Source organism: Lissotriton vulgaris, chromosome 9, assembly GCF_964263255.1.
Source record: "Lissotriton vulgaris chromosome 9, aLisVul1.2, whole genome shotgun sequence".
Taxonomy (NCBI): Eukaryota; Metazoa; Chordata; class Amphibia; order Caudata; family Salamandridae; genus Lissotriton; species Lissotriton vulgaris.
Window position 1 is genome coordinate 548,145,599 of NC_141697.1, and position 72,089 is coordinate 548,217,687.

The 72,089-nt window shown below is 46.5% G+C and overlaps 1 protein-coding gene across 1 annotated transcript; it reads left to right on the plus strand.

The window, feature by feature from the left end:
- Positions 1-17,369: 17,369 nt before the first annotated feature.
- LOC147691759 (uncharacterized) lies at positions 17,370-42,505 on the plus strand. The gene is made up of 3 exons (XM_086938049.1): positions 17,370-17,418; positions 24,961-25,046; positions 41,775-42,505. The coding sequence occupies exons 2-3, from the start codon at positions 25,010-25,012 to the stop codon at positions 42,344-42,346; spliced, it is 609 nt and encodes a 202-aa protein (XP_086794175.1). The 5' UTR covers positions 17,370-17,418; positions 24,961-25,009; the 3' UTR covers positions 42,347-42,505.
- The last annotated feature ends 29,584 nt before the right edge of the window (positions 42,506-72,089 follow it).

Sequence of the window (72,089 nt, forward strand, 5' to 3'; positions counted from 1 at the left end):
GACAGCTTACTATGGACTCAAAGAAGCCATACAAACTGCAACTCAACACTCGTGATTTATTTAATCACGTGTCCATGTCAAAAACAATATGTTGGCATGACCTGCCGCAAAGTCAAACTCCGTATAGGAGAACACCGGAGCAATGGTAGGTTGAAGAAAAACACAACTAAATTGTGCAATCACTTTGTAGAGGCTGTCCATACATGCGACGACCTGAAATGGACAGTCCTGGAGATGCTAGATGTCAAAGACCAAAATGCGGAACAAGTTCTATTCAACAAAGAACAGAGATGGGTGGATCGTTTAAAGACAGACATAGTGGGAATGAACGACCACATCCCATGGCACCAATTCTATTAACTCTACTTGATCGAATGTAGAGTGTAGAACAAGACTCATGTCTAAAAATATCTGTGGCGAAAATCCAAACTAGTAGATGACAGCTGAAAAGTCCACTAGACTTTCCACCATCTTCAAGTGCTTTTCTCTGTGCACACAATAGTCCTTTTTCAGTGTCCTTGATCAGTATAAAAGACCGGAGACCTAAGACCCGCCCATAGCCGGGGGCAGAGTCAGCACAAGGCACGAAATCCGCGCCGCATGGGTAAGAATGGCGTTTTCCTATTTTCCCACAGAGATCAGGTAAGAACGCCCCTGTAACTAACCATAGACGCTCTATTGTCTCCCGCCTAGTAAAAATCCAGAAGCGTCTCCCAGTCCCCGTTGATGCCAAAAAATTGAACTCATAAGGTAATACACGGGTTTGTGCATGGGTATCCACGGTAACCAATTTACCGGTTATATAGCATTTTGTAAGCACAGTCACAAATATTTGATGTCTAATGTGGTCAACGTGATATAACCGCTACCATGTATATCCGCCTGAGACAAGGTAACGATCTAGAGATCCGATCCCCATAAAATGTTAAAAACAGATATCGTATGAAGGCTGATGTCTGACCTCCGTCCTTAAGACATTGAGGACCCTAACAATGAACAGCCGCATGGCTGAATACCACTCCCTCCACAGACCATTGTTTCTCCCTCTATCTCCTTTCTCCCGATTAACTTTACAAGCAGGGTTAATCTGTGTTAGCATAAAATAATGCTTTAATATGTGCACCAGTATGCCAAACCTCACAAACATACCAACTGATACAAGTTCTTTGTTGGTTCCTTTCACAGCTTGGAAATTCCAATTTACTACTTTTGCAACACACACAGAAAGTGTGCGTTTTCTCTTTATGTTTGTTTGTATTTGTTGCTGTCCTGACGAAAGCTCCCCCGACCCCTGTGGGCCCTGAGAGCTGAAACATGTCGACACTCTTTCAAAATGATATGGTAGCCCAATAACTCAACTACCTACATATCACAATGGTTCTTAATGATAGTGACTAGTCCCTTTTTTTGACATTAAAATTTTTCAGTCCTGACTAAGTCATTATTTTTTAAACAAATTTTCCCTTTTTTATTTCTGGACACTTCTGTACACACCAGAAGTAGCCTCGGGTGAGGCAGGCATCCTGCACGTTAATCGTTGACCCAATGACTATGCCAGGACTCCTGATGGGGCGGAAAAAAGATATACCGCTACGATAATTCCAGGAAGTCTATGAGGGTTCTCGATAAAAACTAATGGTTTTTTGCAGAAACTAGTGTCCATTCTCTTTTTGATTATTAGTAACTTGCATAGGGGAACCGAATGGACTCCTTATCCTCCTCCCTTCCTTTTGATATTAACGTTTAAAGCAGCGCACAGCGGCAGGGATCTCTGTAGAACTAGTTATCTTGTTTAAACTAGATTCTCGATTTTCAAAGAGAGGAATAATGGAGAACAACATGGGTCTGAGCTTTACAGGGAGCGATATCGACGAAATATTAGCAGGTCATTCCTTATTACAAAACCAAGAACTCATTGAAGCAATTGCACAGACAGATGAGTGGGACACTTTGACCAATAAAAAGCGTGAACAAATCCGGACTGCAATACACGGAATAATCATGACTGAATATCTTAGATCCAAATCTGCTCCAAAAGGTTTATGGGTCACAAATGCACCTAGAATCTTTTTACACAATCTAGTTTTTCGACGTGACTGGTCTTCCATTTCATGGAAATGTACACTAGACTACCTAGTCCTAATAGTCAAGACAGCTAAAAGACTATCAGACGCACTATTACTAGAAATACAAGAGTGCGAGAATGAACTCAAGAAAAACATAAACCCCCAAGTGTACAAGAAACGCTTAGATGAAATCACAAAAGAAATGGATGATATGCAAGAATATCTGACGCAGAACAAGCTTCAAAAACTATCAAAAGAATTAAAAAAATTCAGCCAAGAGAAAATGCATCCGTACTCGAAGGACGATTTTGTCTTCACAAGTAACGGATCAGATGGAGACTCCACAGGTGGGACTTCATCAGAAGGTTCAGAAGCAAGTTTTGAGGGGTCAACACCAAGAAGAGGTCGTAACAATTTCAGATTCCAACGCCCCCGACGAGGAAATAGATGGCAAAGACCACCTTTCTATCATGGTAATCCAATACCATATTATCCTCCGTACATGCCCCCCTTTGCTGGATGGATGAATCCTTTTCATCCCAATGCCAACCAACAACACCAAATGGAAAACCAACATATGACAAACAACGCTATTCAACACCAAGCACAGCCTTTTTTAGGGAGAGGCCAGAACATTTCGAGAGGCAAAAAGAAAAATCTCAGATGGCAAGACCAACAGCCCAGTGTACAAACAAGGAGCATGGCCTCGGCTCAACCAGGACCGAGCAAGAAGACTCACTCATAGTGAACCTGACCACTATAACTCTGACTGAAGACCAGAAAAAAGTCCTCAACAAGGGACTTGGTTTTGTACCAACACCGACTACAGACCGTTTCAAGCTCAAATGTGAAGTGTCTGAATTTTGCAGGACCTTAAAATTGAAAGCATTCTTTAGCAATTCGCCTAACCAAGTGACGGAGGGTGATACCAATCTAAGAAGAAAATGGAAGTTCTGCAAACCATCCACAACAGTGCCCATTGAAATTCAAGCTTTTGAACAAGCGATAATGAAAGGGATCGACAAAATGGACAACAAGAAAAAAACGTACCACAACATGACTAAGAAAGAAAAACAAGCACTATCCGAACTAAGAAACAATGAGGACATTATAATCAAACCCGCAGACAAGGGTGGTAGGGTGGTAATCCTTACAAAAGAAGGATACAATGAACAGTGTTTGGCTCTATTGTCCAATGAAACTTTCTACAAACATCTAGACACCGACCCCACCGAGAGATTAACTAACGTGATCGCAGTAATGGTACATGAGGCTGAAACGAACAGATGGATATCAAAAAAAGAGGCAGAATTTTTAACACCAAAGGGCCCAAAAATACCATTTTTCTATTCACTACCCAAAACGCACAAAAATAAATTTCCCCCACCAGGACGCCCGATAGTATCAGGAATTGGCTCTCTGTTGGAACCACTATCAAAGTTTGCCGACGAATATTTAAAACCATTGGTCCAAAAAACGCCCACATACCTAAAGGACACGAGAGACCTTTTAAATCAGATTGCGGATGTGGAATTCAATCAAGATAACATGCTACTGGTAGAGCTGGATGTGGAATCCCTCTACACCAGTCTACCCCAAGAAGATACCCTTAAGATGTTGGAGGATCTTCTCTTCATGCAAGATTGGACATACAAGACCCCCCGTCACTTCATACTTGAATGCTGCAGATTGGCTCTACAAGAGAATTACTTTGAGTATAACGGCCAACTATTTCTTCAATGCCATGGTACCTCCATGGGCAGCGCATTTGCGCCTTCGGTAGCGGGTCTCTATGTGAGCCGCTTAGAAGAAGAATGCATTCTTCACAACACCAATCCGTACGTTTCCAGTATCATATACTGGAAACGTTATATTGATGACGTCCTACTCATATGGGATACACAATGTGATCTCACCACCTTCATAGAATGGTTAAATGGCAGAGACCCATGGCTGAAATTCACCTTCACATCACACAGGCAAACAATTGATTTCTTGGACCTCACCATTTTCTCCGAAAATGGAAGATTGGAGACCAAGACCTTTACTAAACCGACAGCCAAGAACTGCTTACTGTCATACTACAGTTACCATCCTCGTCCCCTACGAGACAATCTCCCATACAGTCAATTTCTGAGACACAAACGGAACTGTAGTAAAAAGGAAGATTATAAAAAACAAGCAGAAGATCTGAGTCAAAAGTTGAAGAAGAGAAACTACACACCAGCAATAATAACCAATTGCGAAAAACGGGCGAAACATCAGCCCAGAGAGTGTCTCCTACAAAGCACGAATAAAGAACCAGTCACAGACCTTGTCACCTGTGTAACAACTTTCTGCCCTGCTACCTACGATGCCCAGAGACTCATAAAGAAGAACTGGCAGATATTAACTTCTGGAACCCTGAATTGGCCGAAGCCTAGATTTGCAAATAGAAGAACGAAGAACATAAAAGATGTTCTTGTCCACACCAGACCGAAGAAAATACTTCCAAGGTCAAGCATCAGAGATGTATATATGATGCCAGTCACCGGACATTATCCTTGCGGTATGTGTGGGGTTTGCAAATTTACCTCCAGTACGAAGACCTTACAATTGAATGACAGCTTACTATGGACTCAAAGAAGCCATACAAACTGCAACTCAACACTCGTGATTTATTTAATCACGTGTCCATGTCAAAAACAATATGTTGGCATGACCTGCCGCAAAGTCAAACTCCGTATAGGAGAACACCGGAGCAATGTTAGGTTGAAGAAAAACACAACTAAATTGTGCAATCACTTTGTAGAGGCTGGCCATACATGCGACGACCTGAAATGGACAGTCCTGGAGATGCTAGATGTCAAAGACCAAAATGCGGAACAAGTTCTATTCAACAAAGAACAGAGATGGGTGGATCGTTTAAAGACAGACATGGTGCGAATGAACGACCACATCCCATGGCACCAATTCTATTAACTCTACTTGATCGAATGTAGAGTGTAGAACAAGACTCATGTCTAACAATATCTGTGGCGAAAATCCAAACTAGTAGATGACAGCTGAAAAGTCCACTAGACTTTCCACCATCTTCAAGTGCTTTTCTCTGTGCACACAATAGTCCTTTTTCAGTGTCCTTGATCAGTATAAAAGACCGGAGACCTAAGACCCGTCCATAACCGGGGGCAGAGTCAGCACAAGGCACGAAATCCGCGCCGCATGGGTAAGAATGGCGTTTTCCTGTTTTCCCTCAGAGATCAGGTAAGAACGCCCCTGTAACTAACCATAGACCCTCTATTGTCTCCCACCTAGTAAAAATCCAGAAGCGACTCCCAGTCCCCGTTGATGCCAAAAAATTGAACTCATAAGGTAATACACGGGTTTGTGCATGGGTATCCACGGTAAACCAATTTACCGGTTATATAGCATTTTGTAAGCACAGTCACAAATATTTGATGTCTAATGTGGTCAACGTGATATAACCGCTACCATGTATATCCGCCTGAGACAAGGTAACGATCTAGAGATCCGATCCCCATAAAATGTTAAAAACAGATATCGTATGAAGGCTGATGTCTGACCTCCGTCCTTAAGACATTGAGGACCCTAACAATGAACAGCCGCATGGCTGAATACCACTCCCTCCACAGACCGTTGTTTCTCCCTCTATCTCCTTTCACCCGATTAACTTTACAAGCAGGGTTAATCTGTGTTAGCATAAAATAATGCTTTAATATGTGCACCAGTATGCCAAACCTCACAAACATACCAACTGATACAAGTTCTTTGTTGGTTTCTTTCACAGCTTGGAAATTCCAATTTACTACTTTTGCAACACACACAGAAAGTGTGCGTTTTCTCTTTATGTTTGTTTGTATTTGTTGCTGTCCTGACGAAAGCTCCCCCGACCCCTGTGGGCCCTGAGAGCTGAAACATGTTGACACTCTTTCAAAATGATATGGTAGCCCAATAACTCAACTACCTACATATCACAATGGTTCTTAATGATAGTGACTAGTCCCTTTTTTTGATATTAAAATTTTTCAGTCCTGACTAAGTCATTATTTTTTAAACAAATTCTCCTTCCTCCTTGCCTTTTTCGTTTGAACGAGGGGATGGTGACCAAGCCAAGATGGGCAGAATGTAAGTTACGCTGGGGTTTATAGTTGTTAATCATATTTCTTACAAATTTAGGCCTGTTACCGTGCAGTGCTTTAAAAGCAGTGCAGCCGGTCTTAAAAGCGATCCTTTGGGCCATCGGTAACCAGTGTAGTTTTGCCTTACCCGGTCTAGCTGACTGCCATTTGGGTTGTTTCCATATAAGTCTTGCCGCCTGATTTTGGACCATCTGGAGTCGTTTTAGCATTCGAGAAGTCCAAGCGAGAAAGTACCAGGGCTATTACTACCTGTATGAGTGCCGAGTGGGTCAACAGGTGTGCAATTTTCCTGATCTTCCGAAGTTGGAAAAAGCTAGAGGAAACGACAGCTCCCACCAGTCCTTTACGTGACATGTCGGCGCTGACGATGACCCCTAAGCTTTTGGCAGAAGGGGAAGCCATGGGCGGGGAGCCCATATCAGTCGGCCAGAAATGTGGGCCCCAACTGAGCTCGCTCTTCCCGGGCAATACTAATTCTGTCTTGCCCGGATTGAGTTTAAGATGGTTCAGGTCCATCCACCTCCGTATGTGAGACATTGTTCTCGGAACTCAGCCACTGAGTCTGGGGAATTCAAAGGAATTATCAACTGCAGGTCATCAGCGTAGTTGAAAATGGTAATCTTGTGGTTTTTTAGGGAATGTATCAGGGGTCTGAGGTATAGATTGAACAAAAGTGGCGACAGTGATGAACTCTGAGGCACCCCACAGAGGGAAGATAGTATCGGGCTGTAAATGTTCCAAGTCTCACTGACTGCGATCCAGGAGCACCAAGGCCTGGTGGATGCCGTTGTCCGCATTGACTCTAAGAGTATCCTGGACTGCGAGGATCAACACTTCCGTAGAGTGTGACGGGCGGAAGCCGGCTTGGTTCGGTTCTAGATAGTCAGAGTGTTCAATGAAGTTCGAAAGACATCTAGACACGTGAGCCTCAAGTATTTTGGCCATGAAGGGGAGAAGGGAGATGGGCCGGTAATTGGACGGGTCCGAGGGGTCTGCCCCGGGTTTTTTTATGAGTGGGACGACCGTTGCGTTTTTAAAAGTGCAAGGGACCTTGCCTTGTGAAAGAGATTCATTCAGGAAGGGGAGAATGCTCTGGGGTAGAGCCGAGCAGACCTCTTTCAGAATGTGTGGTGGGCAGCTGTCATTGGGCGACCTGGAGTTGACCCGAGACAGAAGCTCCAAAAGTGTTTTAGGGTCGATAAGAGGGAGGGCGTCAAGAGTATAGTGATAGTTACATATGTCGTCCGAAGGTTCCTGGCTGAGCAGATTAGGGATGCTCTTTTTTATAACAGAAATGTTGTCTATGAAGAACTTATTTAGCGAGTTACAGAGCTCCTGGGTAGGGGTCTGGGTGGGTGCTGTTCTCTCGCTGTTGCATAGGTCATTCACTATTTTAAAGATGTCCTTTGATTTATTTTGGGAGTTTAATATTTTTGTGGAAATATAAGCAGCTTTGCTTTTTAGAATAGTTTTGTTTATATTCCCTACGGGCTATGGTGAATTCCTCCTTATCTTGCGGGGTGTATTTTGCTCTCCATTTCCTTTCTTTCTGACGTAATTCAAGTTTTAATTTCTTTAGGTCAGAGGTGAACCATTTGTGGGCATCCATACATCGTGTGCGGGAGAATTTAACAGGGGGAGCATGGGTGTCGCTGGCCACTGATAGCCAGTCCGTGATTTTTCCTCCCATGATGTCAACATCCGTACAGATTGTGGGTAATGTGGATTTCAAAGTGTCGATGAAGGCCGGTGTGTTTAAGGATTTCCATTTTCTAGTTACCCCTCCCGGCCGGGGCAGAGATTTGATATAACCGTTAATGGTGGTTGTGAACTGGATTAGATGGTGGTCAGACCAGATACAAGGCGTGATGGAGGGAGTCGAGAGTGAGAGGTTGTGTGACCATACTTGGTCCAGGATATGACCTTTTTCATGAGTGGGGAAGTGTATGTGCTGGACCAGGTTAAGGTTCAGAAGGAGCTCCGAGAGTTCGGCTGCCTGGGGGCCACCTGCGGCATCTTTGAACCAATAGTTCAGATCCCCAACTAGGAGAACTTTGGCAACATTCACCACAAGGGAGGCTATCTGCTCTCCCAGAGATGTCGGGAATGTGGCCATAGCTTGAGGAGGACGGTAGATCAACACGAGTACCAGCGAGCCAGTGTCTGTGTTGAGCTTGATGACTAAGTTCTCAGCCTCCGTTAGGACAAGGGGGTAGAGCCACAAACTTGTGGTTTTTGTGGATAATAGCTGCCACCCCACCACCCAATTTTCCCAAGGGGCGATTTGATGATAAGATGTAATAGTCTGAGGGGAGTGCTGCTAGAATATCAGGCAGTGATTCCTGAGTTAACCAGGTTTCTGTGATTAATTGGATATCAGGTTTTTCAGTGGCAAGCAGCAGGAAGATGTCAAGTTGGTGTTTTACCAAAGAACGGGTGTTGAGATATACACATCGAAGATCCAGTTGGGATTTAGTGGTGAGGTAAGTGATAGCGGGTGGATCGTGACTAGGTTCTTCACAATGATGATCTAATAAAGGCCTAGAAATGCCATTGATGGAAATACGGCGATGTGTATTGAGATCCAAAGAAGGGCAGAAGTGTGTGGGGGTTCGCAGTGTTTTTAGTTCCCTAGCAGAGGAGGTTAGAAGTAGAAGTCAAGCCCTCACACTTATCTTTGGCACTTCATCACTATGAATCACAGAGCTCTCAAGTTTCCCTGGTTGATGCGTGAGTAGCTCAGGCAGCACATCCTTTGTCTTTGTATTCTGGAGTCAGTAGTCCTCTTTGTCACATTTTAAGAGTCTGCTAGTCCCAGAATACAAAGAAAAAATCTAGACTGGCTCCACTACTCATGCGTGCACCCGGGAAACTTGAGACCTCTAGAATTTGTACTGGCTTTAGTGCATTGGCCGCTGCCCCACCACAGCATTGCCAACTTTAGACATACAATGATAATAACTGTTATAATAATTTTATGGTTTGTGTCCTTCTGCGTTACGGGTGGGGAGTGCTGCTTTGGGAGCAAGGGAGGAGTGGTTTGCCCACTCCGAAGTGGGCAATGACTGTTTGGTCGGCCCTCTCGGGACGCCCAAAACAGTCATGCGCACTACCCTGTTCTCCATGCAGGCTGCATTACAGCCTGCATGGGGAACATGAACACCCCTCCAACCCCTGGCGGAGCGCCGTGTCACAACACTCAGACAAATCACAATGCTACATTGCAGTGTTGTGATTGGCTTTGGGGAGGGAGTCTGGTTGCCTGCCTCCTATTCCTGTAGTCGAACGCAGGAGAGCAGTACCAGAGAATGGAACCAGCCTCAAGGTAAGTTTATTTATTTATTTTCTTGTCTCCCCCCGCGACCCTGCGCAACTCCTCCTGCGACTGCCCCGCCACCCGCGAGCCACACTAACCACCTCTGCCCGAGTGTTACATTTACTTGAAGAAGACCTCGATGAATTGTGAGCTTGCGCGGGGCTCTGTCCATCTTTTATGCCATCATTTTTCTGCCTCACCTACAAACAGCCTCTGCTGTAGTCCTATTGTATCCAATATACACGTTACAAGTTGGCTTTTGGTCCACCCCTTGTTCATGATATGATGGCTTTCTTGTCTATCTAAGTTCTCTGCTCTATATGACATTTTTTTCTCTATTCTTGAGTTTGACACGCCTAATTAAAATTTCAGTCTCACTGTGTTTTGTCTTACGTTCCATTACTCACATAAGGGCCTTGTATTTTGGTGCTTGAGGGACCAGCTTCTCCCTCCAGGCTCTCCCTGCTGACTACTTTGCCATCTCTGCTTGCACTATTTAAAAAATATGAACTCTCCCAGTGCGTACATGCCCTGCCAGCATTCCATCTGCCGCTAATATAGTTTAAACCATTGCAGCCTGACTGCCCATGCGTTTTTTCACATAGCTATCTTCGTATACGTCTGGTAATGGCTTTCATAAAAACTTAAGAAAAAGTATTCACAGGTGGTCGTCGTAAATGCACACACATACACAGGTGGTCATCTTAATAGTTTTTGCCATAAACAATGTCAAACCAAAACAAGCATTGGCAAAGCCAGTAGATTGCATCCTGGTGCCAAAGCAAAATTATTGACTTTGCACATGTTTGGGCTTATTAGCCTCAGGATTAACCAGGGTTATTTCCTTTATTATGGGTTTTTTTCTCCAGGAATAGAGCAGACATTGTAGCAAGCTAATCTCCTCAAATTATCAAATACTTGCTCTGTAAGCAATATAATCACAAGTATGCTGCATGCAGGGCCACTGGAATTGCAAGGCAGTGGGTGACCAAATTATTTATTTGGGTTGACTGAAATATACAACAAACAGCAAAATATATGCCATAATGAGCACATTCGGTGGCACTATTTCTCCCTACTACTATCTGGGTAGGTTTTACCTGATTAATACCAAATTGACACCGTATATCAGCTGCCAGCAACAGAAAGGCGACCGGTGGACATCTGCAAAAGATTTGCCAATTCATGGCAGCATGTATGCCCACTTTTTGTAGAACCTCTTGCTCTGTTTGAGCTTGAAACTATTTTTAGTTGCAATCTGCTACTGATGGTTTATGTGACATTTATAGTAAATCCATAAATATATGGAAAACTCAGCAACCATAAAATTGCATATTTCCTCTGTTCCTGGCTATTTGTGAAACTAACAGCATGTGAATAGCAGTGTTCTGACATTTTATATTGTTATAAGGCTCTTGGTATACATGCCTACATTTGGAAAGAAATAAAAAAAAAATTTGAAAAAAAAATAAAGGGAATGTAATTTTACAGTTAAGTTACCTAGAAGTGGGAGAAGTCTTAAGCAGGAGACATCTGAGCTAGGAAATTTTCTTCCTTAACCCCTCCCCTGCTGATGACGGAACCGCTCTGTCATCAGCTGCGTCATGGCCCGCACGACGCTCCTGCGCGGCGTGAAATCATAAGCACAGCGCAACTGACGCTGGTGACGGAGCGGTTCCGTCACCAGCATGCGCCCGCCGCTCTTCCGCCCCGCCCCCTTAGCACTGCGGCGGAATTCCCGCCGCAGTGAAGGGGTTAAAAATCCACAGGCCAGATTTACTAAACCCTTGCGTTGCCATTGGTCATGCAAGGCGACAAAGGTCAACGCAAGTCCTTAAATCAGATTTGCTAATCCATACAGAGTCAACACATCATTCAACTTGAAAGAATATGAAGAAAATTAAGACTGTGCCACATATGAGCCCACCACATGTTTCAGTAGATGGGACATGCTCAGAAACCAGACACATGCTTTAAATCATGAAAATAGCCCTAATATCACAGATCATGACTGGGCTTCCATACAACACCTTTACATTCAATGCATATTATGAAGGAAAAGGCATTAACTCTATAAATACTCAGCTTCCAGGGGCATTTCTGACACTAGGGAGTGTAGTTTAAATATACAACTTTTCTTTTTCTGTCATTTTACCGCTACAACTTTGCAAATGGCATTGTTTCCAAAACACATATTAATTATTCTGAAAAAATAATTTGAAAATGACAGCTAAAAAGAAACTCTGTTTTTTAGATGAAAAATATCTTTCGGGTTCCACAAGCCTTGCTATCTGACAACCAAGCCTATTATACTAAGAAGTGGCAGGAGACTCAAATACAGTTCTTTAATCCAGAGTCGGGAGCTCTCCTTGCATAGCCTCTGTTTGGAGTGCCTGATATCTTGGGATAGACTAAAAATTCCAGAGTTCTGCTTGCCACAATCTGTACATCAGACCGAGGCCTGACACACAGGTGCCATACATAGAGGCAGCGTCTGTTAAGCAGGATTAAAATGTATTTCACCAAAGCACCTCACTGTCAAATTCCCCTTGAGAGTCTAAGTTAGAGTACACATCAACTGCTTCCTGTTATAACCTCTCTCCCCACTTTGATGCATAACCGAGCAGCAGCACCTTTCTCCAATACTGCACGTTCATGGTGCTTAAGCCAAGGACTGCTCATTTCTTAGTGCTTTCAGCTGGAGCATACTGCATCACACCTCACAGGTACCTAAAATAAATTTCGGTGGGGTCTTCTTCCTTTGACATGTAGTATGCGATTCCTCTGGTCCCAGTGAAGAACACTCCCAACGCCAATATCTCTGTGACATGCTGTTCCCTGATCATGAATGAATGTCTCTCATACAGATGAAGTACCACTCAATTTCCCAGGCATCATGGGAAATGAATGAAATATCCCTCCTGGTCCCCAAAACTCCTCATGCCAACACTTTTCTGTGAGCTGTTTTTGTGCTTTCCCGGTACACCATCACAAAGCTAGGGATGTATGTCGTTACAACGCATACTTTTACAACGCATACCTTTACAACGCATTTTTTACACCGCAACATCCATTACAACGCATTCCATTACAACGCATGCCATTACAACAAATTCTTTGAAACTACCTTTACAACGCATTCCACTACAACGCATACTACATTTACAACGCATACCATTACAAGGCATACCATTACATTGCATATATGGTAAGTATTGGATAGTGTAGGGGTAAAAATTACTATTCTAACTCCAGGGGGGTGCAACAGTAGGGTAAGTGTTGTATAGTGTAGGGGTATAAATTACTATTTTAACTCCAGGGGGTGCAACAGTAGGGTAAGTATTGGATAGTGTAGGTGTAAAAATTACTATTCTAACTCCAGGGGTTGCAACAGTAGGGTAAGTGTTGGATAGTGTAGGTATGCCTTGTAATGGTATGCGTTGTAATGACTGCGTTGTAATGACATGCGTTGTAGTGGTATGCGTTGTAGTGACATGCGTTGTAATGGTTGCGTTGTAATGGCATGCGTTGTAATGGATGTTACGTTGTAAAAGTTTCGTTGTAAAGGTAGTGCGTTGTAAAAGTTGCGCTGTAAGTGTTGTTTCCCCAAAGCTAGTAATCGAGTCCTCCTCTTGTAACATCTGTTTTTCACGAAGTCTACTCAGGGCTAGCTGATGCTGTATCTTTCCGCACAGCAGGCTCTGGAACAACAAAAAGCTTCCTTCTTTAAACACTTAAACATCTTCTTTTTGCAGCTTTTCAGTTGGTTTGCAGAGGTTTCACTGGTACTCCAGCTTCGCATGACCATACCAAGCATCCCTGCCCTTCTTGACAGGACACCATCTACATTCTATTCTTCTGTAAAGTTCTTCTCCCTAAAAATAGACAAAGAAACCTCGAAGGCTCTAGATGCAGTTCTCATTGAATTGGATGCCGGCTTCTGGTCGCTGCTATTTTTCTTCTTGTTTCTCATGTCCAACATCTTCTCTTTTGCTTCAAATTTGGTTTCTTTAGTACCTTGTTGTACAATTCTCTTTAGTTCTCCTCGTCATCACTGTTGTATTCGTAGTAAGAAGTTTCAACATGCTCAGGTACAACATAGAGTGTTTATTTGTAGTTACAGGTTACATATATGGTTCAAATACCTGGGTTCATCTAACCCCCATCAGGAGCTACTGAAGTTACCATCTCAGCCTCCTGGTCCTCTCTAACCTGTCCAACAGACACTGGTGGAATAAGAGAAAGGTAACATTCTAATTTGAGAAGGTCTGTGCAAATATCCTTACACTCCCGCCTCGATAGTGGCAATTTTTGCATCCTGGATACAAACCTGCACTTTTTGACTCTGCGATTTAAGCTACAAGTTGCCGATGTGCTTCTCCAAATGACCTTGCCATAACTGAGTTCACTGCCCAACATCCAGGCAGGTTACACTCTAAATCCAAATTGCAACCCTGTAGGGCTTAACTCTCAGTCAATATGCATCCCCTTATCATGCCTTAGCTGGGATTTAGATCCTCCTAAATTTCATAATTCCTCATCTGTCCTGCAATGCTTTTAACAACATAAGGAATTAGAAGATAATCTCGTTTTTTGGTTAGTGCCAACTTAACTTCTTTCTCAGAACTTCTCTCGGCTACTTAGCTTACCACAATTAATTTGTTGATGCTCTTTTGTCCACTGCTCTTCCGTATTGAGGTCTTCTTACGCTAAACAAACCACAGAGTTCTTGTTTTCTGAGGATTTGTTAAAGTTAATATACACTGCAAGACAAGAAGAAAAGCATTGGTGCCATGACTACAACTTGCACACAAAAATGTATATAAAAAATATCCTCAGTTGTAGACATCTTGCTGAGGATAGCACATAGAACTTATTGCAATAGACTTTAGGTAGTTCTCAGCAAGTGGTGTTCAAAATTGCTGATATACTTGTGGCAACATCAACTTTTAATCCATCTGTCCCAGCTACCTTTCGTTTTTGAGAAGAATTTCCATCTTTTTTATTTACAACATTTCTACCATCAGCTTTCTGATACCTTTACTCAGGCCATGTATTGCTCAGCATTAGATCCCTACACAACAGTTTCCTCAGTCAAATTTCATCTAGCATTAATCCTCCCCATGCTCTTTTCTAAATCTTCTTTAGTGAAGGAAAATATTCTTAAACCATTTAAGGAAGACATAGTTATCCTTTTTCTCACAAATCTGAAATAGTTTCTATGGGCCAGAAGAACAAAGCACTGGCCACAAAATAACGGTTGCAAACTACAACCAGTGTTTTTATAACCAGCGTGAAATTTTACAAACCGACCTAAGCACTAATAGGTCCGTTCACAAAATTGTGACTCAGTGGTTTGAATCCAATTTTCCTCATCAGTATTTATGAGCTAGGACGCAAATTACAACTCACTACAATTGGTGCCCACCACAGGCATGTCTGTGATTGTTTTTTAAATCTATTGTAAATGCTGCCTGGTTTCCTCAAAAGAATGAAAGTTAGTTTTATAGTAGGCTGTAGTACTCTGGGCCACACCTTGCTCCTCAGCAAACAATTTGTTTATATTTACAAAGGGGGAAGGGGTTTTAATGTTTTGCGACTGGATTTCAGTCACAAAAAGTCATTGACATACCATAATGAATCAGTATTTTAAAAGGGGCCCTACACATATCCCTTCTAAATAATTATTCGTTATGCCCTTCTAAACCCATTTTGCGGTTTGACAACCTATTACTGAATCAAAAATGTGTTTGCTACATTCCAAGAGTCATTTAGCAAATTGCAGGGTGTGCAACCCCAAAATGGCTTTTTTACGCCTCTAGTAAACTGTGTATATTTGGCACTATGTCTCTAGTAAACTGCTGATTGATCTTGCTTATAACTTTTGGATCTAAAATCATAAAAAAACATGGAGCAAAGCAGCTTGGTACCTTCCCGGAAAACGTCTCACTCTTTATGATGTGCATTCTGGATTCCACCCTCGACCCAGCATGTATGCCAAACTTGTTGCTGCAGTAGAATACTTTTATCTTAGAGGGGACAAGGACAAGTTCAACACTGCTATTCTGTTATATCTATCCTCAGCATATGACACTTTCAATAATAGGTGGCTGTTAAACAGAATTTGTGAAACAAGTCGAGGCAGAGCATTGCAGGGCTGGCTTTCATATTTTTTGTTCAACTGCACACCAAATGTAGTTCTTGGACTTTTTGTGTATTCCACTTCACCCATTATGTGTAGAGTGCCACATGATTTAGCTCTTTCCCTGTACCTCTTTAACATGTACTCTCTCCTGTTTCAACCCTCAGTTTTCTAGCTACACTAACTATACACACCTGCAGTGCAGGCTCAGTTGCCAATACTTGGGTGACGGGAGCGCTGTCAATTCATGCTTGGTGTCAAGAAGTAGATGAAGAAGGATTCGTTGAAATGGAAGCTGAGAATTTGTTTGTAGGTGGAAGCATAACACTGTTGCAACACTCACGTAGGCCTGTAGAACTTGGCTTCTGTCCTATTACCTTTGCTACTGTTAAACAGGCTTCAAGACTGTAATCCCTCTATGTTCACCCAAATCATTGCCGTAGAAAGTCAACTTGCACCTATCAGATGGGAAAGCGACACAAGATTCTACCCTAGTTGCCATTCCAGGGTCTGCAAGATGCTGTAGCCTCTCCAAAACTAGACTACTGCAGTTCACTCTACCTTGGTCTTGCAGATTTGTTCATGCAACGCATTCATATCTTACAGAAACAGGCAGATAGAATGGTCTTAAATTTGCTTCACTGTCTACCAATACATGCTAGAGCATTCTTTAAGACCCTCTATTTGATTCATTGCTCCAAATACAGAAGAGAGCTGGAGCTCCACTGTCCTGGCCCCCCACCTTATGGAACTCTCTGTCTTCCTCGGTAAGGGTGGACAGTGGAACCTAACTTCCTGAGGTTTAGGTAGCTTTTGGGTTAAGAAAGCTTTTTTATTAGCCTGTGTCTTCTCTCCTTTCCCACCTGTTTGTCACTGAACCAAGAAACCTGTGGCTGTACTTGCGCTCTACACGTTTTCACCACATAACATATCATCACATCACATAACATTACACGACATGACATAACATATCATAACACAACAAAACCTGCAGTGCTTTCAATTTTCTAAGATCAAACCTAATCGGATACACTCTTTCCATATCTTTCTGCTCTAAGCGCTCTATCAGCCTTTAAGTTCCATGCTTTAGGATTTCCTCCTTGGTGGTAGCTCCATTTTAGTTTTGGGCCTCTCCTCCTTCGGAGCAGTGCAAACTTCCACCTCTGCTGCGTCTAGCAAGAAACTTAAAACTATTCACTTCTGCCTGTGAGTCTAATCATTTTTTAAGTCGAGCCATTTGCATCTGCCAAGCTTCCTAAAGCCAAGAGACCAGATAGGTGCTAGAGGGCTTTACATGAATACTACAGCCTAACATAACATGACAGCTTGCAGTGGTGGAATCTTCTCAGCATAGTATCCTTAAGATTGAGAAGTTTCCATAGCCGGATTCACCTTCCAGATTTAGCACTTCTTGCAGTAATTCGAGAACTTTCTTGTCAGGCCCTAAACGTTTAATCAACCTGTTGAAAGTAAGATGTGTAAACCATGTATCTGGTCACACTGAAAGAAATTCCGTAGGCACGATTACTGGAATTTTATCAGCGCGATAAAGCGATTGTGTGTAGATTTCTCATTTATTTCCAGTTAAACATTGCATTATGATTAATGTATTGCTTAGGCCATCATCCAAGAACATTCGATTGTGTAAGCATCAGTGGTTTATGTAACATTCCATCTTGGGCTGGGTTCTGCCTATAAAGCTCCCATGGATTTCCACTGAACTGGCAGATCTTCTCTCGAGGCTCTGGCTTTCAGGTGAGTTTCCTCTCTAATCCTGTTGCCAGCCTCACCTCGGCTGAAGTCGACTCATTTAGCTGCCTCGCCTGACATCCTTCTGTTAGGGGCTTCTGTCCCTCCCTCCATCACTGAATTCCCTCTCACTTTATTTATCTGTTTATTGGCTTTTAACTTTTCGAGCTCTTCCCGGCATTCACTGTGTTTTTCCAAGCAAAATTGATCAGAAGTGCTTTTTTACAAGAAAAAAGACAACTATAACTAAGAGTGCATGGGGGCAACGCTTTTCTTAGGAGCCCGTCGGGGCTGCCAACTACAGGCTGTGCTGCGTACCAAGGGTGATTCATCTTAAACTCACCACATGCCACTGTCGTCCACCTCCCTTCTCTTCCTCTCTGTTTATCTTTCTCTGGATTATTCTCATCCCTCCTTTCTAACGCTGCATCTGATTTCCTTTTTTCACTTCCTCCTTTTCTCTCTCTTGATCTGGGTAAAAGTCTGATAAAAATAAATGTGCCCACTACCTGAACAAGTTAAGTCGTATTAGTTTCTGCGCTAAACGCTGTTGTGTTTAAAAGATGCCCTTTTACATTTTCTCACCCGCACTGATCCTAAATCTCCCCCTCTGATATCTGTAGGATTTACTTTTTCGCTCATTCGTTTCCTTTCTTGTCGTTTACTTATGTTCTCTTCGTCTGCTGCTGAAAGGTGGCACCTATATTTTAAAATAAATGCAGTCCTTTCCTTCCGGAAAACCTCCTTCATTCCATTTGTCTTGCTAACTATTGACACATTAATCAACTGTTCCCCATCAGGGCCTAAAATATCACACCGGGGCTCTCATTACAAGTGTTCCGGGAAATGGGATAGATTTTCACCAACGCCCTCGGTATTATCGATACCCCAGGAGGTACTGTTGACTCGAGTGGTGGGGGAAAACTGGTCCATTAGACCATCCAGGCCCACTAAGAAATGAGAAATGACCAGAAGAATTGGTAATTCTGGGTTCAATTCCATGGTAATTACTTATTTTACGCTAGACTTTCACCCAGCGATAACCGAAAACTCCAGGTCTCTGTACTGGGGTGAATGTATGACATTGTTCTGCATTCTGTCCATCAGCTGTTGTTTTTGCATTTCTTCTCAGTTAACCAGACAAAGGCTGCAAATATTATGATAGATGTGGAAAAAGCCCTTGATCTGGCTAACTGGACAGTATTGGGTTTCCTTTTCACTTCCCCAGAGTGTTATCAAATGTCTACCATGGAGCCAAAGCCCAAATTTCGGTAATCTCCCATCTAGCAGGCACTTTGGTGATATAGAGGGGGTGCCCTCGTTTGCCTATTGTGTTTACATTTTTTATAATAGCCTCTCACGATTAGGATCAGGACTTCTCAGGCTATACAGGCCCCTCCTTCAGGTATGAACATACAAAAATGTTTCACAGATGATGTTAATCTTTATTTGAAACCAGAAAAGGGCAATATTTTTCAGGTTTTGAATGAATTTGATTGGTTTAAGGACATCGGAGGGTGTAAAATCAATCCAAGGAAAAGAGACGTTTTGTTCTTTAATTCTTCTGTCGATGCTCTTCCAGCTCCTCTCTATTTACAAGTCTGAGATCAGATGCTGATTCGGTATTTAGGAGTATATGTCACTCAAGAATTTTCAAAGTTGTTTCAATTGAATTATCTCCCCATCTTATATTAAATAAATGGCTGCTTGATAGATGGACCTTGTTCCCCCTCACCTTGGTCGGCAGAGTGTCTCCTACAAAGATGCATGTTCTCCTTTTGTTTCTGTTTCTTTTCTGTAATGTCCCCATTAAGGTCAAAAGTAGTTATTTCGCTGATTTAGATGTGTTTTCATTGGAATACTAAAACCCCTAGAGTTAAATACTCCACTCTCTAGCAGGATACCCTACATGGTGGTTTGGCCCTTCCCCATTCTCAAACCTGCTATCAGGTGACCCTCTCAGATTTGTGTGCAAGGGTCCTGGATGGCAGAGGCACGATTGGCTCTTTTTTTGTTGACAGAATGATGCATGATGCAGGCATTCAAATGCCCATTTTTATTAAAGTTCCGAAATTTCCTGAAAAAACAGATATAAGGGTTTAATAGATTTAAGTTACAGACTTTTGTTTGAGTACATATCATTCTAATAATGTTTCTTCATGCTGGATGTTTCTCACACTCCATGAATTAGGGCATATGGGCTGTAATAGTTGCCTTATTGCACTTTTTTTGTTAAAGTGATTTCCATTTTATTATTTAATATGATCATGATGGATTGTGATGGATTGTGGCATCCGGTTACTACTTTCTTCTGCATAAGCACTTTAGTATATTTGCAGGAACCTTAGTAATGAATATCACTCAACTTTATATGCAATTTGGCATGAATTCTGCCTATGTACTATATTGAATTTGTACGGAACAGAAGTAATGAATATGTTTTAACTCCAGTCTGTCTATGCCCTTTCATGGAACCATAGTAATGAACTTTCGCTTTTTAGAACTCCTGCATTTAATATTGTCTTAAGTTGTCTTTTTATGAGACATATATTTTTTCTTCTCTTTTTTGGTGTATATTTTGTATGTATAACTGTACCCTCACTCTGTGATTTGGAATTCATGCTAATCATGGTTGAAGATTGAATTTAAGATCTGCTCAAATAAAATAAAAAAATAAATAAAAAAAAGAGGTATAAATAGAGACTGACAGCTGATTCCAGAACCTTCCAAAGCATTTATGTTTTTTTTGTATAGCACTTAAATACGTTGATGTTCTAGTGCTTGGGAAAATTATATTTTAGATTGGATGGTGATTGAGAGACTATGGCAGAACCCCCAGATCCCTGAGGGCCTGATGTACAAAGATAAACTTACCTTTTGTGTCAGTTTACTATGGTGGGGAGTCTGCACATATAAATGCAGGCATGTCCTATCATTTGATGTGTGTGGTTCTCCGCCCCAACTGCAGAGCCTCCACAGTCATAAAATTACGATTAACTTGTAGTTTGTGAAAAGCACAAACAAATAGTGAACTTACATAACTGTATAAGTTTCCATTTGTGAACCAAGTTCTCACAGTATACGTGCACTTTCCGCTTTCCTTTGTCCCGTACATGGTGTGGATTAAAATCAGATTTTTCCTATTAAGGGCTAAGCTTGATTTTGCTGTTATTTCGGTACACTTCCAACTACTTTCAGGTACCTAATGCGCTCTTGTTTCAGGCCATGCAAATAGTTCCATCTACCTGCATAGTTCCTGCGCCTCGTGTTTGGGGAAACACAATCCAATTCACAACTAGGCTACTTGTGCTACCATTGGTACGGTGTCCATCTTGAAGTACCTGGCTGGCAAGCAGAATAAGAGTGCTCTGATCTCCTTATGAGATGTTGGATTTTGTCATTAGGGAAAAGGGACAGGAGGAAAGTGAAGGGTGTTGTGTTGAATGCCTTCCTCCTACTTAGGTATCAAGGTATACCAATGGGGCGCTCTCTCAAGGATTGTTGGCGGGTCCAGAAACAAAGCATGAAATACTAATGGGCAAAGGTCCCTTGGGCTCAACATCCACTGGTTTGAAGTCTTCATTGCACTGTCAAGCTCAGTTCCCCACCTGGATGCGGAGACCTTAAGGCAGTTTTGCACCAAGTGGTCAAACCAGTCTTTCCTCCTTGGTAGCGCTGCAGGCCCGTTACACCGCGAGGTTGAGGCCCTAGGGAAGACACAATGAGGTTGCAGGTTTCCCCCATTAGGTGACTCTGAAGGCGTCACAGTTGAGTGCAACTCCTCCTGCGGGTGGTCTCTGTTACAGTTACAGTCTGCCTGGGGACTCCCCTCTCTCTTCTTCTGACTTCTCCTCTGCCCTTCTGGTTAAGTCTGCTTTCTATGTTGTGCAAGCCACTGAGAAGGAGAAGCACCAGTCGTGTTGGAGGGAGGCTATTCTGACTCTGAAGGCGTGCTGCAACAAGGAGTATGTGGCTCTGCTGCCTCTCTTCCTCTGATATTCCTGATGGATTTCCTGGCACATTTGGGCTCCAAGCTGGTAGTCGTAATACCAATGGTCCATCTCCTAAGGCCTTAGAGAGGATGCACAGTTCCAATTACAAAACTGGGAGGTGCAATTTGTAGTGAGCCCTATGTACAAATAGGTCACATGTCAAATTGTGCATTCCCAGAGGGTCACAAAATGACCTGCTTAATGAATAATAATTAGGTAGGTCACAATTGTGGCTTCATTTAAGGGACAGCAGATCTCTGTCACTGCATGAGCTTTCCCAAACCGGAAACATTTTAAAAGCAGCCCGTGTTCATTAAAGGGACAAGCGTTGCTTTTAAAAACAAATGTTTCTCATTTGCGCCACTAACACTATTCCTAAGGGGGAAGCCATTCTACTATTCTGTGTGAATTAAAATCCATCCCAAACTTGAGGATCAGTAACTGATCAACAGTTTGCAACCGCTTTTATGGTCACAGACAATTGAAGATACCTTTCCAAATCACAAATAGGAGGTGAAGATCCTTTCATGCCCCCTTGCATTTACAATTCAGAAAGGGTTGCAAAACCTTTTTATGAGATACTAAGAATGTTCCTACTTGTAAAAGGGCTTTTGCACATTTAAAAAACATTTTTTTGCAATCACAATCATTGTAGTTTTGGGAATTGAAGGGTTAAAGACCAGAAAAGAGCTTTGTACATTTGGCCTTTAGTTCCCAGTAGACTCTTCCCTGTCTTTGCTTCCACAGAGATTGTGAACTCCCTAGTGTACATATTGGATTGGTGTGAACCTTAGACCAGGACCAGCTGGGTCCAGAGGTGCCAATCCCTACGCATGAGGACCAGCCCATAGCACAAGACGCCTTGACTCAATTAGCATTGTCAGTGTTGGACCAATGTCCATGCCAACTTTAATCCTGCCTGTGTTTGCTTTTCATTCAAAGATGACATTTCTTTTCTGGCTCTTCCACCTAGGACCCTAGCACTTAAAAGTAAATGCAGTTTTCTGTAAAGAATGCTTGGCTGAACAGTAAGGAATAGAGGACCCCTGAAGGAACTAAATACCAAGGAAGAAAACAGATAATGCTCACTGAAAAAAATATTCTGAATGGGGGCAGAATTGTATAACATGTGCATACTTTGCACCCCAGATCTGGAGTCTTTTTCATTAACTGCAGTCCAAGGCCCAGATTCTCAAAGGAGCCATAGAATGCACACAGCAGCCAAAAATGTTGTGCTGCATTGCGTAACAGGGAGAGAGCAGGAGAGTACCATATTCACAGAGATATGGCTCTCTCCCCCCCTCCCTAGCACCAGTGCTGCTGTGCACCAGGCACACACCTTAGCGTCTTAGTGCTAGGCTGCGTGCCTGAGTCTACCATATATTTTTTACACAAAGGGACCCCTCCTGTACAAAATACTATGTCTGAACAAGTTTTAAACCTTTTCCAAATTTGTATGTGTGCTGTGCAGGGCAGCACACATGCAAAGTCGGAAAAGCAAGGCGAAATGAAAACATTTCTCCTTTTAACGCCTGCATTTCAGCTGTGTTAATTTTTGGTGCTAAACTCTGTCCTCTATATTTAGTTAATAGGGTTTAGCGTCAAAAAGAATTGGTGGATGCATGGGAACACATCATTCTTCCTCCGATGTTGAAAATAATGAATGGAGCCATGGAACAAGGTATTTTCCCGGTAGCATGGAAGAGAGCTATTGTAAAGCCTCTTCTTAAAAAATCACCCCTGGATCCCGGCATATTGAAGAACTTTAGACCGATATCCCTTCTGCCGGCCCCTGCTAAGATGCTGGAGGCCCACTTGAATTTTCATCTTTCCAATTTCCTTGATGCTTCAGGGTTTTTGGATGGGTCCCAACATGGCTTTAGAAAGCTACATAGCACGGAGTCTGCTTTGACCAAAGTCACGGATAATATCCGCAGGAAAGTAGATCTGGGTCAAACTACCGTGCTTGTACTGCTGGACCTTACAGCAGCATTTGATACCCTGTCTCCCTGCACCTTAACATCTAGGTTAAGGGAGGCAGGGGTAGCAGGACCGGCCCTCAGTCTCCTGAGCTCCTTCCTACATCAACGAGAGCAGCGTGTAATGCTAGGAGAGTACCTCTCCCCTGCTAAGTCTTTGCAATGCGGGGTGCCACAGGGGTCGGCATTGAGTCCGACCCTGTTTAATATCTACGTGGCCCCCCTTGCAAGACTAGTAAGATCCCAGGGGATGGAGGTAGTGTCGTATGCCGACGACACGCAGATTATGGTGTCCCTGACCCACTCTGTGAACGTCACCGCGTCAAACTTTAGGTCCTGCATGCAACTTGTTGCAGAGTGGATGATTTCCAATTCCCTAAAGTTGAACGGTGACAAGACAGAGGTCCTGGTCTTTGGCAAAGACCAGGGCATGTGGTCAGGTGAGTGGTGGCCCCCATCTTTAGGCATCTGCCCCACTCCTACACAATCTGCCAGGAACCTAGGTGTCATCTTTGACACCCGGCTCTCCATGGAACTCCAGGTCAATAGGACGGTGGCCACCTGCTGGGGTGTCATCAGGACTCTGAAAAGAATCGTCCATTATCTTTCACCACAGGCACGTAAGCAGGTTGTGATCGCTCTTGTTGGCTCAAGGCTCGACTATTGTAATTCACTCTACGCCGGGGCCAACAAGAGCCTTCTGCAGCGCCTGCAGGTTGTACAGAATGCGGCGGCGCGCTTTGTTTTGGCCCTGCCTTGGCTGTCCTCTATGACCTTGGCCAGGAAGAATCTCCATTGGCTCCCTATTCCCTCCAGAGTTATGTTCAAACTTCTCTGCCTCACGTATAGTGCCCTGATGGCAGGTCCGGCTGATGCCCTTGGATCCTTGCTCACTAGGTATGTCCCGAACAGATGCTTACGCTCGGGAGAGCTAAACCAACTGGCAATCCCACGCGCTAAGAAGGCTAGCTGGGGGAGCAAGGCCTTCTCCATTCTGGCACCCCAGATATGGAAAACACTGCCCCTGGAGATCAAATCACTGCCTTCACTTGATCTCTTCAGGAAAGCGTTGAAAACTTGGCTTTTCACTAAAGCATATCAGTAAGCTCCTGTCTCTGACTGCTGTCAGCTAGTTATTTGAGTTAGGCGCCTTGACGCCCATCGGGCATAGTTGCGCGTTACAAATGTCATTTCATTCATTCATTCAACACCAATGTACCACCCATGTAACGCCCCATTAACTCAAAGTATTGCAAAGCAGCCTTTTGCGCTCCTTTGCGTTCTTTTTTCATACAAACCAACGCTAATGACAATTAGCTTTGGTTTGTTTATCCCCCAAAAAGTTTAGCATTAGGTTAGTGTTATATATATATAGTGTAATGCTAAACTGATGCTGAACCTTTGGGAATCTGTGCCCAAGTGCTCCTTTCTGCTGTGATAGCTCACCTGATCTCACCAGCTATGAGGATTGCCATTTATTGAGGTTATCGTACATTGTATGGTAAGCATGCAATCCAACTCCCCTAACCACTATTTCCTGGAGTAAAATGTCCTCTTTCTCTTTCTTTCTTTTTCAGACCTTTCAAGGAAGCAATATTGTGGCAGAAGAATCAGACACGCACAAAGATGAAGTTACTTGTGGTAGTAATTGTCACGCTCTTCGGTGAGTCCAGAGTGCCCATCTGGCTGCATGTGTACCGCTCTCTCCTGTAGTCATGCCACCCATCGATCTGCCAGGACAATGGCATTACTTCCCCCTCCATGAGATATTGCTGAAGTGTAAAGCATTCCACAAGGAGCTGGAAGTGGAGACCCCTATGCAGCAGTCTGAATGGACCTACCCTGTATAAAAATTAAAAGGAGTATATCCCATTTCATATGTAACATCAATCAATACAGTGCCACAAGGAGCTTCCTGAATCTGGGTGGGCATTGCACTATGATATGAAAACGCAATCATTGGTGACAATGATCCTGAAGATTGGTGGTATTTTGTCCCTTGTCGAAGGCCCTATTGAGGCCCATTAGCTGACTGTCCACATCCTCACTCTGGGGCATATTTACGAGAAGATGTCGGAGTGTTGAGCTGCTCCACATTTGGCAATTCGGCTCTTCAACATTTTCAAAATGCAGAGATGCGCTGCAATCACAAGAATACAGGGCACCCCTTGTCTTTTCTCTAGTGGTGGTGCTAATTTTAGCTGCCTATCGCCAAGGCAGGAACCCCTGCACTAGTAGTACACAGGCACAAGTAGTACAAGGGGGCCTGTGTTGCAGGAAATAATTGTCTATGTGCAGGGAGGTGTTTAGGTGCAGGAAGGGACACCTTCCTGCACCTAAACAATCATTAATGACATTTTGCTCTTCTAGAAAAAGTAAAACGAGGAGAAACAAAAGTATTTCCCATCGTTTCGCATTTTAATGCCTACCATCGGATTGGTTTATGGCGTTGCCTCAAATTTACACCTCCTTATGATGATGTGATGATGATGTGCACAGCACTTATATAGACGCCACCCCACTGTGCTGACATCAGTTTCTTTTCATGACTTTCCATGCCAGAGGCGCAGAGCCACCAAGAACTCTGACCCCTGGAGCATAAAGTAGGGCCCTTAAAAGAGGAAACTACCCTTAACTCTGAAATCCATCTGCAGAGTGAGGAGGATGGGTGGATGAGTGAGGAATCTGTGGATAGATTGGGTCTCTACCAGATAAGGTGTTACCTAAGGTAAGTACGTTATACATCTGATTGAGAGTTCTAGCCACAGATTCCTTACCATACAGTAGATACCCAAGCAATACTTCCTCAGAGATGGGGCTGCACTTCGGAATATACTGGAAAGTCCTGTAGTACTGAATGGGAAAAATGACTGTCAATCCGGATCTGACTGTCCAGACCGTAGTGCTTCGTAAACATTTGCAAGGAGCCCACATTGCTGTCTGACAGATAGACAGGACAGGAACTCTGTGAGCTAGTGCAGTGGTCGCAGCCTTGGCCAATGAATAGCAGATCTTGCTGCAGAGCACTATCCATGGTGAGATGGCCCATTTCTGCACAGGACTCCATTTCTTGGTCCAGATGTAACCCACAAAGATTTGATCATTGTTGTAAAACGAGGCAGGATCTGTGAGGCCTGCACAAATAAGATGACTACATTTGTCCTTCACTGGGAACCACACACCTCATTGTAGCACCTGACTCTCAGAGGGTAGCATTGCAGAGCAGTCTGAGGCTTACTCAAGGGAGGTGGTGTGGGCTAGTAATCGCCATTTGCAGGTGCGCAAAAATAACACTCAATAATTGATTGTTTAGTCTGTACTTTGCTTTGTAAAAGTAAGAGCACATTTATTGAACACACACACTACTCAATACTACACACCAATTTACAAATATACATAAGCTGGTGGAATTATTGTGTGATATTGCATAACATTTCAACCCCTCCCCCGGGGGGGGGTGAGGTCTAACACCACCACTCACTTGAATGCACATTATCTTACCCCAAATGCAATTAGTTAAACATAACCTGGGGCTTGGGCCCTGCGCACTGGCACCTTCCCAGTGGCGAACCACCCCATTACATTAACAAGCAGTAAAAAAGGGTACACCTGCATTGGTGACACATACCACTGACCATAAAGTATGCACCTCTAAACCTTCGGGGCTAACCGTCTGGGTTGTTTCTCACCTAACAGTAGCAGCAAGAATACAGGTTTAAGCATCACTTAAAATGACAATACTTATCACAGTTGTTAACCATTATAATGCATTGCAATTACAAACTCTAAAAGGCATCACAGATGGAATCACAGGACTACGCATATACAGCCAGACACCCTAGCAGGAAGGTCTGGCAACATAACCCCACTTTGCTTATGACATCACCTTACACAGGTACTTCACATTACACGTATGACCTTCAGTCCCTCTAAAAGAAATAACCTTAGTAAATGCACTACGGGTGCAATGAAACCTCTTCACCTCCAGGGGATGCCCTTCTCCAGACATCCCCAACTCATTCTTTCACTCCTTGGCTCACCTCTCAACTCTCCTCCAGCTGTAGAACGAAAGTTCCAGCCCAAGAGGAGTTATAATGCTGGCTGAACCCCTGAGGGGTTATTCTTTTCAAGTCCCCTGGTGACTTAGCGAGGGACTCCTCTTTGTGCTGGGGGAGACTGCGCTTCTCCAGCAGCTCCCCCAGCACCTTTGCACACATATGTTGGTGACCCCGTCCTCCTGGGACCATCACGAGTCGAGAAAGTGCTGTTTTGACCTTGCAGTACAAAAGGGGGTGGTGATGGACGGAGCATCTGAATCAATCAAACACTCACACCCAGTCAAAAGATCTGGGTTTAACCCATCACCGTTCTTTAGCCCACTCTGCCACCCCAGTTCAGACATGGCTATATGCAAATCAGTCTGACCCTGTGCCTCATGGGAACAATCCAGCCCGAATTGCCAAGCCATGTCTTCCCTGGACCGGAAACAAGCTTCCGAGGACCGGTTTCTGGCATTTCAGCCGTCTTCAGCCCGGCTTGCTTGAATCCAGTGGCAAAGTGAGCAAGGGACTCACGTCTGAGCATACCCTGCCACACTCATGGCGGCCAAAAGCGGTACAAAAGGGTGTGGTGATGGACGGAGCATCTGAATCAATCAAACACTCACACCCAGTCAAAAGATCTGAACTGATGTTAGCGACAGCTTTTAGGCGATAGCGAGCAGTTTGGGGCCCGCTTTGCATGTCAGCGATATTTATTGCTAATGACATGCAAAGTGGGCGTACCAAACCTTTAGCGACTGAAAGCAGTCGCTAACGTCGCTATCGCCTATTAGCAAGGCAGGCGTAGCGATGGAAATATTCCCGCTATCACCAAAAACTAACGCCTGCTCAGACCAGTTCTTAGCCATGTTATCCAATGGGAGGTGGATAACATGGCTAAGAGCATTTCATCGCTAATGCGTGAATATCGTTGTATTTTCAGCGATATTCACACATTTCGCCGCTATCGCCAGTAAATGTATTGCTTTGGAGATAAACGTTGCTAATTGCACGTTATCTTAGCGATAAATTCCGGCGATGCTCAGCGATAAAAAAATTGTCGATAAGCCTATTTATCGATAAATATCGCTACTTGTTGGTAATATGGAAGTTTGATATCAAACTTCTCAGCACATTAAACCCGCACTGATGCCAGTGTGGGATTTAATGTAAAATGCACCAGAGGGCATCTTAGAGATGCCCCCTAAAACCTAACCTACAATCCACATCTGGTTTGAGAGGCTGCCTAGGCTGCCACACAGCAGACATGTTGCTGGACCCCTGGGTGGAGAGCCCCCCGCTCTCCTGGGCCTGCAACAATGCACATCCTGGGCGAGGTGCTAGGTCAGGGGTCTCCAACCTTTACTGTAGTGAGAGCTACTTCTGGTCAGTGAAAATCGTCGTGAGCTACTAAAGTCCAAGCATCTTGCGCATTTTTCAAAGGGTGGGTCATTTTGCATTTGCATTCATTGTCTTAAGGCTAATTATTTTGTGCCTATACTGTGGTTTGAACAAGATACATAGACCTATGGAGGTGTTCAAAGCTGTCAGCAGACTGAAAATCATAACATAATAAACTGTATTTCTGTCTCACACCTCCTTCACCACACTGCTACCGGCTGTGTCCCATAACATGATAACGATAACTGCATTTTCGTGTTAATCAGGCAAGACAAGGAAATACTTCCCCCATAGGATCACAAATCAAAGAAAACAATTTGAACCACCCACCCTACACTTGACATAGCTTGCTAACCATGTAGGTAAGTGCTTTAGTGCCACACATTAGTAAGTGCTATTAAAATGCTGCAATAGAAGGCTTCCCCTTTCTTCATTATCAAAAAAAGTAAAACAAAGGGAGAAAAGTTATGTTAGTAATTAAAACATATGATTTTCTTTCATATCCGGGCCTTTGCAGCCTATTGAAACAACAGATGGAAGATATTTGGAAAGGTGACAACCTTACTTTCATTATAAAGCACTTCACTCAGTTCTATACCACATGCTTTAACGCTGCAAAGTCAATTTTCAGGAAATGTATAGTTCTGCAATGTTCAGCAACAAACTGTCTGCTAAGCTTTGCACTCGCTGCACAGTACTCTTCTATTTCCAGTAATAATATAATGGCATTAAACATATGGCAATGTCCCTGAGCACATACCTCAATAAACAGAAAGTTCCATGATTAACTACTCCTCTAATATAGAGATCAAATGTATTCAAACTTACACATCATGACATTTTGAAAACGCTCTAAACTAGTGAGCATGAAATTGTTCCTTAAAACAAATGTTAAATCTGATCACACCTCGTGCATGCACACACACTCCAGATATCTATTGAACTCAACAGCCTGTTTTCCTCCTACATAGGCGATGAGTTTCTAAATCAGGGCAATTGAGTACTTCATTGAACTTTCTTCTAAGTAACACCTCGAAAACCAAGCCATATAAAGACAAAACATCAATGGGATCAAAGTGCATGGGTAAACTCTGGTAAGGACTAATGAGCCTGCTCAGAAAGTTCCACGCAAGAAAAAATTGCATCATCTCAGACTGAGCCACTAAAACTGTAAACAGTAGCTGCCTTTATCAACACACATTAGTACAGGAGTACTCAACAAATCAAATTGTTTTGCATAGCTGTGGTGATTTCAACATCGGCTGACACTGAGTTTTAAAACTGAAATAAGACATTATAAAGCACAGTGGCAGCCAATGTTAAAATCAAAGAGCCTTGCATGCACTGAGCTGCTTTTATTGACTACAACACAAAGGCAAAATGTAAAGCGTGCTGCAGTCAGTGAAAGCAGTTCAGGACAGGCAAGCACTTTTGATTTTAACATTGGCCTCCGCCGTGGTAGCAGCTCAGTGCCTGCAAGGACCTTCAATTTTAAGGTTGGCTGCCACCGCGCTTTGTTTCTGAAGGCATGTAAAGCGCAGTGGCAGCTGATGTCAAAATCAAAGGCCTTAAGGCAGCCTAAACAACAAAGCCACAGAGTAATGAGGGGGTGGGACAGCGTTTCCTTTCGGGCCCTTGAAAGCCCCTTGGTTGTGGGAGGGGTCATGGGCGTTTCAGGCAGAAAGTTGGTGTTAGTGTACCTCCGAGGTGACCAGCAGGTCAGATTCAACTGTCCATCCAATGCAGCCCCACCCCTTTCCAAGGCAACAGGGATGAGAGCCCGACCTGTCAGCTGAGACCACACCCCGGCCTTCCTGGGACAGTTCTAATGTGCAGTCCTCGGTGCACATGCACCCCCACCCATGTGCGACCCAAACATTCAGTAGCAGGGAAGCTGCGCAGACCTGATCTACGAGCAGCAGAAATGGTCTCCATCGCTCCTCGCCCTGGCCTGGAACATACCGGGCAGACATACTTCACCCCCAGCCGAGGGGAGGGCGGGAGGCATATTCCGGCCCCCAACACTCACAGCAGAGACAACACCCCACAATGGATGCAGGGGGTGCTTGAAATGCATTTTAAATGTCAGGTTAGGCCCAGACTGTTTACCACACAGACCGGTAGGGCTGACTCAGGCTTCCATCTTGTAAGTGGTGCGCATCGTGCAACGTGCTTTACCACTAGAAAGATGAGGAAAACGGTACCCACTGACCTAAGCAGCGCTCTCCCAGTCCGTGACATGGTAGCAGAGGCCAAAGAACCCACCACTGTTTACCCGAGCACATCCTTCCAGGCTCCTACAACAGACCGTGCGGAAGGCTTGAGCCCATCTGAATGTACGCCAGGGGCCTCTTTCCAAAGTTTACTCTGATGGCGGACATTGTCACGGCTCGGCCCCTAGCATCTCTAGATGCCTCGTGGCACTTTTTCAAATGTTCAGGACAGCGCTACACACTAAAAGGGTTCAAATTTAAACAAGATATGTAGCAATGCTAAGCGCTATAAGCCTGATGTGAGTCTTTGGGTGCTCTTAAAACTCTGATACAGCTTGCGCCTCAAGGCTTTGATTCTGGTTACTTCTGGCATCAAAGTTTAGGATCCCGTGACTACTTTTTTTTTTTTATTCTCTTTTTTTTATTTTTATCTTTATTGCAGAAAATTTTCTTAACATTTTATATCACCCCACCCACCCCCATACAGGCAATTTTCCACGAAGCTAATAACTAAAGCATCATCCACTACATATACTAGACATAAAAAAATAGACCAATTACATAAACACAAAACTACTGAAGTTTTCAATAAAATAATTAAAGTCGTTACAGTTCTAGACATTCGATCCAATGTGCGAGTGGGAACCAGATATCTAGTCCCTTCTTTTTCTTTTTCATACCCTTCCTGCTGTATATTGCTTTTTCCAGACTATATGTCGATAATAATCGTGCCCGCCATTGTTGAAAAGATGGAGGAACAGTGTCCAGCCAAGCCGAAGCCAGACAGATTCTAAGCACGGCCATAGAGACGACCAGAAGTCCCTTTCTATTGTCCGCTCGGATGTCACTGTTTACCCCCAATATTATTTCTGACGTAGTAATCTCCATTTTAGTCGCAAAAATTTCCGAAAGAAAATTAGAAATCTCGCATCTAATGGTACGGAGTGCCCCACATGTAGCAAACATGTGTATTAGATCAGCTTCTGGCATCGCGCATCTGGGGCATGAAGTCCCTTTACCAGTGCTCCATTTGCAAGCCTATAGGGGGTGTGATATAAGTGGAAAAAAGTTTTATAGAATTGAGCTTGCAATTTAGAGGACATTAAAAGTGACTGAGAAAATTGAAGTGCTTTCTGTATGGAGCTAACTGAAGTTCCAAGTTTAATCTGCCAGTTCTGAGTATGTTTATCCAGGTCATTGGGAAGATCAATAATTAAATAGTTATATATTTCCCCAATTTTCAATCTATTACACTGAATAACAGTTTCGATTAACTCAATTTTCTTGAATCCAACCCGACCACCCCCCTTCTTCATAATGAAATCCCTAACCTGTAAGTATTTAAAAAAGTCCCGTTGTAGTAGGCCAAATTTATGTTTTAAAGATTCAAATGAAGTAAAGCCATTCGGCTCATACAAGGAGCCAATTTGTTATATACCTGATCTGATCCACCTGGTCATACAAGAATCCGAAAAAATCTCTGGGAGGTTTTTATTACCGATAAGAGTCGTGTAGTACTAGAACCTACCTAGCCCCAGATGTTTCCGAACATAATTCCAGGCGGCATAAATGCCTTTAAGAGTTTTGAAGCGCACTTTCTTGAAGTGACAATCGTAAGTCAGTCGCCACAAATGTGCGCTCGCTTGCTCACCTAGAATATGTTCCCGAGGAGTTGGAACTAACCGCTCTGGGGTATTATCCTGATGTGAAGTTAACAGCAGTCTACTATATTTAAGGACTGTCGCCCACCAATAAACTTTAAGATTAGGGAGTGCGAGACCTCATCTGTCTGTCGGCAAGGTGATAAATCTATTAGCTCTACGAGTTCTTCCATATCCCCATATAAAGCGGGCAAATATACCGTCAATTTCCTTAAATAACAGTGGTTCAAAGTTTAAGCAGATTGTACGAAAAAAGTATAAGAATTTGGGAAAAAATAACATTTTAATTAAATTACATCATCCGATAATTGTTAAGTGCAGATTAGCCCTAGGATCCCGTGACTACTAACTAACCCTGTAGGCTTACATGCACTTAGCCCAGGGTTTTTACCAACTATCTTGCTATATAAATCCAGGCCAGGGGCACACTTACCAGTCCAGCGCAGCTTGTCCGGAGGATGAGACGGCAATTACGAAGTGCGGTGCCAGCCTGGAAAAGGCAGGCGGCGCGTGACTTCAAGAAGAACGTCACGTCATTTGGCCCGCCCCGCCCCAGCTAAGCTCCATTCAGCCAATCTTAGCAGCTGGTTTGGGTGAGGGCGGGCAAGGGTTGAAAGCCCTAAAAGACAATGAAGGGATACAAAATAAATGCTAACAACAAAGTCTTTAAATTAGAAAGCAGTCTCGAGCTACTCCCAGAGGGTCGGCGAGCTACCGGTAGCTCGCGATCGACCGGTTGGAGACCCCTGTGCTAGGTCTTCTCCCTCAGTATGGGCAGAGGGAAGCTTCAGTGGCATGCGCTTTGTGAGCTTCTCCAGACCACTTGCTGTACTCAGCAACTGGCCCCTACCAGTTCTAACCCCCACTCTGGCGGGAAGACTGGCAGGAAACCCTACGTCAGGAAGGGGGTGTGCCAGCCTGTGCCAACCCCACCCCTCCGGTGGGAGAGGCGAGGTGAAGCACAACCCCGGGCTCCAGCCATCTTGAAGATGGGGAGCCCTACCCAATCGCAGCTAGGCTCCTGCCCCCCTCCCACAGGAGAGGATCAGACTAGGGGGTGTACCCACCCAAGACAGGGACCTATTGGTCCCTGACCTTGCCCTAGCTGTAACGCCCCGAAATTTAGTATTATGGGGCACCTTGAACCTTCTTTCCTTAGATCCAAATAAGAAAACAAGAAAGAAGATCAAGAAGAAGACCCGCCATGCAGCTGCTAACAACAGGACAATACCAACTGACTTGGCCCCAGCCCTACCTGCCTGTTGATCCTGGAACCTGCTCCTGCTAAATCCTGGTGACTCCTGCGGACAGCAACCTTGGAAAACTCGGAGGACCTGCCTGCCTTGACCCTCTAAAAGACTGGGACTCCCATGAACAGAGGCTCTGCTCCAACAGCAATACCCCTGGTGCCAGCAAGGAACCGCAAATCCAGCCCACTCTGCACCTGCCGAGCCCGGCCCGTGCCCGAGTGATCCAAGACCACGAGGATATCCCCCCGGAGACTGGGACCCGAAGTTCAGTGCCCAGAGACCCTTCTCGATGACCCAGATGACACCTGCAGCCTCAGAACCAGGGACCCCTCCAACCGTGACCAGCTGAGGGTATGATTTCTCAACACCAAAAGACATCCCTGCACCCGGCGCCCTGCGGCTCCCTGTGCCTTCCTTTGGGGTACCTACCTTTCTCCAAGATCCCAACTTACCTCTTGAAGTGGTGGTCGCACCTGAAGAATCTGTGTCCCCGAGTCTGCAGCCTTTGTTCCCTTTTTAATTTTTCCATTGGATAACATTGAGCGCCCGATGACTCAAAAGCACCCTGCCCCCAGCCCCCAGCCCCCCGAGTGCCGCTGGAAGTGCAACCACTACCCTACCTACTCTACTTCCCCACTTGCCCTGAGTAAGTGACCAGGAGCTCAGCTCCCACAACCGCGTGGCATGCTTGCTTGCAGCGACCAACCGAAGGCTCCCTACCCTCTATTGGATTGCATTGGGCCTACTCTCTCTGCACCCGGCTGCCCCTCTGAGGGTGTAGCTACTGTACCTTTCCGACCCTGGGAGACCCCTGAGTCTATGCCCAGAACCTTAACTTCACCAGACGAGTACTCACCTGAAAACCGATAACTTACTTTCCTTCCATAGGATAACATTGACTGGTTTGACTCGAAAAATCTTCTAAGTGTGAAGTTTTGAAACCTTAAAATAGTCATCTAAAATCAGCTGAATAACGAAGTTCTAATTACTCACCTGTGATCAGGAGAGAAGCCAGTACTGTACCTTTCAGCCCAGTACTGAACCTCAAAAGTACTTATAACTGTACTTTACCTGTGACCTGAATTTCCTCCCGTAGGATAACATTGCTGGATTTTCACTGAAAAGCTTCTAAGTGTGAACTTTTAAAATACAGTTATATTCTTTAAAAATCACTGCAATAACCAAAACGCGTTTGCTAAACTGTTTTCAGCTTACGTCCCGGGACTGAATCTAGGATCCAGTCCAGGAGTTACAAAAGCAATCTATAAAGTAATTAACAGCATTTATGTAGAAAAACCCATTGAGCTCAATGTTAAATTGTGTTTGAAACTGTGTTGCCTACTGCAACCACTGTAACTATTGTACATGAAAAATCTATTACCTCTTTGCAAAGTAATTACCTAAAGTCACTGATATTGAGAAAAGTATATTTTGATACCTGTTGGTTCTAGAAATAAAACAACTATATCTTTTGATCTAAAAGCAATTGGCCTGGAGTTCAGTTCTTGAGTGTGTGAAACCTTTTGCTGACTGAGTGTGTACAACACTGTCCTCTGATACTGCCTTACTGCTCGACCTAGCTACCACTTTAGAGAGTAAGGTCAGATCTGACTTTAACCTCTGTTATACCTCTGGAGATTGTGGACTCTATACACATTGTACCTTACTTTGGTCCAGTATATATAGAGCCACTTTCTTACAGCCTTCCCTTGATCGAAGGAAGAAAGGCCTTCAATGCCAACCAGATCACATGGAGCTCCAACAGATTGATGTGAAGTCCTGATTCCGCTGGAGACCAGAGTGTTTTGATTTCCACCTCTCCCAGATGGCTACCACTGCCCAGAAGTAATGCATCTGTCACTATGAACAGCCTGCTTCGGGAAGTGGTCTGCCACTGACCTAATTGAGGTTCATTAGCCACCACTGCAGATATTTTGCAGTCCCCTCTGAGATCTGGGCCATGTCGGAGAGAGTCACTGATGCAGTGTCTACTGGAACTTCAGGTCCAACTGCAAAGCCCTCATATACCAACGGGCAAATGTAACAAGAAGGATGCAAAAGGCTTTGAGACCCAGCAGCCACAGAGTCAGCCTAACTGAAATCCGAGATAGAAGTAAAAATATTCAGAATCATAGCCTAAATAACATGGAATTGCTGCTCAAGAGGATAGGCCTGAAACTGCAGTGTGTCCAGAATAGCTCAGATGGAGGGAGTGTCTAAAAAGGAGTCAGGTGTGACTTCCGCATGTTGATAGATCACCCCTGCGATTGCGGAAGGTTCCTTGTAGTTTTAAGGTGGGAGACAACTGCCTCGGGTGAGCCTGCTTTCAACAGTCAATCCTCGAGGTAAGGACAGACTAGAATTCCTGACCCTCGCAGATCAGCTGCAACCACCGCCATCACTTTCATGAACACCCGAGGGGTGCTGGTAAGGCTGAAGAGGAGCACGGCATACTGAAAGTGATCTTGGCAGACCGTGAACTGCAGTTAACACCTGTGGGTAGACAGGACAGGGATGTGACATTTGGCATCCAATAAGTCCAGAGATGCCATTGAGTCTCTTGGGTCCAGAGCAGAGAGGACATTTGGGAGCATGATCATTTTGAATTTCTCCTTTTTGAAGAAAAGATTGAAAAGGCGCAGGTCTAGAATCGGACGAAGGCCTCCTTCCTTCTTGTGCTCCACAAAGTAGCGGGAATAGCAAACATGACCTACTTCTGAAGCCAGATCCTTCTCTATAGCTCCCTTCAATAAGAGAGCTAACACCTCCTAACAGAACAAGGAGAGGTAGCCCTCTGTCAGCTTGTTGTAAGTAGGTGGCATAGGTGGGGGGGGGGGGAGTGGTCGCAAAGGAGAGGGGATAGCACCTTTGTACAGGCAACAAAACACGACAGCCTGATGTTATTGACCACCAGTGGTGCATGCTGCCTCTCACTGAATGCCCATGATGGTCGCAGGGCATTCTAAAGGAGTTTAGAGGCTGACGCTTGAGGGGGTGGGGGACTGGTTCAACCACTGCCTGTTTCAGGTGGTCTGTGGGAACCGCGTCCTCGGTCATGAAATGATTGTGTGATTTGCTGGTTGGGGTTGCTGGGTGTGTATAGAAGCAGTTGGAATCCTCTTTGTCTGCATTCTTTGCATCCCATCAGAAATTGCTTGAGAGAGTATGGCTCGGGCCTCCTCTGAGGCTGTGGGCAGCACCTGCACAACGAGTCGCAGATGGTATGGGGGTATTGGCCCAAGAGGCATGCAGTGTTCACAGACTGCAATGCGAGACTGACAGAAGAGAACATCCTCTGCCCAAAGGCATCCAGTCTTTTGGATTCCCTATGCACTAAAGGGGTAGGGAATGCACCTGGATAACTTCAGAAGTGGAGTCCCGGACTGCCAAGCTTTCAAATGGGTGCTGGTTGAGGCCTTTGGGCAGGGCGAAGGCAGTGGGTAATTGTCCTGTGCACAGGAGGCCCTGTAAAGGGCTTGGCCCAGGTTCCGAATAGGACTTCAGTTGGGGCTTCATTGGATGGAAGTAATGGCTCAGTGGGGGAAAATCCGGGCTGAAGCACCTCCGTCAAGACGTTCATCTAGACGACCACTGAGGTCTAGGTTCTCAGCTGCCCTTTTCACCACCACTGTGAATGAGGCACCCTCCTCTATAGCCACATTAGGGGGAGAGACAAGGCCAGTATCTGAGGAGGTGTTCAGTCCTCTTGCATCAACCAGATGCTCATGCCAGTTGTCCTCTGGATCTTCTAACTGGTATTCATATGGGTCTGCAGACCCCTCCCAGTAATCAACCAGTCCTGGCCTCTCGTAATTGTCAGCCACTGGCTCCAATATGGGGAGTCTCCCTCTGGTCAGCAACGGAGCTAGTGTTGGATGACCTCTGCCTGGCTCTGCATCAGAGTCGGGAATGATGATGGGGTGGCGCCACCACTGGGCATCGTAGGCGCAGAGGGTGTCAGCACTGGAGCTGGTGTCAGGGAAGGTGGAGGTCACTCTGTCAATGGATCCTTGGGGGTCTGACTGATGCAGGGGGCAAATCCACCAGTGGAGGACCATCAGGGGCCCATCCCAGACCCATGGGGCCCGAGGGCACTCCAGAGAGGATAGGCCACCCCAAAAAATGTGCATGGCCTGATGAAATTCCTTAAGTTGGATGGTGGCTGCTCCAGCTCCCAGAAACTTAGGAAGGAGTGGAGACGGCGCAGGCACCACCATCGACCTAGTTCTCGAGTGTTGACGGCCCAGCGACTTGTCCGAAGACTTGCGCAGTGAATTTGAAGATCGCTTAAAAAATGATTTTGTCATTTACCTGCCTTTCCCAACAACTTGCTGTGGACCGATGATCATCTGTCCCGACTTTGCAAGGGGTCTCAAGACCGTCCTCATGACTTAGACCTTGAGCATCGCAGAGTTGATCGTCGCCGTGCAAATAAGGAGCTTGAGTGACCACTCCCTCAAGTCCTCACATTTCTTGGCTTCGTGGTCACACTCAATACGCCATAGACAGACCAAATGCGGGCCTGTCAGCAACATCTGTCGCTGACCGGCGCCGCATGGCTTAAATCCTGCCTTTCTGGTGGACATCCTGCACACCAGTGGACAAGGTCTCAAAAATCTTTGAAAAAAGAGTAAAAAATGGTCAGTCAAAAAGTTAATGGGGGTAGCTAACTGGAACGGAAAGAAAAGAAAAGAACTGCAGTCCGCGCCCTTGGGTGGGACCTACAGAGACACCGTGCACACCACTTCCGCAGAGCAGAACAATGCCACTTACCTGGGAAGTACTGCTTATGAAAACATTTTTGTATCCTGTCTGATGCCTGGGGGGTTTTCTAAGGTAAGGAATCGGTGGCTAGAAGTCTCTCTCAGATTCAAGCATTCTATCCATCACTTTTTTTGTATTCTTTAACCTTCTCTAAGGGGCAGCGCACAAGGTAACAGGGACAGTAAATCATCAGCCTTTGCATAAACGGCCAACGTTTGCTGTTCCAAACACTTCTAACTCACTCAAACAAGTCTTAACCATTGTCTTTCTCCTCTTGCGAGCAAATGCAGGGTAAATTGAAGGAGAGGAGAAAAGGCAAAAGGTAGAGTTAGAGGAATGGGCATGGCTTGGAAAATGAGGACAGCGCCTTCTAGCCTTGTGATGCAACCCAATAGAGACCGCAGCAGAAGTGAATAGCATTTTAGAACGCTGTATCACCTTAGTAGGGGATACCATTGTTCCAAACATGTATATTAATTACAATAGCATGCAAATTTTGCCCATTCCTTTTAGTGGCAAATGTGTGGAGAGAATAATTCTGTGCTCCTATCCAGTGACACCTAACATTTACTACAACGCGCCAGTCGACACCACAGAGATAATATGTACATATGACAGTTTAACCCTCAGCACCCCTGTAGACAACCACACAGAACCAAGCCGAAGAGTTGGTGAAGAAAGGAAATGTGCATCATGTTTAGCCCTGTGTGCACTGTGGCATGGATTGGTGACTGAAACTAAAGCCTGTTGTGTACGCCCATGTCCCACAGCTTCTATAGTTGCCTGTATTACAACACTACTATGTCAATATTAAATACAAAGAGGCAGATTTACAATAAGTGGTGTATCCCTGCATATCAGCAGGGATGCGCCACTTATTGTGCGCCGCGGCTCCGCCACATGGGTGTGCCGCATTTACAATGCATCAACAATAGAAAAGCGCCAATGCTGCCATTGATTGTTTCTCAAAATATCATCATCTCGCAATCGATTTAAACATAAAGTGAGGGGATCTAAGTCTCTTGAATAAATCTTCAATTTTATTGACTTTTTACTTCATTTGAATTTTTTGATTTTTTTCTAGATAATTTCTCAGTTTGACAAAACAAATAACATACAAAATATGAAAACACATTATATACATTTAAAACACTCCCCTTCCAACACTCACACATACACACATTTGTGAATCACAATCAAACACTCTCAGGCACACTCTACAATACATGATACATATTAACAGTTATTCAGAAATCAATATAGATTATTTATCTTATAATGCCATAGATATTCCTTTGAGCCTATTTGTAAATCTTCACAGGAAATTTCAATATTCTTTTTACATTCTTATGGCATGAAAAAACACAAGGTCTACGCGTTTCGAACTCTTCATATTTATCGAGTTCTCATCAGGACCACACACTGTGAAAATGAAAAAGAGGAAGGGAGACCTGGGTTAGATTTTTGTTCTTAACCAAATGTCGAAGTTACTAAGTGGCTCAACAGCCGCCTCTCCACCTCTTACCTCTATATAAGTATAACAAAGTCAATTAGTCGAAGTCCTCAGGCACACGGCGCGGGACAACCTAAACAACATTAAAACATAAGCTCAGCCGAGCTGTTTATGGATGCTTAATGTGATGAAATAATTCACGCTCACAATATCTTACTCACCAGTGTGTCTTGTTCACCACCTTTCTGTAAATGGACATTTGGTTAACAAAAATCTAACCCAGGTCTCCTTTCCTCTTTTTCATTTTCACAGTGTGTGGTCCTGATGAGAACTCGATAAATATGAAGAGTTCGAAACGCGTAGAACTTGTGTTTTTTCATGCCATAAGAATGTAAAACAATATTGAAATTTCCTGTGAAGATTTACAAATAGGCTCAAAGGAATATCTATGGCATTATAAGATAAACAATCTATATTGATTTCTGAATAACTGTTAATATGTATCATGTATTGTAGAGTGTGCCTGAGAGTGTTTGATTGCGATTCACAAATGTGTGTATGTGTGAGTGTTGGAAGGGGAGTCTTTTAAATGTATATAATGTGTTTTCATATTTTGTATGTTATTTGTTTTGTCAAACTGAGAAATTATCTAGAAAAAAATCAAAAAATTCAAATGAAGTAAAAAGTCAATAAAATTGAAGATTTATTCAAGAGACTTAGATCCCCTCTCTTTATGTTTAACACCTTGGCTGCTAGGCGTTTTCCCCCTCCTGTGCTGATATTTCATTATAGCTATGGTTTCATGACGAGCTCAGCTCGTCATCAGCACAGCTCAACTGTGCATCATGACGAGCTCAGCTCGTCATGAGCATCGAAAGGATTAAATCGATTGTGAGATGATGATATTTTGAGAAACAATCAATGGCAGCATTGGCGCTTTTCTATTGTTGATATATTAGGCTGTGGCTTGGCCTTGCTGCTTAGGAGCCCATACCCAGTAGTGTTTATTCGCATTTACAATGCGGCGCACCATGGGGCATAAACGGTAGAGGTGCGTGACGTATCTGTGCCGTAAAGGCGGCGCATTGCTGGAGTTGCGTCGCAAGTGCAACGCATCTCCAGCAATGCTCTGGGGGGGCCCTATCTGTCCAATGCTGCGTCAATCCTTACGCCTGCTTCAACCAGGCGCAGGGTTTTGACACAGCATGGGCTCAAAAGTGACTGAGTGAAATCTTGTAGATTTCACACAGCCACTATTAGGAGGCGTTCCTGCGCCGGAACGCCCCCCTGCGCAGGAACGCCTCCTTCTGGCGCTGGGCTTTACAACGTGACGCATCTCCCGCAACGGCGACGTAAAAGAGGCACAAGGGGCTCGTAAATCTACCCCAAAGGTGCTTATTTACAAGGCCCTTGTGACGCTGGTACGTCATTTTTTCCCATATTAAAAGTGACGCACCAGTGGCACAAGTGATTTGTAAATAAGCCCCCTAGAAAATATAATCTTTCTGTGATAATCTCGCTATGATAATTTGGTTTCGGCCAAAATGTTATACTGAGCAATGTGTCTTTGTCAAACTCCTGAAACTGTCTTCTCTTTTAATCTCTGCAGTGCTTTTCTCGGCTGCTCTTACCGAGGACTTGAAGGACGGTCCCTCACATCATTTAGAAGGTTTAAGCCCGCAAGATGAATCCTTCCCACTGCTGTCCCGGTCCAGAAGAAGTAATGGAGACAAGGAGTTCGTCATGTACCATGGAACGTCCGTGGCCGCTGCCCTTTCCATTCTCAGCAAGGGTTTCACGCCCTCTCAAGGCGGCATGCTCGGCCGCGGAGTCTACGTTAGCCGGGACATAAGAAAAGCACAAGCATATCCACTGAATTTACCTGCTAATGAGAGGGTCGTTCTGAAGCTCAAAGTCCGTGTCGGCAAAGTGAAGAAAATTGCCAGGCAGGGCCACGCCTTACAGCAAACGTGGCACCAACATGGGTTCGACACAGCCTGGGTACCCCCCAACAGCGGCATGGTACCGAGTGGTCTGGAGGAAAGCTGCGTCTGGGATCCCAAGAGAATCAAAATCGTCGACGTTGTTCAAGCTCCGGCAAAGGTCATGGCCTCTCTGAAATCTAAACTTGAACCTCCGAGACGAACGTGTCTCAGTGCGCTCACTGGCTGCCTTGGTTAAGTCGAATTTAAGTCTTAGACAAGCCTGGTAAAGAAGGCATGGCATACATAAATCTCATATGTACTTGTCAGAAGTTAATACAGCTGTGTCACTTGACTTTCTGCCTGTTGCATAAAATATAAAACTCATTTACAAAATAAAACAAACCCAAGTCACTTAGCAGAATACCTGAATCGTGTGTCATTCTGAGTCTAGCCTTGAATCAGTGAAACAGGTAAGACTGTGGCTTAGTTCAGCCCTATACGTTTAACACCCCATGAAGGGGCGTGGCCAGAGAAGTCCCAGGAAACTGAAAAATCATAATGTATGAAGCTTCCATGAGGACCACTGTAGGCAGAGGGAGCAGGGAGGGGTGAATGGGTCTAGTTAGAAATAGCTTCTTACATAGAGGCTTACGGTTGAAGATCAATCCACCTCACATGGCAGAAAAAGTAAAAGAACAAACTTTGACAAAGGCAATAGGTTTCGCCTTCTGTCTTTGCCAATGCTGGCCTAGTGGTTTTGCAGATGCCATACAGCACTGGCCCAAGATAAATAACTATTTCTGATGCTGAGCAGGTTTGGAAAAAAAAAGGTAAAACAAAAAAAGACGCTATGCTAATCACAGGTATATGCGACATGAGGCTCTGCGCTCCCGCTCACCACCCATGTGTCATGACCCAGCAGCTTGTAATGGTAAATAACAAAAGTGCACTGAAGCACATTCTTCATAGAAAGGAGCGACCCAGTCACAAAATGCAGCTGTGGTGCCTTCGGATTTGTTTGCGAAGGCATTGTAACTATGAGGGGGGAGTGTTGGAGCGCTATATGGGTGTGATCAGCAGTAGGGGGAGCAACAAAGGGGTATGGTGGCTTTAACATTTTAAAAAGGAGAGATTTCTTCAGGGTGGGGAGGTGAAGGGAAGCAACACACAGCAAGTAAGACGGTGGAGTAGGAGCAATACAGAGAGGGGAAGGGAATTTCAGTAAGGCAGCAGCACATTATGAAGACCGAAAGGAAACAGAGCACTTGCAATGAGTGCTCAATGAAAAGAAACTAGTTCCCCGAATGCAGGCAGAAGAAACATACAAGTCGTCCAATCCTAATGATGGTATCAAAGCTATGCTCCACAGAAGGAAAGACAACTAATGCTCAGCTAATGCCCACTGCAAGTATTGGCACTGTCATCAATAGGTCTTCGACAACAGACAGCTAAAAGCTTCAGTTTGAAGTGGTGGGATGCATCGCCCATTTTATTTGCAAATCTACAGAGGTAGCACACAATGAATTGGTCATAGTGCCAATATCGGCAACATTCATCCGTTCTCATACAGCAACATACATAAATAAACCACACAACACCTTCTTAGTGGAGAAATTTGCTGCAGGTTTATTTGCATAACCAATATGCCAACATGGTGGGTTATCTTACGGGCGATCCCAGGGCAGGCCAGCCCCTATGCTGCCTGCCCGCCTGATGAGCCAAATTGCACCGTGGCCGTCGCCAATCGGTGATTACCAATCCCTGGCGGTCACATCACGTATATTTAACATTGTGGCGGTTGCTGCTTTAAGCAGCAACCACCGCAAAGTTAAATATGTATGCTGTGCATTTGCATGCACAAAGCGGCAGGCATTGTGTGGTGCCTGCCGCATTGTGCATGCAAATGCAGTGGGTTGCATAGGTACCCCCCATGTGCACCCCCCACCCTCCCTTCACCCTGGGGGCCCGCAACGGGCCCCCAAAGAAAAGACCATATGCCTTTCCGTGGCGGCATTGCCGCCACGGAAAGGCATGTCCTGAAGCACATCCTAATATGGCTGGTGGTGTCTGATAGACACGCCACCATATTAGAGCTTTTCCGCCACGGTCGGACGCCGACTGCGGCAGAGGAAATATACAAGTCGTCCAATCCTAATGATGGTATCAAAGCTATGCTCCACAGAAGGAAAGACAACTAATGCTCAGCTAAAGCCCACTGCAAGTATTGGCACTGTCCGCAATAGGTCTTCGACAACAGACAGCTAAAAGCTTCAGTTTGAAGTGGTAGGATGCATCGCCCATTTTATTTGCAGATCTACAGAGGTAGCACACAATGAATTGGTCATAGTGCCAATATCGGCAACATTCATCCGTTCTCATACAGCAACATACATAAATAAACCACACAGCACCTTCTTAGTGGAGAAATTTGCTGCAGGTTTATTTGCATAACCAATATGCCAACATGGTGGGTTATCTTACGGGCGATCCCAGGGCAGGCCAGCCCCTATGCTGCCTGCCCGCCTGATGAGCCAAATTGCACAGTGGCCGTCGCCAATCGGTGATCACCAATCCCTGGCGGTCACATCCCATATATTTAACATTGCGGCGGGTGCTGCTTTAAGCAGCAACCGCCGCAAAATTAAATATGCATACTGTGCATTTGCATGCACAAAGCGGCAGGCACCGCGTGGTGCCTGCCGCATTGTGCATGCAAATGCAGGGGGTAGCATAGGTACCCCCCATGTGCACCCCCCACCCTCCCTTCACCCTGGGGGCCTGCAACGGGCCCCCAAAGAAAAGACCATATGCCTTTCTGTGGCGGCATTGCCGCCACGGAAAGGCATGTCCTGAAGCACATCCCGGCGGGGACACGCCGGGAGGCGTCACCAGGCGCTCTACAAACTCCTATAAATATGGCTGGTGGTGTCTGATAGACATGCCACCATATTAGAGCTTTTCCGCCACGGTCGGACGCCGACTGTGGCGGAAAAGTGGCGGACGGTCTTCCCGTCCGCCAAGGACCCCTTAGCTATCCTAATGTGGCAGGGGTCTTTTCATTCACTGCAGCAGGTGAATTTGCATCCTCCGGGCCGGCGGTGGCTTCCGCCGGCCCGGAGGATGCAGATTCACCGCAATCCCTTAGTTTGGTGTTGGTCCAATGTTAACATGCCTGTCTGAAGAGCAATACCATTTACGCCACTGCTGACAAGGAGTGCCAATGCGGGTGGAAGTAAGAGTTAACAAGCCCGCCTTACTTCCTCTCACCCAGTAACTGTGTATAGCACTTGTCGGAGTATGTCCATCGCATTCAGCCAGTCACCACCCCAGGTGACGCCTTGTCCTCCCAAACTTCTGCGAGTATACCAGGGAGCAGACAGGACAGTGTGACCTGGAGGGGAACCATATGTCTAAATACCTGCCCCTTTTTTTTATATTGTATTTTTTTTTAATACTGGGAATGCAAGTGCATTTTAAAACTTTGCAGCCCATTTGTGCTTAACCCAGGGGTTTGCCCAATCTTATGACCCATAGCACACTGGTTGGATGACCATTTCCACCCTGCATGGCTGTCAGCCCAAGATTTAGCACATGTTTATCGTTATTCAACTCAATGGTACTCGTTTTATGAACCTCAGAAGGCTGAAACGTTAAGTGGACCTACCAGGATCTGGACCTGTGACCAGCGCTCGAACCCATGCCCCTTTCAGTTCTGCCGCTCCACATGCCTGTAAACTTGTATTCCAGGGCAGACTTCAGGCACTATAACCCATACTTGGACCTGCCTGAGCTAGAAACACACATCTAAAAGGCCCACCAACTGGCTAACCACCAACATTGTAGTCCAAATGTTCGCTGACAACTCCCAAGGTAGTTTTGCTTAACTGAAGCAACTGTTACCATGGCAATAATATAATCAATATAACCTTAACTATGACTGGCAAACGTGCTCTGGTAGTTGCCCGTATAAGTGCTCCATCCCTTCGATATCAGTACTAACAAGGCAACCCGCACTCTCTTGGAAATGGCACACTCACGCCCCAGCTGACAAAGTGCCTATTCGTGTGCAGCCCACGACCTTACGTTTATTACTGACGGTATACCTGATTATGTTGAAACTTAGCTGGTTCTACCGCTGAGTGCCCGTTGCACCATCACAGGTATGTCTTTGTCTAATCAGTTTCAGCAACGTTTGATGACATCACGAGCTCCAATCCCAGGTGAAATAAAAGGAAGCTTTACTGCTACCCCTGTGAGCCGCTGATGGTGCTAATGATGGTACAATAGCACTGGTAAGCTAGATGCTGTACTATCGCATTAGAGAGCCATTGCAGCACTTATTAAAATCCATTGCTAACCTACTCACAGTATGGCAGAGACCAGAGAGGCTGTACATTTAAAGCCCATTAAGATGATCATTAGATAAGCCCAACAGGGAGTGATCCTGAAAAACGCGGTAGGGAACACCACCACCATACCCGCATGTGAATTACTTTGCCATGTGCAGTAGTGCAGGCACAATTTGCCGGTATCTAACCTGCGCAGTGTTCTGTTCTGTGCAGCCCCCCCCACGCTTCCCCTGGGCACCTCTGCCTGTTGTGAGTGACCTAGGTACATGGGGGCCCATTACGATGTCGGGCGGATTGCCCCCGCCAGGCTGGCCGTAGCCACCGCCAGCCTGGCGGGGGCAATCTGCCCGACATCCACACTCATTTCCCCCTGCCATGTTAGTATGGCGGGGTGGACCTCGGCGGACGGAAAGACCGTCTGCCGCTTTTCCGCCCCGGTCGCCTTGCGGACGGGGCAGAAAAGGAATAATATGGTGGCGGTGTCTATCAGACACCGCCAGCCATATTATGATGGGCCCAATCTGATGCCTTTGCGTGGCGGCGATGCCGCCATGGAAAGGCATGCGGTCTTCACTCTGGGGGCCCCCTGCGGGCCCCCAGAGTGAAGGAGTGGTGGGGGGTGCACACGGGGGGTACCTGTGGTACCCCCCAGCATTTGCATACACGAAGCAGCAGGCACCGCATTTTTAACATTGTGGCGGGCGGTGCAGGGAGCACCGCCCGCCACAATGTTAAAAATGAGTGATGCGCCCACCACTGTGGCGGGCGCATCCTAATGCCAACATCGGGTCCCCCGCCCTTTAGGTGGGTGGTCCCTCTTTACGATAGGATGGCGGGCGGGCGGGCCAAGTCCGCCCTCCATCCTAATGAGGCCCATGGTCTTCTTGCATGGCGGCCTAACAGGTGGGAATATCTCCCTTGGCATGCCGTCCCTTTAGCTCCCAATTTACAGCTTTATGCCAGTCGCTTAAATAGTCTCCATCATGTGCAATATTCGGGAAGGTTGCCACCTAGAAAACCCTCCCCGGCACCCGGGGGTCATGCAGTCGTTCCTTAGACTGAAATTACCCATGTTCATATATGGATGAAGTCAAAGGACCCATCCCTCAGCGCATGCTTGCAACCTGTCCCCCGCATCACCCTAGTACCAGTGCACACCCTGGTTATACTGAGGGACGATCCCGTTAACTGGCCACAGGTTGACTCCTTCTCCAATTGTTGATACAACTGTGATGAAGCAATGTTGCTGCATGATCCAGTACCCTAGGGGAATTGTCTTTTGTGCCATCCCAAGTCAGTCCTCTGCCTGTTTGACCCTGTTCAAATTCTTGCAGTACTACTTGCTGATTGGGATGATCGTTAGGTAGACCCGGCAGAGGGGATCCTGTGAAAAGAGGTAGGGACCAGCACCACCACCCCCAGCAAGTGAATCGGTCCAGGTTTACTTTGCCATGACCCCTCCTATGTCCTTAGAATTCACCATGAACAACCTGAGCGTAGTGGCTATGTGGCAGGCACCCGGCCGGACCTGCCAGTCCTATTCCCCTTTGTCTCCTTGCCGCATAGCAGAACTCACTGCTGCAGGTGTCTTGTTGCAAACCACTACTCGCCACACTTGACCAGTAATGTTTAAAATTGCTGAAGATATTGTGGTTACCCTAGAGTGGAAATCTGTAGACCGTTTGTACAGGAAAGCAACGCCTGACCAAGCACTTAGATTGCAGGACACACAATTGAGGTAATGCAAAATAGAAGAATCTCTTTCAAATATAACAGTCATAAAATAAAATTAAAGGCACAGTTTGAAAGACCCTATCTCCTTGTTGCACGTTCTCAAGGCCAGATGTAAAATGTGAGTGGGTACAATGATGCCAACTGTTTGATATCCCCATTTCTGTAGTAAGATAGCCAGCTGAGTCCTAAGAGGGACCCTGGGGCAGCTTGGCGCAGTGCATCTGGGAACGGTACAATCTGTTACACCCAGCTCTGAGGGAGCGGGGGACGAATAATGTACAGGAGCAAGACAGAAAATAGGCCTAGGTACCTTCAAAATTACAAGAAGTATAGATTGATAAAGTATATTCCTCTTCGTACCAGTCACTCCCCTCTGGCTGGCATGTGTGCCCTCTGTACGCTAAAAGGTACCTAGTCAAGATACCCGGGGGCCTCATGATTGTGACCTGAACGATGAGACTATCATGGCGTAGGGTTAAAACGTAAGCTGGAAACTTTTCCTGGCATTGCGTGCCACCCCCTTCAGGCTCTTCGTCCTGTATCTACCACATGGTTTACTTGCAGATCCACTCAGAGAATAGCGAGGAGTGGAGGGCGGGAAAAACCAGATACCACAATGTTAGACGGCATGATTAGCCTGCACCTATTCAAATATGCCACCTGCAGGTATAGAATTATTCTAAGGTGCCATGCTGCGGCCTGATTATTCAGACCTGCACAGTTTCTCTGTCTTGATCATTGAGTTAAAACATTATGCTGAATGAATCGCAATTCGTGCCGCACGGTTCACCCTCCTCTGTCATTGCATCCATATATATATAAAACCGCTCATAACCATGCACCTACAGCAAGCCTGGGCCCTTGCGGTGGTTGCATGTTGCAGGACTTAAAACGCATCCTATTACCTCACTGAAGGACAACAACCCTTAGGTAGAACCTCACACAAACCCCAACCCACACGACTGAGTTCATAGTCATGCCAAACGGGAATGAATACTATTTACCCGTGCTTGGTCTGCTGACAATGGGTGCATGTATTTCATATGAGCTTGCCAGCCTACCAATGCAGAACATTACCCTTGCCCCCATATGCACTGTCTTCACCAAAGCTGAAATATGCCAGGGTGGCGTGTAAATAAACCTTGAGGAAGGCTAGAGAAATGTCTGCCCCTTTGTTCGCCCAGGAAACTGGATTCCCTGGTCTTATGTGAGGCATTACAAGTACAAAGGTGTTTTGCACAGTAAGGCGACTACCGACCGTGCTGCAATCTGCCCAAATGAGTTTATAAAGCTATCAGTATTACAACCCCACTGCAGCACGTAAGTTGCTGCTGGGCAAATGTTGTGGCTTTGCCTATGGGTCAAGATTTGATCCACCCTGGGTATATTCAGGTGGAGGGATTAAAGAACTGTCTGATTTAAACAACACTACTAGCTAAATTTAGTAACGTTAACACTCCCCTTAATGCCCTTCCTGGGGGGATACATACACATAGCATGCTAGTATCTATGCTTGAGTTAATTTGCAACTTGTAAATATGTGACATCTACGGGTATATGTATCAAACTATTGAGCTTACTATCATTTATATGTGCATTAGAGCATTCATGCGTGTCTCTTAAATGTACCCCTGTACTCTGAAGGCTATGTAACGTAACTGGCCCTTTTTTGAAAAGCGCACTGACACCTTTGGGTAAAAAAAAAAAATTTCGCCCATAAAAATGATTGCCGCACTGATTCACTTTTGAATACTCTGTGGCAGACACCACACAACTGAAAGCATGCTCTGCTGAGCTCCACTGCGCAGGGTCAAAGAAAAACCGAAGGAGATGATGGACGGAGCGTTGACAATACAAACACTCACCCCCAGACAACTGATATGGGTTTAATCCATCACCGTTCTTTAGCTCACTCCGCCACCCCAGTTCAGACATGGCCATATGCAAATCAGTCTGACCCTGTGCCTCATGGGAACAGTCCAGCCTGAACTGCCAAGCCATGTCTTTCCTGGACCGGAATCATGCTTCCCCGGACCGGTTTCTGGCATTACAGCCGTCTTCAGCCGGGCTTGCTTGAATCCAGTGGCAAAGTGAGCAAGGGACTCACGTCTGAGCATACCCTGCCAACTTAGGGCGAGCAAAGAAAAACCAAAGGGGGTGATGGACGGAGCGTTGACAATACAAATACTCACCCCCAGTCAACTGATCTGGGTTTAATCCATCACCGTTCTTTAGCTCACTCCGCCACCCCAGTTCAGACATGGCCATATGCAAATCAGTCTGACCCTGTGGCTCATGGGAACAGTCCAGCCCGAACTGCCAAGCCATGTCTTCCCTGGACCGGAATCAAGCTTCCCAGGACTGGTTTCTGGCATTACAGCCGTCTTCAGCTGGGCTTGCTTGAATCCAGTGGCAAAGTGAGCAAGGGACTCACGTCTGAGCATACCCTGCCAACTTAGGGTGAACAAAGAAAAACCAAAGGGGATGATGGACGGAGCGTTGACAATACAAACACTCACCCCCAGTCAACTGATCTGGGTTTAATCCATCACCGTTATTTAGCTCACTCCGCCACCCCAGTTCAGACATGGCCGTATGCAAATCAGTCTGACCCTGTGCCTCATGGGAACAGTCCCGCCTGAACTGCCAAGCCATGTCTTCCCTGGACCGGAATCAAGCTTCCCAGGACCGGTTTCTGGAATTACAGCCGTCTTCAGCCGGGCTTGCTTGAATCCAGTGGCAAAGTGAGCAAGGGACTCACGTCTGAGCATACCCTGCCGACTTAGGGCGAACAAAGAAAAACCAAAGGGGATGATGGACGGAGCGTTGACAATACAAACACTCACCCCCAGTCAACTGATCTGGGTTTAATCTATCACCGTTCTTTAGCTCACTCCGCCACCCCAGTTCAGACATGGCCGTACGCAAATTAGTCTGACCCTGTGCCTCATGGGAACAGTCCCGCCCGAACTGCCAAGCCATGTCTTCCCTGGACCGGAATCAAGCTTCCCAGGACCGGTTTCTGGAATTACAGCCGTCTTCAGCCGGGCTTGCTTGAATCCAGTGGCAAAGTGAGCAAGGGACTCACGTCTGAGCATACCCTGCCGACTTAGGGCGAACAAAGAAAAACCAAAGGGGATGATGGACGGAGCGTTGACAATACAAACACTCACCCCCAGTCAACTGATCTGGGTTTAATCTATCACCGTTCTTTAGCTCACTCCGCCACCCCAGTTCAGACATGGCCGTACGCAAATTAGTCTGACCCTGTGCCCCATGGGAACAGTCTAGCCCGAACTGCCAAGCCATGTCTTCCCTGGCCCAGAATCAAGCTTCCCAGGACCGGTTTCTGGCATTACAGCCGTCTTCCGCCAGGCTTGCTTGAATCCAGTGGCAAATGGACCGGAATCAAGCTTCCCAGGACCGGTTTCTGGCAGCCACAGGACAGCTTGGTCCGAAGACACCCAGCATGAGGCTGAAAACCAAACCGGGCAAAGACAACATAATTAACTACTGTACTCATGTCTCCCTCAACGATGATTTAAAAGACAGGAAGCAGAATGGCAAGAAGTTATCTGCTGTCCTCTCCTCCATCAAGGGAAGAACGTCTTGGAAAGGGAGCACCAGCTTCCCGCAGTGGCTGTATCTGCTCACAGAGTCGCCAGATCCTATAAAGTTGGGCCATACGTGCATAGACCCATGCCCTTGGCAGCATTACCTCTGGTGCAACCAGTCGTTGCCGCCCGGTCAGGCTCCAGATGGACCTGTACTTGTTTTCCCAGTACCCGATTGGAAATTACTAGACGGCCATGTAATCGTAACCGTAAATGCAGCACCACTCGCCACACTCACTGATCAAGCGCCCCACCTCCAGTCTAAAGCAAGCAAACAAAAGGAGAAATCGGCGGCAGAAGGCTGATAGAGTGGCGATCAATATACGTCATAGTGCTGAAATTAAGAGTCACGCCGTTCTTCAGAAATGGACCACTTTCAAATGCCTGCCAATGAGAAGAGCCCAACCTGCTTTTCCAAAGGAGATGAGTAGTCCATGGGATACCCCATAAATTAATAAAATTCACGTCCCAAACACAAGCAAAATAAGAGGGGCCACGTTGAACTTCCAGTGCAAGCACTCTTTGCATATGTGGGCAGCTACTAGGAACTCCTCAACTCGCACGTGGAGGCCCATGCTCAAGCACAGTTCCTCCCTCCCTACACAAGAAGGCTGTAGCTAGCAGACAACATCGCACTCGGGCAGTGCCGCTACCCCACATAACCGCATACTTTAAAAAAGTTCCACCCTTGACCTCCCTCTAATTGGTCGCTCCTCTGCAAACCGAAGGAACAAGCATTTACAATGCAACGGTCTTGCCTTTGCAAAAGTTAGAGCTATTGGCATTGTAAATGACAACATTTTTATTTATGTGTTGGCTTTGAAAACCGATAAATAAATGGCATTGTCATTTACAATGCCAATAGCTTAATCTCTCGCAAATGTGAGACCTATTGCATTTGCACCCACACACACACAGAGCCACACACACAGAGCCACACACACACACACAGAGCCCAACAGACAGAGCCCAACACTCACAGAGCTCAACACACACACACACACAGCCCAACACACATACATACACACACACACACAGCCCAACACACACACACACAGAGCCTAACACACACACACAGAGCCCAATACACAGACAGAGCCCAACACACACACAGAGCCCAACACACACACAGAGCCCAACACACACACACAGAGCCCAACACACACACACAGAGCCCAACACACACACACAGCCCAATACACACACGCACAGCCCAACACACACACACAGCCCAATATACACACACAGAGCCAAACACACACACAGAGCCCAACACACACACACACACAGAGCCCAACACACACGCCAGAATATATATAACAGTTAAAAAAACACAACACCTGCACGATATACAGCTCAACTCAAGTTCCCTCAGGCAGAAACCTGCAATATCCAAAGTCCACTGTGAACTACCAGGCTGAGCAGCCCCACTAGACACTCTACATTAACATGGGTTGTATTGGAAAGTTGCAAGGCCCAGACTGTCTTTCTTTATGAAACACCTATGTAAAGTTAACGTACAGCCTCAAACCATTCACTAAATATAGTTTGGATACATTTTCCCCAAGTAAGAAACCTATGCAGGACGAATCACCAGTACATGTCAGGCGTAGGCAAATACTTAGAAATCTGAAACCTCCCTCCTAAACAGGGACAATTAGCTCGTCATTTATCCCTATCCAACCTCCATTCAATAGAATACCATATTATAACATGGATGGGTGTACAGGTATTTCCATGGCTTAGTTGATTACAAAATGTTTTTGAACGTTAGATATCCTTTGACACCACTTACCTGTGTTTTAACAGGAGAGGTGCTCTTAGGCACTGGGGTACCTTCAAATGTTTAACCTGAATGGGAATCTACCAGCACTTCTAGGCAGTAATACTTTTAACTGCGATTATCACCCAAATGCTGGACTTCTCTGTTTCCACTTAAAAAAAACTGCCAACTATAATTCCCCGATTCATTTATCTTTCCTTTTAGCTGTGAGCAAGCGTCCCCCCTTAGTCCAGGACACTTCTAACTTTACTCTGTCGCTTCGTTGTCTCCTCACCTCTCTCCGTTGGAACAACGTTCCATTCAAAGCCCGAGCGCCACCATGTTCCGGCAACAACCACTAAGCATGATGGGAAATGAGTGTCGCCCCGCCTGGCACACCAATGGAAGCAGCGAACAACTGACTACTCACCATGCAAGAGGCCTACTTCCTTTGAACATGTTGGGAATAGTAGTTCCACCGTGCAATTTAACCGATGCAAACATAGGACTATACGCTACTGAAACATGGCGACATCTTGCAAAGTATTGGAACGGAAATGCAGAATAATGCTGTAAAGCTGACTACCATTTTCAAAGAGGTTGGAAAAGAAACAAATCACCTAGTAACTACTGCAGATGTCTTTGAATGGAGAATAACAACAAGTACATGCCTGAAAGGAAACTCACCGCACTGGAAATGACAAATGTGAAAAGAGATACTGTGTTTTTAGTTCCCCCTCTGTACCTGGGCCGGGCTGCACTGTGTGGAGAGGAGGCAGAGTCTGCTCACGCTGCCTGCCCACGCCAGTCGGCCCTCTGATTGGTTAATAAGGTACACCAATCAGAGAGCTGACTTGAGCATGCAGGCAGCGTGATGAGGGGCTGCTCTCTGCCGATGATGTCAGGGAGAGAAAGAACACCAAAAACACACCCCCGAATCCCGTCTTGAACTGAGTGACGCCCCTCTCCTCCAATGTCAGGCCTCCGTTTAGGAAGCCCGCCAATGGAGAAGAGGGGCGGGTTCAAGCCCCCACACTAAGAAACATAAGATCTCTCCGCTGCCAAATCATACCCCATCGAGACAACTCTTCTATACATAAAAATCCATTGAAATGCAGTGTTTACTTTAACAGTTCATCTTGTGAACCAAGTCTGCAACCTTATTTTCCTTCTTCACCCTTTAATTGCGCCAACACCACCTCAAAATGAGACAAAGAAATCATTAAGCCTAGAAAATGTGGAAATCGTTTAACAAAGCAATTTATAGCAGCTGAGACTGAACCACTCAACTACACTCTTAGAAAGACAAGCCGGGACGTGTAAGCGACCTAGGCAGCCTCGTTTTCACTGGAAATAAACAGTAGTGTCAAGCGTTTAGAAATGGCAAAGAAGAGTCCTTTATGTTAACAATGTACAGGTTTGCTTGGGAGGGCCTGCCTCACTGTCCCCTCCATCATTTTTCTCTCTCACTCTTTTCCAGCACTGATAAAGTACGCCACTTCATCCCATGCAACCGCTTCGTTTGTAAACAATGCACAGTGGTACATGCCTGTGCACTCAATGCAGCTAAATCATTCAGGTTAAGGAGCCTGCATGATACACAACCCGAGTGCTCATAGCGCAGCGAGGCACACATGGTTACCAGAGCTGCTGGTTGAACGCCGCCTTGCCCATGCGGGGCTTCTGGTCTGAAGGCAGCCGGTTCTCTGGTAGTGTCCCGCACAGGCAGGTCATGGAGAATGCAATGGTGCCTCATGCTTCCCCACGACCCCCCCCCCTCGCTCACACATCCCGGAAGCTTTCTAGTAAACCCCCGCCGGCAGCGCTGTCTCACGCCGTCCCGCACAGCTCAGGGACAAAGAGGCCGGGCCGCCTCTCACCTGCTCCAGCTCCGAATTGTATTCCTCGTCATCGGCGCTGACAGACATGGCCATCCCCCGGCGGGGCCTGGGCACTGACAGCGGCGGAGCCTCCTTCCCGAAGAGGCGACAGGCCCCTCACACCGCAGGCGGCCTCATGAATAACATGCACCGGCGCGGACCAGGAAGAGGCTGAGCTCGGCTCTTGACCAATGGCAGCCGGCCCACCTCGCCGCGGCTCCACACAAAGGTCTCCCGCCGGCAGTGACGACAAGGGGCGGCCGCAGAGCCGGGCGTGTGCGGCGCAGCGGGGTGCTGTTTACACCGAGGGGTGGGGGGGCTCCACCCGGCACGGAGCAGAATCGGAATGCACAGCGCTCTCGTGCCAGCTGAGACACCCTTCCCTCCTTGAGGAAACCTTTTAAACACACACATATCGAGTTCATTGTTATATGTGGTACCGGTCCCGCGCACCACACGGTGGCTGAGGGAGAATTTCTCTTTGCGAACAAATTCATCTGATTAAGCGCCACGACTCACATTATACAGGCGCTATGCACAGCGACCTAAGGATGAATACAGTGGCAATCCCGATTGTATCATGGGCCGGGCTGAGCTGTGTGGAGAGGAGGCAGAGTCTGCTCACGCTGCCTGCACACGCCAGTCGGCCCTCTGATGGGTTAATAAGGAACACCAATCAGAGAGCTGACTTGAGCGTGCAGGCAGTGTGATGAGGGGCTGCTCTCTGCCGATGATGTCAGGGAGAGAAAGAACACCAAAAACACACCCCCGAATCCCGTCTTGAACTGAGTGATGCCCCGCTCCTCCATTGGCTGGCCTCCGTTTAGGAAGAAACATAAAATCTCTCACTGCGACTGCGCAAGCGCAGCATGCGCAGGTCTCGACCTAAAAAGAGGCCGCCTACCCACGACTTCTATCCCAAAACATACTGAAGCTACGGCAGTACAAGCGTGTCCAAAATGCCATCTGAGGGTCGCCCACCACTGGGACCCTGGAGAGTCCCGCAGGGGTCATCTGATTGCCCCCTGGGGACCGTGTGTGATCACATGTGCAAGGCATCGTCAGCTCCGCTCAGTTTCCAGCTAGGCCATTAACCTCGCCTCTTTCAGAACCTATTCTGCGTCCCGCGGTGGCACATTTAACGACGGTGATGACTGTGGGTCTAATCTTTAACCTGCAGAAAGCACCAGGTCCAACACTTGTGTTACTTTGGTAGGGCAGATTTAAGAGGTGCAAATGCATCACTAATATGATTCTGTTTAAAATCATATTTAATTAATTGTGTTGCATAGTTTTTAATTTAGTGCCAAGGTTTTAAACTTTTCGGAGTGCAAATAGTTCTCCTTTTAATATCAATCATTGTTGTAAAGTCTAGGGCCCTAGGCCCCTATATTACAATGCTGAGGACCCAGACACTGCTTATTTGGTGACTACAACTGGCCCAGGGTAAGTGCGCTGGCTCGTTACATTGGCAGGGTCCCTTGACTATTGATGTGATTGATGGGCTTGGGGTGGGTGTTAAGACAGTCCCCAGGGAGGAGCTGCAATCTTACATGACCAGTAGGACATTTCATTCGGGCTCCTGTCTCATTTTCACAACATATGTGTGTATGATTTGAAAGTTCAACATGCAGAATAACACAGCCAAATCGAACAAAACCACCTGAACATAACTGTTTACATTCTACAGCAAGTTTCTGTTGGCTCGCACTAAGAGCTGTCTAGTGAATTCTGTTGCAGCTTCTTACTGTACCAACTGTATTCAAAACGAAAATTATCTGTTCGCTGCTTCCAGATATTTGCATGAAACTACAACCTACTAAAGGGAAACACGAATGCTGTCATAGCCCGCTTCTTGGAAAATTTCGATACGAACAAAGAACAGGAGGAGTTTCCGCATTAGCAAGATATAATAATAACAACAACTTGATTTAATATCAATACCTCTCTGCCCATTGCAAGATGACGGCTATTGCATCAGCGCACCAGTGTAAACGTCATTGTCACAAATGTCACAAGCTGTGTGCCAGTGCGCTGCCTGGACATGGGTAGTTGAGTGCGTTTGCTGGGCTTAATCGCTGGTATTGACAGGTGCCCGCCTAGGGGAGGGCAGGGCCGGCTCTAGGCATGTGCAAGCTGTGCACCTGCACAGGGCCACCAAACCCCAGGGGCCACCACACCAATATATATCCTTAATATATTTATCCTCTAAGGATGGATACATATTTGTGTGGCGGCCCCTGGCAGGGATTTGGCGGCCTCCGGCTCAGTTCCACTTCTAAACACCCTGACCCCCCCCCCCCTCTTTACTGGGTTCCGCTCTCTGCCCCACCCGGACCCCCTCTTCCGGGGCCCCCTACCTATGCTCCCTGCCCAGGGCCACCATGACCCTAGAGCCGCCCCTGGGGAGGGGCGCCCTTAGTAGCGCCACAGGGCTGAGCCTCCTCTGGGGCCCCTGGCCAAGGAAGGGGGTTGGCTGACTGGGGTGATGTCATTGGGAGGTCTGAGAAATGAAACGTAGAAGAAAGGAAACCTAGCAGGCTATTTAAGGCCGGGGTTTTGTCCTCTTTGTCCCCTCTGACTACAGCCAGCATTACAGAAGCGTCGGCGACGTTGAAAAGGTGTCCTGCAGGATGAATTGGAGGGGGCCATGGCGTAGTGTTTAAGAGCACCGAAGTGTTAGCTCAGTTAAGTAATCTAGTAGTGCTTGGAAGCCCAGTACATGGGTTCGATTCTGGATTGGTCACATTTGTTTCTATTTGATTTTAATATGTACTTTCAATATTAAGTTAGGATCAGCGCGCAAGGGGGTTTTGGGGGGCAGCCGAGCCTCGAGGTCTGCACCCCGGGCAGATTGGGAGGGTGCCAGCATGGCGGCAGACATCTTGCCATTTTGGGCTGCTTGGAGGGGCTCTGGACTTGGCAGGGCTAGGGACGGCCCAGTGGCGCCAAGGTGAAGGGAGGGCGGAGCCTCACGCGGCGAGCCTGGTGACGGCGGCCCCAACACCCACGGGGCACCAGCGGCCTGGGGAGCCTCGGCGCTGGAGGAGCAATACGCTTGTTTTGTTGATGTGGCTGGCAGGGGGCAGTCGGCGCCACCGACAGGAAGGGGAGGTGGAGCAGGTTCTGTGCAGGTGGTGGAAGACGAAGATAGCTTAGAGGAAGGAGAGTTGCGGGATGGTGCGGGTGGAGGGGGATGTGATAATGGTTTTGATAGTATTTTACAGAGGTCACAGGGCCTGCGAGAGCGGACGGCCCGGACATCACGGTGGGAGCCGAGAGAGGCGATGTTGGAGAGGCATGGAGGAGGACGGCCGGTGGAGACATTGGTGGCAGGTACGAGAACTGGGCCTGCCGCGCCGTGTTCGGTGTCAGTGGGGGTGGGGGGGTAAGGGGGGTTGGGGGTGTATGGCTGCGCAAAGGAAAGTATGTGACAGACAAGGGGGTGGGGCCTGAGGTGGGGCTCCAGGAGACAGTGGGCAAGGAGGCAGGCGCGGCAGGCAAGGAGGTGCCGGGGGAAGGGGATAAAGGGGTAGTGGCGACCGGGTCTGCTGGGGGGGCAGGGTCGGCGGGTGCGCCGGGAGAGGACGTCGCAAAGCCAGAGAGTAAGGAGTTAAAAATTAAGAAGCTCCCATACATGGGGGTCATAAAGCCATTGGGGGCCCACCTGATGTTGATTACGAAGGAACAGATTTGGAAGGAGGAGTACGTGGAGATACTTAAGTTGCTTCACAGGGAGGTCAGGGTGAAGGAGCGATCGAAGGAGGAGGGGTATGAATTACAGAAGAGGCCGAAAGTGCCTCTCACGATAGAGAACTGGACAGCGGCCTTTTTGATTTTTGCGAGAAGTTTCTGGAGCGGTCGGTGTCCTTGTTTAAATACATGGACGTCATACGCAAGGCCCAAATCACGGGGACGGGTTTGCCTGGGCGCAATATGACGAAGAGTTCAGGGCACGGATGGCCTGGGATCCGGAGGCCAAGTGGGGCGAGCTAGACACCGACCTTTGGCAACATACAATGGGGTTGGCAGGGTCGAGGAAGACCATTTTTACAGCTAGTGGACTTCCCATCATCTATCACCCCTTTCAGGACCGGCCCACCAGCGGAGGGGTGGGGGCAGGGGCCAAGAACCAGTCCGGCACCGTGGGTCCCTGTTGGGATTACAACAAGGGTTTGTGTACGCGAGAGCATTGCCGTTTCCAGCATGAATGTTCCGGCTGTGGAAAGCATGGACACTCCCTGGTCAGGTGCTGGGACGCGGCGGGCACTTCCAAAGGGGGTCAGCGAGGGGCAGCAAGTGGGCAGCAAGCCAACTCCAATGAGGCAGCCGGGACCGGCAGAGGGATAAGGGTCCTGGGCCTAAGGGCTCATACACCGGTTAAAGTGGATCGGCTAGTGGCGGCGCTGTGCGATTACCCGGACCGGGGGCCGCTGAACGTCTGCCGGGGGGGATTCCGGGAAGGGTTCAGACTAGGGTACGAGAGGCCCAGGCGGAGGAGGTGGGCTGACAATTTGAAGTCCGCCAAGGAGCATCCGGAGGTGGTGCGGAGCAAAACTGGAAAAGGAGGTGTGCGAGGACCGCATGGCGGGTCCTTTTGAGGATTGGCCGTTGGAGGAGGGGAAGGGGCAGTTTCGGTGGATACAACACCTGTCTTGGCTCAAAGGGGGCTCGGTGAACGATTTTATCGACGGGCGGGAGACTACGGTCTCATATTCCTCCGTTGATGCGCCCATGGCCTTGGCAAGGATGGCAAAGTGCGACATCAAGTCAGCTTTCCGGCTGCTCCTAGTCCATCCAGATGATTGGGACCTGCTAGGAATTCAGTTTGAAGGCCGCTGGTATGTGGACAGAGCATTGCTGATGGGCTGCTCAATGTCAGGTGCCCTTTTTTAGTGTTTCCAGCACGTTCCTGCAGTGGCTATTTACGGAACGGACGGGTCACCAAGGTGTCACACACTACCTGGATTACTTCTTTTTTGTCGGCTCCCCCAGTTCTGCAGACTGAGAGGAAGCACTGGACAGGTTCCAAGAGCTCATGAGGGAGTTGAGGGTGCCAATGGCGCCGGAGAAGACAGTGGGGCCAGGTACGGCGCTGTCCTGTTGGGTATCGAATTAGACTCGGAGGCTATGGAGGCCCATTTACAAGTGGAGAAAAAGCAGCACATGCTAGAGGTGTTGGAAGGAATGTTGGCACGACCCAAGGTTACAGTTTTGGAGATTCAGGTGTTGCTGGGCCACCTTAATTTCGCATACAGAGTGGTGCGTGTAGGGAGGAATTTTTGTAGGAGGCTGGCCAGGGCTCTGGCAGGGAGGCACCCGCTGCATCACCACGTCCGGATCCCCGCGGGAGTCAGAGAGGATTTACGGATGTGGTGTTTTTTCTTACAGCTTTTCAATCGAATCCCCATGCAGCGGAGGGAGGCGCTGGTCTGGGACGGGCAGATTTTATCGGACACGGGGGGAAGTAACGGGTTCAGTTTGTACTGGCAAGGCAGGTGGTGTGCAGAAAAGTGGCCTCAGGAGTGGGCGGGGGGCAGGAGTATCGCCTTCCTCGAGTTTTTTCCTTCGGTGGTGGCGGTGGCATTGTGGAGGGAGCTGCTGGAACACAGGAGGGTAACTTTACACGTGGACAACAGGACGTGTGAGGTCGGAGGGGCGGTTAGAAAGGGCTGTGTTTCGACATGCGGATGGCCAGTGGGTGTCGGGGGCGCAACTGCTGGCGGCCCTGCGCAAGGCATTAAGGGGGCTGGGGCTGGACGGGCAGCAATTTGGGACCCACTCTTTTAGGATCGTCGTGGTGTCGGGGGCGCATCGGCATGTGCGTGGGGCGAGGGGGCATTATGCGGCTGGGTAGGTGGTCGTCGGACTGTTATCGGCGATACACCGGGATGCGCCCAGCGTTGGAAGTGCGAGGGGGATATGGTTCTGGAGTACTTACTGTTGTTTCTTTTTTAGGTTCTGGGGCGGGTCCCCTCGCCAGAGACATGGCGGTCGGGATCGTGGGGCATTCGTTTGTTAGGAGGGCCCAGGTGCAGGCGCAATCCAGTTACTTTGGAGAAAATCTGGGTTTCAACCCTACTGTTTTTACGATACATTGGAAGGGACAAGGGGGCATGGTATGGAGGGACTTGGTACCCACGCTAAACTCCATGATGGTAGTGGGCAGGTGTCCTGATGTCTTATTGCTACACTTGGGTGGAAATTATATGGTGAGGGAGACCGGTTTGGTGCTGACGAGGGCCATGAGGAGGGATCTGGGGGAGATAAAGAGAAGGTGGGCAGGGTGTGTGGTGGTGTGGACGGAGTTGTGCCGCGTCGGGTGTGGAGGGGCGCGATGCATCCTCGGGCAGTTGACAAGGCGAGAAGGAAGGTGAATGTGGAGATGGTGAGGTTCTGTAGGACCTGGGTTTCTCGAGGATTTGGCACAAGGATCTCAGGTAGGTTGCCCCGGAATTGTTTAGTTGTGATGGGGTCCATTTGTCCCATATAGGCATGGATCTTTACCTGTTGGAGGTTCGCGAGGCGTTAGCCCGGTTGTTGGAGGTGCGTTAGAGGTCGGAGGGGTTTTGCTGGTTTTGGAGGGTGCGGGCGGGATGAGGGGGGGCAGGAAAAGTAGGGAGGCGGTGTAGCCACCTACCCTCCCGACTTTTCCTGGGTGGCGGTTTGGTTTTGGAAGTTGGCCAAGTTTGGCTGGAGTTTTTGGTAGTTAGGTTAAGTTGGGGAGTTGGTTTCAGGAAAGGGGAAAGGTTAAACAAGTTGGAGGTGTTACATTGGTCCTCATTAGTTGCAGTTGCAAGAAGACGGATAGGAGGTTAGGTTTTGGGGGTTTATGAAGGTCAAAGGTTATGGGTTAAGGTGGTGTATTATGGTGTATTTATGTAATGTATTTGCATTTCATGTATTGTGTTTTGCAAGGTGGGGGATGTTTTTATCATGTGGGGATCGTAGGGGTGGGGGGATAAAGACCAAGGGGTCAGGAAACTCGATGTTTAGAGAGGTTTTAGTTTTGTAAGGCGGGGAGCAAGTTAATAAAGTTTGTGATGTGCACCTGTTTCAATAAAGCGGCCTTTTACACACACAATACGGTTGTCAGTCTGGCTCGCCCTCCTTTATCCCTCACAATCGATTTGGAATAATGTTGTTGTGTCAGGCGCTATGGTGGCCAGGACCGTGTTAAAAAAGGCGTGGTTGAGGGCGAGCCTGTATGTGGCTTGCTGGGTTTCATGTGGCGTGCTGTGTGTTTTCGTAAGTGATTAATTTCTTTAAAGTTTTCCGGTTCGCATGCTGTAGGGAAATGCATGTTAGAGTACATATTGCACGGAGTATAATTTTGCATTTAAAAAATGTGTGTGTGTTTATCCGGAATTGAATGACGTTAGCAGGCATGGGGATATGGATCAGTGGTGGAGCTCATGCTTCCCAGGTACGATGCCCTGTGCTCGATCGTATAATTTAGCATTTTAAAATTGTTATGTGCTCACTTGGGTATAGTGTATGTGTTTATCTGGAATCGAATGACGTTATCAGGCATGGGGGTGTGGCTCAGTGGTGGAGTGCATGCTTTGTAGGTACGATGCCCCGTGTTTGATCCCCAGCATCATAACTTCCAATGGTATTTTGGTGAAAGACAATATTTCTCTTTCTTGTAAATAGTGCACGTTTTCTAATATTACATTTCAAGATCTAGGCATCCGAGACTCGGAGCCCTAAAAAATGCAAGCAATAACCATGCTTCTCTTGACTGGATCCTGAAAATCTATTTAGACGTTTTAAAAATGTATTGGTTGTTTAAAATGTATTCATGTATCTCGTAGCTGAATTTGGCAGCCCCATCAGAGATAACGTATACACATTCTCTCCGCTCGCTATCTTTGTTTGTAATTCTTTGAGACCAAGACATGATGTTTACAGTTTAAATGTTTTAGGTTCAGGGAAGCGAACAACTCGCAATTTCCCCTCATTAGCCCTTCACTGTGCTGATCGGTGGTTGGGAAACTGCGCATGAAACACATTAGCTATCTTTTCATGTTGGCAGCCACTGGCCTTCCTTGCTCATACTGACAGCAGCGTTCGCTGGCGGGGGAGTTGGTTCTAGTGGAACTAGCTGGTGGCGGTGAACGGCCCAGGTTAAAGCACACAGCATGGTTTCTTATTGCAGGGAAGGGTGAATGTGCGTGTCTCGCTGTGGAAAATTGTTGTGAAGGTCCTGCCTTCGATGCATCACATTTTATCTGCATGTTTTGTGCACGTATATATATCAGGTCTTGCCGGTGCCCAATTGCCATAATATTCTAGCTGGCGACCTTGAAAGGCAGGGCAGGTCACAGGATGGGTGTTTCGGCACAGAACAGGCAGCTCATTGTGCGTTCGTGTCGGGGAGGATGCCTAGTTAAAGCGAGGCCATGCTCATGTCTGAAAAGAGGCGTGGCTTAGTTGTTAAAGCGGTTGACGTTGGTCTGGGAGACCTGGGTTCGCGTCTAAAGGGCCGCCCTAATGAGTGTATATGTATTCCTTCCGCTGTAGATTTATGCAAACATCATGAGGTTGACTTCGGTTTCGGAGACCCGGGTTCGTGCCTAAAGGGCCGTGATAACGAAGGTATATTTCTTCAGTCCGCGTAGACTGTATGCAAACTGCATGATGAGGACCGGAAGTAAAAAATAACTCTTTTCAAATATTTCATTTTAAACTTTGCTGAGGATGCGTAATATCCGACTAAGAGCTCAAATGTAGCATTTTCTGAATGGCATATAAACTGGTCGGATGTAGTGACAGGCATGGGGAGGACAGAAAAAGGTCCAAGGTGAGCGAACACAAGATGGGAGTGACTCAGTGAAGGAGCACAGGTGTAAGTGTGACAAATCAAAGTGGGATCGCAGAAGTCAAGTACTGGGTGAAGCGATCCATTGCTTTCAATGGACAGGCCGCCAGGGTCTCAGACCCGGTATTAATTCAAACTGATTTTTAAATGGGTCATATACTCCGATTTATAGGAAAAACGTTGATGGTATCTCAACAATCATAGTAAAACCATGTTGGTAATTCCTGTTGGTGAGGTGGCTTCGTTTTACGTTTCATGTTCACCTAATTTCCTTATGAAAGTGTACTTCCTCACTCTAAGAAGGAGGTTTTGGTGTTTTTACTAAAAATCACAAACAATATGTCTCACAGAGAGGCTCCAATACCTTTGTTACTCATTTATCTGACGTAAACAACAAGCATTGGCAAAGACAGTGGGTCAGGTTTGTTCTAGGGCCTGGGTACTCGCAAACATTCTCCCCGGGGGCCGCAAAGATGGGTCCATGGTGTGACTGAGGGCTGCACTAATGCCAGCAGCAGGGGTGGGTAAAGTGGGTGAAAGGGAAATAAATTATGTATATCAAGTGGCTGTCTTGAAAAATGAAGGTGTCTTAAAGTTAAGGGCCTAGTACCTTCCTTTCTCCAACTGTGAATAACTTTTGAATACGTGCTTGCTGTATATTTAACGGTTATTTCAGGTTAGTGCTGGATCGAGTCAACCGCAGCCCAGTGCTGCTGCTGCCCAGCGGGCTGCATGTAAGAGCCATAAGGGCTGCAGGCGGCCCCCAGTTCAAACTTTGAGTATCTCTGTTCTAGGGTATATCTGCAGTCATGTGATGTGTCTTGCATACAATAAATCTCACAGAGGGGCAATCAAGTACTAGTCAGGGGTCTATGCCTCTTGAAATGATTGTTTGGCCACAGCTCTTTATGGTCCTGCTCCTCAAAGCCTCAAAGGGACCACCTTGGTCACAAGGGATGTAACACAGGAGCAAATGTGAGATGGCAATGATCACCGATAAAGGGGCACAGGAATAAATGTCAGATGCCAGTGTCTGCATGTGGGGGAGCATAGGACCGATAATCAGGGTGGTGTGTTAATTAGTGACGAAGCACAGGAGAGAATTACTTTACACACGGTACAACCTTTCATAGTTTGCATTTTTTGTATATTGCATGCGAAAAAGTAATGTCATAGGATGAGATCGGGGAGCATTATATAGAAGCTGATGCAGAAGGGATGCAGAAGGATGCACAACGACTCAGTGGAGTAGGAAACTTGAATTTGGTCAGAAATAATTTGCAAACAAGCACATATAATTTGCAAACAAGCACATTTGGAGGTTACAAGGACGCAATAATTAATAGGTGGCGTGACAGCTAGACCTGCCGGATTGAAATATGGGACTACATGGTTTGAATCTCGGCGCTGCATCCAAGCTACAGTTCCGAGGCTTGCTGTATGTATTGTATGTGTGCAGTCATTGGGACGAACCTCCTCAGTCGGGGGTAAATAAACTGCTTCTAATAATCTGTAATAAAGGCAAAAGCTCGCCAAACACTGATGGTTTGTTTTTCTCTTCTCTTTTTATGATTCTGGGAGCAGGAACTACAGGATGGCCAACATATCGGTACCAGCAGACATGGGAAGGATTCTGTGTCCCGTGTGGTAACTGTTTGGTATGGTAGAAGCAAATGAACTCAAGGGAGTTAAATCCAGCTTCGCTGTGGAGTAGCATAGCCCTATTAAGTAGCACATATATGGTAAAGAAAACGCGTAATGTATTTCCTTCCCACGGCACCCTATGGGTCCTTGACAAGGACAGTTGACCACTCCTCATAAAACCTGTGGCTTATCACCCAAACAAAGCACTACTTGTTATTGGGATGAATTGACCATTCACCCTCACAGAAGTCTGATACCACTTGGAAGAAAAAAGAAAAACCTCCATAACAATGTTTGTCAATTACGTAAAGCTACGTGTTTTTCCTCGTGGGAAAAACCTTGAAAATGCAGTTAATCGAAGCCTGGGAGAAGGCAGAGGAGGGAGGCCCAGCCGCGGTGGGGAGCTCCTTGAGAGATCTCTTGGAGTCTATCCCTGGCATGTATATGTGCTATTGATCTGCTTGGTTTTAGCGGGGAACGTGTGATCATGCCTGCCTGGGCAGAGACATGCAGGCCCTCTCCTGACACACTAATGAGGCGAGGTTCCGGTTTACATGGGCGGGAACAGGACTAGGGTTTATGGTCTGCCACTTGAAATGGTACGTGAGCTGACAATGCTGGGGAGGTAGATCCAGTGGAGCCTTGTTTCAGATTTAATATGATTTGCCGGGCTGAGCGCCCTGGCAGTACTAACATCAGCCGTTTGTCACCAAATTTTTCAGTATGTTCTGGTCCAATACTCCTGCCAGGGGCCATGTCAGCTGTTTGTCACAGATTTTTCAGTATGTTCTGTCCCAAATACTACTGTCATGGGCAATGGTGGTTAATCTCCTCCAGGGTAAAAAGGTCCAGCTAGAGTCGACTTGGTCAGTTTAATAGGTAGTCTCCCATTGGGTTCTCATGATCCCACTAATGAGTTTAAAGAACCCTCGCAAAATGCTTCTGGAGGCGCTCGTAGGAAGAGGACCGCGTTCAACCCAAAGTTGGCACAATCAGTCTGTGAACATGCTGAACAGCATATATTCCGTTCCATAAGGGTGGTTAAAACAACTTCCAGTGACACTTTATAGGGGCAGTAGCTGTACACAAGCACAGGAGCAGACAAAACAAAGCCGTAGTCAAACATCTAACTGTTTGTAGCGGCACATACCCCAGCACCAAACTACAGGATGAAGAAAGCAGGGCACAGTCGCCACAAGGTGGTGGCCAAAGCAATAGTCCTTTAAAAACATGGGGCTAACATTAGAAGCTAGTTTAACACAACAATAAGCACCTGGGAGGTGAAAGTGACTTAGCATGCATTGTTATCAAAGTACATCGCTTTGTAGTGAGTTAGTGCTCTTGAGAAAGTGTAAAACTAGAACAGTATGGGGAGGGGTTCCTCATAGTTTATTACTAGGATTCTCCTGGTGATCGGGTATCCAGGTGGCAGTGCTTCCTTTGTGCAACAGTGAGGGCAGGTGCCCAATATTCTACTCTGGTTCCCACTATTCGAACATAAGTGCTGGTAGTGCACAGTTCAGGCTTTATCTGACACCAATTAGGAACTGCCAGGGGGCCAATGCGGTATTCAGTGCCTGTAGTTAGAGTCGTGGTCAGAATCATTTTTCAGCAAATTTCCTGCGGGAACGGGCAGGTATGCCTCGGCTGGAACCTGGGGAAAAGGTGTTGCATGGCGGGGCCTGCTGGTATGCTGTGCACAGCGGACGTCTCCAGAAGTATGTTTTCCACTGTTGGTGGGCAAGAAGGACAGGTGGTGAAGTTATCCAGCATATTATCCAGTGTATGCCATTTATAAAAGGACAGGGATGTCCTGATGAGAACCTGAGATAAATTGTTGCAAAGCAGGGCCTAATGGCACGCTGGGCACAGCAAATGTAAATGCAGTTATTAATGGGCAAGGGGTCTGAATGGGACCCGGGGGAACGCTGCTGCTAGGCAGGGCCTACCGGCATGCTGCGCTCTGCGGACGTTTCAACAGGTATGTTCTCCATTGATGGTGGAGGACATAGACATATGGTAAATGTATCTTGCGTATTTTCTGATGCATACCGTTTATTGGCGGGTAAGGGTGTCCGGGTGGGACACACCGGATGTCACATTAAATGTTCGGGACGTTCTGGAAATAGTACAGTAAACGGGCGAGGGTGTCTAGATAGGACCCTGGGAAAGGCTAAAAGGATGTTGCAAGGCAGGGCCTACCGGCATGCTACGCTCAGCGGACGTTTCAAATACTATGTTCTCCACTGATGGGAGAAAAAAGGTGCATGGGATTAGGTTATACCGTAGATTTTCCAGCTTATGGCATTTATTCTAGTCAGGAATTTGGCATTGTTCTGTAAGAATAAAATACGTCTGTAGGCATAAAAAAACCACAAAAAAACAGGTGTTGTGGACTACTTACCACCGATGCCCTCACTTTGGCCTTACTTGCGTTAGTCATGTCTAGGCTTGACTACGCGAACGTATTATATGTAGGCATCCCTGTTTACCAACTTAGGAGACTCCAGCTGATTCAAAACCAGGCCGCCCGTCTGATTTATCATCAGCCGAGAGATCAACATGTCCAACCGCTTTTAAAGGATCTCCACTGGCTCCCGGTCTCTGCTCGTTGCAAATTCAAGCTGGGTTGTATCATCTTCAAATCCCTCTCTGGTCAGGGCCCCGTTTTCCTTTCTTCTCTGCTTCATCCCTATGTCCCCTCCCGCACCCTCCGGTCCTCCCATATGGCCCTTTTATCTGTTCCCAGATTCAAGCGGAAGAAACACGGTGGCCTTAGGTTTTCCTTCCTAGCCCCGTCCTTTTGGAATTCTTTACCTCTTCCGCTCAGGCTATCCTCCCCCTATTCCAGTTTCAGATCCTCCCTCAAAACTCACCTCTTCACTGAAGCCTACAATTAAATTCTTATTTATTGTTATGTTAGCCCTGTCTCTCTCTGCTCTCTCCAAACAGCGCCAAGGAACCTAATGGTGTTAGTGCGCTCTACAAATTAATTTAACATAACATAACATAACCATGGTCAGCGTCTGCGGGGGGAGGGCGAGTTCGCCAGGGAGCTTCTCACCCTGTGGCGGAGCGCTGACAGTTAACAACAAAGACGTATGCACAACAATGGAGGTGCAGCCATTCCATGGACCCCAGGAGGGGATAGATTTCATGTGTGCCGTGGATCGGCGGGGAGGAGGGACTGACCTGCCGGTAGTCCTGGACTCTACTGCCCTAACCCACAATGTATGGACTTAGAAGAACATTGGGGAGGCTGCCTGTGTGCAGGTACCCGGGTGGGCTGGTGCGTTATGCGGTGCCCTGGATGCCAAATAGTGCAACTGTTGGCTGTAGCTCGTTGGGGTCTGCCGGCACAATGTGCGCAGCAGAGTGGTACATTGATGGCCGAGACGGCCAAGTTCAAATGTACGGCCAAGTTTTAGTGTACGCCAAGTTAAAAAGTTAAAGTGTAAAGTTCAAATGTACGGCCAAGTTGTTCTAGTGTATGGCCGAGTTAAAGTTAAAATGTAATGTTGTACCTAATTTCCTTACTGCCGTTAACATGTTGATGCAGCTAAAGTGTGATGCTGTGAATAATTATTATATATCCAAGAAGGATACTTTCCTTGGTAAAGCTCTGTGGTTTATTCCTTGGATTGATGTGAATAAAAAGCTACGCCGTGGACAACATATCTTGATTCTGAGAGTTCTTGGGCGTAGTGGGGGTAAGGTGCCAGCATTTGGGGAGGAGGGAATGTCACGTTGTGCGCATACTATGACAGGCGCCCCCGCGCCTAGGGGAGGGGCGCCCTTAGTAGCGCCACGGGGCTGAGCCTCCTCCAGGGCCCCTGGCCAAGGAAGGGGGTGGCTGACTGGGGTGATGTCATTGGGAGGTCTGAGAAATGAAACTTAGAAGAAATGAAACCTAGCAGGCTATTTAAGGCTGTGCCATGGGGGTTTTGTTCTCTTTATCCCCTCTGACTACAGCCTGGATTACAGGAGCGTCGGCGACCACCCACCCACCCAGCAGAAGAGCAAGCTTTGCGGAGCGCTGACAGTTAACAACAAAGACGTATGCACAACAATGGAGGTGCAGCCATTCCATGTACCCCAGGAGGGGGTAGATTCCATGTGTGCCGTGGATCGGCGGGGAGGAGGGACTGACCTGCCGGTAGTCCTGGACTCTACTGCCCTAACCCACAATGTATGGACTGAGAAGAATATTGGGGAGGCTGCCTGTGTACAGGTACCCCGGTGGGCCGGTGCGTTATGCGGTGCCCTGGATGCCAAATAGTGCAACTGTTGGCTGTAGCCAAGTTCAAATGTACGGCCAAGTTCTAGTGTACTGGCGAGTTAAAAAGTTAAAGTGTAAAGTTCAAATGTACGGCCAAGTTGTTTTAGTGTATGGCCGAGTTAAAGTTAAAATGTAATGTCGTACCTAATTTCCTTACTGTCGTTAACATGTTGATGCAGCTAAAGTGTGATGCTGTGAATAATTATTATATATCCAAGAAGGATACTTTCCTTGGTAAAGCTCTGTGGTTTATTCCTTGGATTGATGTGAATAAAAAGCTACGCCGTGGACAACATATCTTGATTCTGAGAGTTCTTGGGCGTAGTGGGGGTAAGGTGACGGAATTTGGGGAGGAGGGAATGTCACGTTGTGCGCATAATATGGGAAGGGAATGTAGACTCTTTAGCTAGGAGCAACGGGGCCCAGCAGCCACCTCAAACACCGACCCCGCATGCTGATTGATTGACGCATGCTGCTGAAACAGCACCTCCGGCCCACCAGGAGCCCGGGGAAACACACTACTCCCGTCCTCTACTCTCGTAGCTATCCCGAAGTGAGCCCATAGCCCGGCACCCCCAGTACCGATGAGTCACGGGGGTGGTCGTCCCAAAATCATCCTACCCGGCATTCATGCAACACCCGGACACCTGTGGTACCGGCGGACCACATGGGCAACAACATGGCGTGGAGGCTCTGCGCAGAGGGCCAAATACACACCTGGACTACTCGGGCTGTGTTAGATTGCCACCCTCCTCTCCCACAGTCAAAATCTCCAGAAGGGGCAGGTCATGCTTGGCGGCTACACAACAACAACACCCACAACTCCGCAAGCAACGAGGCCCGTCCACTCTACAATGCGCACCCTGGGGGCATAGGGGGCATGACTCACTCCACACAGAAGAAGCTGACCAGGCTAACCAGCACGACGCCAGACCAGAGGGCCACCCCCTGTGGAACCTCATTGACTAAAGAGGATCCAAAGGCCGCCGCCCTGTTGGAGGGTCCCCTACGGGGCCACCCCGGGCAGTCTTGGCATTTATCGTAGCTAATTAAATAAATAATGACTGTGATTATCTGTCAAATAACAGAAGATCGATTTCCTTAAAATTGACCAGCCTAGTCCTTTCGAGCTACCTAAAAGGGGCAACAAATATTTTGCTTTAAAAACTCGCATCTGAATGCACATTTTGAGACTAGAATGAAATTAAATATATTTAGAGTTATTAGTGCTGTAAATATGCTAAAACCCAATATTCCATTTTGGATTTTAGTGAACAAATCTGACATCTTTAGTCATTTAGTGATTTTAAGAACTGATCATTCACTGTAGGGGTGTGAAGTAAACAATTATTGTTTGGCAACCATTGAAAATAAATAGAGAGAAAGTAAAAAAAGTCTGTTTAATTTGGACATTTGTCCTTAAAACCAATACAAATCAGCACCATATTCATAAAACACATCCATTGAACCCGTTCTATTTGTTGTAGGGTTAAGTCAAAAGTGTAAATCTTTCTCATTGAACATTAAAGGCATCCTAATCACATAGTGTTTTCAGAGGAGTGAACGCTGGTTAAAACATAATTTACAAAGACGGCAAACTATAAAATCCATTTAAATTATTAATTCATACAAATACATATTTCTCGCAGATCGTAAAAAACGCCCCAAACCTACAAGAATTATGTAAGAACTGACTGCTCCCTAACACATCAATTACAAGAAGCACCATGTTTTGAAAAGAAAAATGGTCTTAAAAACTTTAGATGCTTAATTATAAGAAGAGAGTAATCAATCAGAATATGTATACTAGTACATTCTCTATATCAAGTCCATATGCAATATCATTTGTTTTCCCAATTTTTTTCAGCCAAAATTGGGATGACCTTGAAGAGATTCATACCTATTCTGTTTTA

Bases quoted from the DNA above. Each gene is read 5' to 3' on its own strand.
- LOC147691759 (XM_086938049.1), top strand. From the start codon at position 25,010: ATGAAGTTACTTGTGGTAGTAATTGTCACGCTCTTCG. The intron at 25,047-41,774 runs GTGAGTCCAGAG...TAATCTCTGCAG, and splicing joins AGTAATTGTCACGCTCTTCG to TGCTTTTCTCGGCTGCTCTT.